Source organism: Leptodactylus fuscus, chromosome 1 (assembly GCF_031893055.1).
Source record: "Leptodactylus fuscus isolate aLepFus1 chromosome 1, aLepFus1.hap2, whole genome shotgun sequence".
Classification (NCBI taxonomy): domain Eukaryota; kingdom Metazoa; phylum Chordata; class Amphibia; order Anura; family Leptodactylidae; genus Leptodactylus; species Leptodactylus fuscus.
The window spans coordinates 69,666,983-69,739,071 of record NC_134265.1 but is presented as its reverse complement, the minus strand read 5'-3'; the positions used below and the strand labels follow the sequence as shown (position 1 = coordinate 69,739,071).

General features: G+C 42.1%; 1 protein-coding gene across 1 annotated transcript; it reads left to right on the top strand.

Moving 5' to 3' along the window:
* The first annotated feature begins 40,150 nt into the window (after positions 1 to 40,150).
* NUDT12 (nudix hydrolase 12) lies at positions 40,151 to 71,760 on the top strand. Its single transcript, XM_075271486.1, has 7 exons — positions 40,151 to 40,224; positions 44,197 to 44,392; positions 46,633 to 47,201; positions 52,564 to 52,731; positions 66,112 to 66,225; positions 66,970 to 67,169; positions 68,745 to 71,760. Exons 2-7 carry the CDS (start codon positions 44,199 to 44,201, stop codon positions 68,853 to 68,855), a joined length of 1,356 nt encoding a protein of 451 aa, XP_075127587.1. The 5' UTR covers positions 40,151 to 40,224; positions 44,197 to 44,198; the 3' UTR covers positions 68,856 to 71,760.
* Positions 71,761 to 72,089: the final 329 nt, after the last annotated feature.

Genomic DNA, 72,089 nt, shown 5'->3' with positions numbered 1-72,089 from the left:
TGTTCCTTGATTGTTCCTTGTTTTCAGAAAATGAAAGGTTACCTATGTAGTACAACAATAAACATAAGTAGAAAAAAATATTTTGCAAAGTAAAAATCCAATCAACTACTCAAGGATCTTCGACAGACAAAGGGATTTAAAATACCAGATATCAATATGAAATTACAACTTCCCAGCTGTCACTTATGTACCAATAAAACAAACCGTCTTTTTATTATGTTGGTTTTTGAGTCTGTAATTCTAAATCTCGATAGAATATTTGTATACATTTAACACACTGAAGACACAGCTAATTTGAGGCTTCAGAACACAAATTTTTCTCTCTTTTTTTTAACTGTAATTTTTATTAAAGGTTATAAAATATACAAAAATATAAATATTGTGCCACAACATGAGGCAAAATAGCGCAACAAATGGTTTACAAATACTGGAGCATAAATAAAAGGGTTCAACAAATAACACAAGGGAGTTGAGGGAGTCAACAGAGGAAGGGGGGAGAGTAAGTATCAGAGACCTCGCAAGATATAGTAAGCACCCTAATGAGACCAGACATCATCAAATGCCTCCACCGTATGGTTAAGTGAGGCAGTCAAGAATTCCAAACTGTCCTTCACGCAGACAATCAACTCAGATCCCGTGGGGGTAACACTTTCCTCCAGTGAAAGGCAACAAGTGTTTTAGTAGATAGGCAAGAGGGTCCAGTAGGACTTCCTTTATAAAGAGGCCATCAGTGAGGGTTTTAACTTCTGTCCAGAAGGGATGGACCAGGGAGCAGTCCCAAAAAATGTGATACAATGTGTGCCCATCGTGGTTAGGCATCGCCAAGCATGTAGAGGAAATATTAGGGTCAAGGGTGTGGATCAGAGCTGGGGTATGATACCAATGCATGAGTATTTTGCATTGGATATCCTGAAATGTTACACACGATGAGGAATTAGTCACACAGGACCATATAATTTGCCACTGACCAGGTGAGATCCGCCTATCCAGGACCTCAGCACACCTAACGATATATCTGTGAGCCAGGGGAGCTTACTCCTCTGGAGAGGACAGAAGCCTATAAATATCATAAATTGGGCCTTTTTTAGAGGCACCAGCTCAGCGTAATCATTCAAAGGCAGTAGGGACTGAAACCCATATGGCTCCAAATTGAGTGGTCACAAAGTAGACTGTTGATAGTGGAACCATTCTGAGGCAGGTAAGTGCGACATAAATGTGAAGTAGTCAAAGGGCTTGAGCTCTAGAGTTGACGGGTCAGCAACACGGAACAGATCTAGTTTACTCCAGGGACAAACCATGGCAGCAGATAGTCCCTGCGGGAGGAGTGGGTTATGGAGTAAAGACATCATAGAGGAGCATTGAGAAGCCAAGGAAAAAAGCTTAGAGCAAGTAATCCAAACAGCCCATGTGACACAGATGGGTCACCACAGCTTTGTCTATTTTTACACCAAGACTCTTTTATTTTTCTGTCACTGTAGGTGTTTGAGTGCTTGTTTTTTGTTTTTTGTTTTTTGTTTTTTTTGGGGGGGGGGTTGTGAGACAAGTTGCATATTTTTCAATTGCTTCTTTTTGGGGTTACTGTAACTTATTGATGAAGTTTAATTAACTCTTTCTGGTCGGATAAAAAACACCAATTATGGCATATTATTTTAGCATTTTGGACCTATACACTTTTACACTATACAGCATAAATAACATGTTACCTTTACTTTTTGGGTTGGTACAATTACGACACTGTCCAAATCACACCCTCTTATGTTGCTATTGCTATACATTAAAGGAGTTGTCTGGGATTATTTTTATATGGCCTATCTTCAGGATAGGCCATAAACATATGATTGATAGGGGGCCAACATCCTTACCCCCTGATCTATCAGCTGTTCAGACCTGCGTTCAGTTCCCATCCTGTAAATAATATGGGTTTGGAAGCAGAAAGCTTCATCTGCTTTATAGTAGCCTGGTGCCTTCATGGTAGGTTTTGCAACATGGTGTCATGTCAATGATACAGCTGAAAACTACTGCTAGTGGAGAATACTCATTTTCTAATCCAGCCATGACCTAATAATATATGATGGTGCAGGAAGGGTTTAACAAATTTGCAAACAGTCAGCTACATACCCAAAGCTAGAAACTGCATTGTACCTGATCAGTCATGGAACTACCATACCTCATTTCTATTAACATGTTGCACTGTGGTTTTCTTTGAGGGAGCAGCGCTGCTCTAATTTCATTTATTAGTCATTCAATCTATATGAGATTTTGGATAAAGTATGTATATTTAGGAAATTATTTAACTAATGAATCACTCCAGAGAATGAATACAGTGTGAGAATGTCTAGAGGTAGTGCATGGCACAATATTCAAGAAAGATCAAAAAAAGTATCCAGCTCTGAATCACACCCCCTTGCCGGCTCCTGCCTGACTCTGTCCACCTGGCAGTAAAGAGCCTAAATAGCATAAGAGGCACCAAAACTAACTGCACTAACTGCACTAGGTTTAATATGGTTCAAGAAAGGTCCATTTGTCCTACACAAAAATAAAGTAAATATGATGGAGAAGAATTGTTAAGACTGAAAGTATCAACTTCAGTCTTTGTAACCCCATCACTGGAAGAGGGAGCACCTTATATATAACAAGGTGCAAACTTCGTCATAATCTTTTAGGGAATTGCTAGATGACAATTCCCCAGAAGCTGCTGGAGAACCCTAGAGGAAGGGGCACAAGAGACAGTGAGCCCTAAGTCGAAGCCCCCCACTTTCCCTTCCTCTTGCCAGGCCCTATCCTACGTAATAGGCAGCAACCACGAAGACGGTCCCTTCCTGTATATGTGACACACAAAACGCAGACAAGATGAACAACAACAAAGGGAGGTCAGCTAGCCAGGGTTCGGTAACAGTTGAGCAATACAGTGCCAAATCAGAGTCCAAAAGAATAGTCAATAGGAAAAGCCAGAGGTCAGGATAAGAATACAAGTAACAAAACAGCAAGGGAAACCAGCAAGCATGAGGCAATAACAGGCACCAGTGTGAATGTGAGCCAAGACTAAATAGGGGAGGAAGAACCCGCCCTGAACCTGACAGGAAGGCAGGCTGTCAATCACAGGGCAAGACAAATTTAACCACTTAATGGACAGAGGCAACAAGGGCAGAAGACGGGTGTGGTGCAAATACAATCACAGAACTAGAGGGTGGCGCAGAGACCCGAACAGTCATAGATGTTACATATACACTCTACAATAGGCCATGTACATGGAGAGAAGATCTGCACCAGTTCTTATCTGGCATAGATTTCAAGCATCCTTTACACCAAACTGCAAAAGAAATTAAACAGAAAAACCTGCAAATTTTTTTCACACAAACATTTGCGAAATAATTGCGACTTTTTATGCTTTGTACGCCTGAAAACTGGCATACCAGGCATAATAAATGTGCCTCAATGTTAAATTGAAAACATCAATTTTTCTACATTTCAAATATTTGTAATTTTTATATCATAGTTGAAGAAAGACAGAATATTACCGTTACATTTACTATAGCGGCAAAGTGACACTGGAAATTATCACAAGTAAAAGTTCTTTACTTATCTGCTTTACTAGCCAGTCAGCAGGGAATCAAATATTAGACAGTGCGTGTGGCATAATACTTACACTAAAGGGTTTAAGACCCTAGCAAACTACATTTCAACTTTATCTCCCTGCCTGCTGGCAATAAATGATTCAGTCACAGTGGAAGGCTACACAGTAAAAGACCTGTTATGAATGTTAAGAGCCAAGATGCCATTTCTAAAGATCCTTAATATGCTTTGGTAAAACATTTGCAGATTTAAACAATGACTTTACACTTCACTTTGTGTGTACTGTGCCGATGCTGAGAGCTGGAGATGATACTGCAATTAAGGCAATGAATCAACATCAAGTATCACATAAAAGAATGTTGACATAAAATCACAAGAAAATGTGTCATTCAGAACTACTGTGGTTGGAATACGATATAGTAATATAACTTTCCAGTAATATATTATTATTGTCAGCTAAATACGACTTATACTATTATTGATATGATGATGATTATTATTATTACTCATAATAACAACTATTATTTAGGTTTTTTTTATTTTTCTTATTTATTTATTTGTTCAAACGATCTTTCTCTTTATTCTATTTACTTGCAGTCCACTTTAAAGTCTTCTGATGGTCATAACTGTTGACAGATATCCTCCCAAACCGGGTCATGGAATGTAGAAATGGATACATTATCATTTTAGTTTAGTTTTGCTTATTAATTGTAAGACAGAAAAAATGTATTAATTAAAGAAAAATAATAATAAAAGCACCTTGACATACGTATTGTGAGAAGGTGACAGGCAGATTGCTGGAGTCCAGATATATCAGCCCCAGGTTTCTGACATATGTGTGGTCCAGGGTGGATCTGGAGTAGGCCTCAGCCCAGATGTAGATCCTTGGCTCACTACTGGGCCAGAAAAAGGCTGAAGCTCCTGCATTCCAGGGTAGTTCCATGAGGTGAAAGGAGGTGTATGGTTCTGTCTTATAACCCTGAGTTCGGTGAAACTTATATTGCACTTATTTTGTTCATGTGGCTGGGAGTAAGCCACACATAGTCAGGTTATCCATTCTGTTTAGTTAGTTGCTCAGACGAGCAGGTTTTTATTTTGTTTTTGCCTGAAGTTAAGGCTGTAGTTTGTTTTGCTCATTTAGGTATTTTCAAATTTTTTTTTGTAAAAGAAGAACAATTTGATGCACATTTTGTGTCCCTGTCTTGACTGTTTGAGTCTGCACCACTGCTTCTACCGAGATAACTTATATTAAAAAAAATACAATAAAATTATACGTTTTTTAAAAACCCTACATTTTAATAAACATTAGGGTCAGTTTGTAAATTAAAAATAAGTACTATCAATCAAATACCTATATCTATATATTACTAAAAGAACATTTAAGCTAAGACCTCACATAGTGGGCAGCAGAAAAAAAGCGTTGTAAGAAAATCCACAGTAGTAATGCATTGCATTTTTTTGCCGTGTTACTTTTCACAGAAAGTCCACAGAGGTTTCCTCTGCGGACTTTCTGTTTTAATTATACCTATATGAAAACCATTGGCATTTTGGTATGTATAATTGACATGCTGAAATCTCCCTAACCATGACTGTCTTGGAAATCGCAGTGTGCGCGCTGTGCATATTTTCCAGCAATATGTGGATAGGATTCACTAGAGTCCCATACACATTTTTTGTTCTACAGCATTTTCACCACAGACAAACATTTACATCATGTGGGGCTCCCAGCCTTACAGGGGTATTCCCAACTGGCTTGTTCAGCAACCTGCATGCTGTGTGCTCTCTTCACTTCCTGGATTTCTTGGTACATAGGTGGATGGAGTTTCACTTGCTCTGCTAGCTCTCTTCATAATAGTACATGCTTCCAGTCAGTAATGAGGGATGGTTGTAAATAAATTAGCACAGTATCACTGGAAGATGCACAATATGAAGCTGAAGTAGCAGAGTTGGATTTAATTGCAATGAACTCTGTTTTAGGTCTGTGTTTACATATCAGCCAAATTCAATTAACCGACTGATAACTGGAAGAGCAGGCGATAAACAGCTCAGAAATACAAGCTGCTCCCCCCTCCCCTATGTGAGAGCAGGGAGATACCTCACTTGTGTGGTGCAGAGAGATAAACAGCTCAGTAATATAAGCTGCTCCCATGCACTCAGCTACCCCCTGCCCCCCTCTCAAGAAAGAGATAAAGTAAAGCCCCTCTGCCAGAGACCAGTGAGTGGTAGAGGATTTGCATTATGTTGCCCTTTTGCCTTATTTTAGACTTCATAGATACAATAGAACTCTTAGGCTGCATTCACACGGGGTTCCCTCCATACCCAATATGCACTAATACAACTCCACAGTGAAAGGCAAAACTCACTTAGACATGAAAGAGTTTTCATTAGTTATCAAGTTATAAACAGAGAGAGTTTACAGGCAGGAATTCTAGCTAAGCCCATCCACACATACCCAAAAAATATCCGCATCGGACATGTTGCGATTCAAAAACTGTTGCATTTGTGTTAATCACAGCATGCCAATTATAACTAAGGAAATGCTGATGTTTTCCATGTAGGTGCAATTGTAGCAGAAAGTCTGCAAAGGAAAACTCTGCAAAATTTGTGTCAAAAAAAGTGCTGCAGAAAAAACGCAAAGTATTTCCTCCACATTTTTTCCCGTAGTGCTACTGTTTGGATGCTGTAGAATTACCTGTACAAGGTACTAAGATTAGGTTTATAACCTATTCACTGCTGACCGGCTCCTTTGAAACTCAAAAGGTTAAAGAAAATATTCTGGTAGACATAGCATAGCCCTAGCTGTCATGATATAAAATAAAGTAGCTAAAGAGTACATGCTCATTAGGTCTAAAGATACATATAGTATTAAGGGGTTGGGGGATGAAGGTGGTCATGTAATAAATTAACACATAAATATCAAAAAGTAAAATGAAATATGTTAAAAATTATACATCCCCCTTATCAGAGGGGGCAAGTACTATGGCATGTTAGCCTTCTGATCATGCAGGTACTAACCCTCAGGGAAAACTCCATGTATGCTACTCTCAATGGGTATACATTATACAAGGGAAACACTAAGGGGGTTCTCCTTAATCACATAAAAGGGATCTCCTTTGATAACATCTTTACTAATACTATCTACACACGTGGTCAAAATCGTTGGTACTCCTTGTTTAATGAAAGAAAACCCCACAATGGTCACAGAAATAACTTGAATCTGACAAAAGCAATAACATATAAAAAATTATATGAAAATTAATAAATTAAAGTCAGACATTGCTTTTCGCTTCAACAGAATTTTTTTTAGAAAACAAAACTCATGAAACGGGCCTGGACAGAAATGATGGTTCCCTTAACTTAATATTTTGTTGCAAAACCTTTTGAGGCAATCACTGCAAACTATTCCTGTAACTGTTAATGAGACTTCTGCACCTCTCAACTCGTATTTTGGCCACTCCTCATGAGCAAACTGCTCCAGTTATCTGGGATTTGAAGGGTGCCTTTTCCAGACGGCATGTTTCAGCTCCTTCCAAAGACGCTCAATAGGATTTAGGTCAGGGCTCATAGAAGGCCACGTCAGAATAGTCCAATGTTTTCCTCTTAGCCATTCTTGTATGTTTTTAGCTGTGTGTTTTGGGTCATTTTCCTGTTGTAATATCCATGACCTGCAACTGAGACCAAGCTTTCTGACACTGGGCAGCACATTTCTCTCTAGGATCCCTTGATAGTCTTAAGATTTCATTGTACCCTGTACAGATTCAAGACACCCTGTATCAGATACAGCAAGGCAGCCCCAGAAAATAACGGAGCCTCCTCCATGTTTCACAGTAGGGACAGTGTTCTTTTCAAGATATGCTTCATTTTTTCTGTCTGTGAACATAGAGCTGATGTGCCTTGCCAAAAAGTTCAATTTTTGTCTTGTTTGTCCATAGGACATTCTCTCAGAAACATTGTGGCTTATCAACATCTAGTTTGGTTATTATTACTTTTGTCAGATTCAAGTTATTTCTGTGACCATTGCGGGGGAGGGGTCATTAAAAAAGCAGTACCAACAATTTTAACCACAAGTGTATGTAATGTGAAGGTAAACACTAATAACAGGTTGAATAACTATACAATACAGGATAATGTATTTGTATATATGTGTAACTGTAGGTGCATTATTATGTAAAAATCAATTAGAAAAATCCCAAGATTTTCCAACAAAGTTGATAACACTTATTTAAAAGAGCAGTGAAAATAAGTATAAGAAATTATAAACCTGTAAACATTTTGGAAATGTTATTCTGTTTTATTCAATCCAGTAAATATTAACACGGTAACATATTTTTTTAAGTTATTAAGTGGCATAACAAATATAATTAAAAAGTACAGAACATCACTTATTGTTTTGTTCATCAAAACAAAGTAATTTAAATAAATAACTAAATTCTAAGTAACTGAGCCATTGTGCTACCACTCCGCTGAATTTCAATGCACCTTTCCTTCTGTGCCCTCCTGATCTCTCCTTTTTCTCTTCATTTGCTATTATTTTTCTTCCCTTCCTACGTGACATTAGGTTTGTTTACCAGGGTATTTGTTTTTTAACTGCTTACTTGGATCTGCTGAACTTTTGTTTCCCTCCTCCCTTACACTCCCTTCCTGCGCCTTATATGTCGTTTCTTACTTTTCTTTTCTTCCTGTCACCCTTTTGAACCTTCCCACTCCCTTTTATGCCCATTTTTGTTGATTTCTTGTTGGATTTGTTGTTTGTATTGTAGTAACATTTTTTAAATAATTCTTAAATTGTTAAATTATAAGTAGAGATGAGTGAATTTTTCAAAAATTCATTTCAATAGCTTTGCTGAATTTCCCAATACGATTCCATCTGAATTAATTTGCGTCAAATCACGTTAAAAAAATAGCTATTTCTTGGCTGCAAAGAGCCTGTATAGTGGTGTAGAACATTGTGCTTTGCAGTGGTTTTTGGTGATGTCCCACTAGGGGACCTGAACCAGAGATGCACTGATCACTGCTGGTTCAGCACTACAGACTGCAGTACATGTATATTGCAGTCTATAGATTGTCAGCCTATGTAGACACATAGGCTGACTTCCTCTTTTCTGGGCAGGATCAACCAGATACTGGGGGCTACTAGCAGTCCGGGGTCACTGGCCAGATCCTGGGCTGCAGAAGATGCATATCAGCATATCCTATCTCGCCGAAGGGTATGCTAAGGGGGACATGTAGCATGGTATCCATGACCATGGCATCCAAGGGGTTAAAACCCCTGATCAGAGCTGTGCTCCAACCGGGGGTTATGGCGCAGAGCGTTAGCCGTTAGTTACAGCTAACACTCGTTTGTGATGCCGTGGACAATCGTGAAGAAGTGAAAGGGCTATGATATCACTGGGCTGGCTGGCTGCTAATTAGCTGCATACATAGCATTGTGGGTGATCCCGCATTCTCAAAGTTCCTTGCCCCATGTCCTAACGTGCAGCAGCGATTTTATGTAAAACTGTTATTCGTTACCACGAAGCGTGAAGAAATCCTGATTCAATATATAGCAAATATTTCCTGAAATTCAGATCGAATTCCAATTTGTCAATTTCAATTTGTTCATCTCTAATTATAAATAACTAAAATGTTGCCACAAAATACAACTAGTCTGTCATAGGCCTGACATTGACCTAAAAACTGCATATTGAACAAAAAAAAAAAAACTATTGGTCTTTCTGTCATTAACCACTTCCGGACCACCCATAGACTATAAATGTCCGGGAAGTGGTTGCCTTGTTCTGACAGGACGTACCGGTACATCCAGTCAGAACACAGCAGCTGCACGGAGATCATGCAGCTACTGAAGCTGGGAGCCGGCTGTAACTTCAGCCGGAGCTCCCAGAGAGATGGCAGGGAAGGTTTATTCCCTTCCCTGCCATCTCGATCGCTGTGTATACAGTCCTCAATGAGCGCTGTATACACGGCTATGGGCGCCGCCATGATGAGGCCGCCCTCTGACCCGGCGGTCACATGATCCGCCATGAGCAGCGTCTTGCAAGAGCTGCTGGGTCCTACAGGACCCAGATCAGCTCTGTATACTGCGTATACAGCGTGCAGGAGGCTGTATTCCTCCTGCAACTGAGCCTAAATGTACCAGCCTCAGTTGCAGGGGAAATCAGCCACCAATACAAAAAAAAGTGATCAGATGTCCCCAAAGGTTTCTTATCAACATATGGGGACACAATCTAAATAAAATAAAATAAAATAAAAATATAATAAAAAAGTTTTTTAAAAAAATGTAAATAAAATAATAAAAAAATAATATGCTAATAAAACGCCATTATTAAAGATTATAGCCCCACCTCCAACGACACCGTATAAAATAAAAATTACCATAACGGAGAGGAAAAAACTATTTTATAAAGTTTTTCAGTGACACTTTGTGTTATTAAATAAAAAATAAAAATACATTGAAAACCAGACACAATTTCCCCCTATTTTGTTTATATTTTCCCGGATATAAAAAAATTAAAACACATTCGAAAATAAAAACAACATAAAAATAAAGCCCTATGTGTCTCCGAAAAAAGACGCAAAAATTAGTTGACTGAGACATACGGGAAAAATGTTACAGCCCTCAAAACCGCACATACAAAATAAACCTAAAATGTGTCTGTATCAAGGAGTGTGATGGATGTGGATAGATGAATAGTGGGATAGGGTCCCAATCTGTGGTATATATCATAAAGGATCCCACTTAGAGACAATAAATATTCTTTTGTTGTTGCATTTATTCACAAAAGATCAATGACACAGGACGCACTCTGCGCTGCCTCCACAGGGCACACTGCACTACCAATGCTTCAGCCAGCACTGTGAGGACAAGCCACTCAGCATTCCTATCCTAAATCTGTGATGACACCAGCATCCTAGCCTGTTAGCAACAGCCAACAACTCTAGACAATTACAGAGGGGCTACACACCCTCCCAGGGATGTTTTCCGGTCCTTAAATCTAACAAAAATCTGAAACGAGTCTGACGAAGGCGGTTAGGCCGAAAACGTTTATTTTCGTTTTCACCAAGCATTGTAGAACTTTTGTGAATAAATGCAACAACAAAAGAATATTTATTGTCTCTAAGTGGGATCCTTTATGATAAAATGTGTCTGGTCCTGAACCACAAATTGGCCCGGTACTGAAGTGGTTAAAGTCTGGTCTTCAAGAGTTAAAGGGGTTGTCCCATAACAAGGATCCTATCTATATTGCTAGTTTATGTGGATTTAAGACTTTTCCTGAATACATTGCTTTATCAAAACTGCTTTGTTTGGCCGCTATCTTAATTTATTCACTTCATTGTTTACACTCAGTTTCTATGGCCACGAGGCTTATCTGCTCCTTTCCCAAGTGACATAGCTGCCTGCATTCAGAGGGGAGGGAGGGGCTGAGTGCTCGGCAGCAGCTCTGAGCTGTTTATGTCTGACAAGTAATGGAGCTCCTCAGATAGGGGAAGGGGAGGTGAGAGCTCTGGGATTTCTGAACTCTATCTTCAGCTCTTCTACTTATCAGCCATTTTAATTGAATTTGGCTAATAAGGGCTGAGATAGGAAGTCCGGTACCTCTGTATGTAATGCAAGCTGACTCAAATCCAGCTCTGCTACATCAGCCTCTACATCAGCTTCATACTGTGGTAATGCATTTACAACCAATCCCTCATTACTAACTGCAAACATAGCAGAGCAAGTGAAACCCCGCCCACCAATGTGCTGAGAAAAAACAGGAAGTGGACAGAGCACAGAGCCTGCAGGTTGGTGAACAAGGGTTATGGGAATACCCCTTTAAAGGGGTATTCCCATGAACATAAATATTTTAAAATTTGAAGATAAAGTTAAACATTTTTACAAATATAAGTAATTAAATATTTTACAGATTTCAAAAGACTCTCTCTAAATATCTTGTGGTCACAGTCTTGCTGTCTTGATCAGTTGCCAGTGGATACGACCATGAATACAGGAACTTTCTAAGGTCAGAAAATCAGCCATGATTTCCTTATTGTAGCTGGGATATCTTCTCATACATGTAGTGTCCCTGTCTGATGAACCAGCTTCAATAGGAAAATCATGGCTGTCAAGTTCTAGACCATAGAAAGTTTCTGCATTTGTGGTTGTACATACTGACAACCAATCAAGATAACAGACTGTCATCGCTAAGTTAATTAGAGAAAATGTTTAAAACTCTGCAGACTCTTTATCTACTTATATTTGCAAAAAAATTACATTTTTAATTATCTACAACTATAGATATCATTATGTTCATGGGAATACCCCTTTAAGTATACACCATTTTGCCAAAGCACCTCCATTTATACAACATCACAAAATAATCCGCAATGAAATTCTCAATAAAAAAAAAAAAAAAACTTCTTGACCGCTAGATGGCGAAGCATTGCTTCAATGTACATGCAAGTATAAAGGATCTTAGGGAGGTTGATGGACAATAAATTAGTTTTTCAGTCTTAAAATAATGTTTGCTATTTAAAAGCAAATGTAGCAATTCTACATAGCTTCATTCTATTCGCACCCATTGCTTGAATTCACAAATGTAACATTGTAAATTAGGTTTTGATATTTAAATAATGCATAACAAAATTTTATATCCTGATGGCATTAATAATAAAACACATTTGTGGTGAAATTTTCAATTGAAATAATGTTTTATTTACAGTATTCTTCATAAAGATAAATTTTACTCTACACTGGCAAACATGCAAATTTCTTTCGTACTCCATATTCTATTTAAAATATATTTTCCACATCAATTTCACAGACTTTATCTTGATTTCAATAATAATGACTTTCATTAAGTAAAATGTATTTTTATTTTTAAAGTAAAATATGTTTCCTCATAGATAGCTCTATAGATAGATAGTTAGAAAGTATCAGGATTCTTTAAAGGGGTAGTCCAGGATAAACTAAAAATTTAAGAACACTAAAAAAAAATAAACTAAAAATTAAAAACTCTAAGCAAATCCCCTTCCCCTGCCTAACTTCAAATGTACTCCCTAGAAACAAAAAATGTGTATTCACTCATAACCCTGGGGTGGTCATGTGACACATTTTCTGATTTCTCTCCCCACCCCATCATACTTACCTATCTTCATGCCCTTTTCTTCTGCTGGGCACGAAGCATCACTTCCTTCAGGGTAGCTGGTGCCTGCACAAACATTCTGGGTCTATTGCGCAAATGCTGGCAGACATGAATAGGATAAGCAGCGGGCCTTCCACGCATGAACAATAGAATGTCTCTATTGCGCAAGCAGAAGTCAAGCAAGGGGGAGATAGCGGCACAGAAAAAAGTGATCTCTAGTAGAGATGAGCGAGTAGTATTCGATCGAGTAGGTATTCGATCGAATACTATGGTATTCGAAATACTCATACTCGATCGAGTACCACTCGCTATTCGAATGGAAAAGTTCGATGCAGAACCAGCATTGATTGGCCGAATGCTATACAGTCGGCCAATCAACGCTGGTTCTTCTCCTACCTTTAGAAGTCTTCTCTGTGCAGCGTCCCCACGTGGGGTGGCATAGACACACAAGTCCAGTTTCTTTAGTCCAAAACAAAGGTAGAGTTTATTTTCACTCAAAAATATAGTGCAGTAACAAAAGGAAACAATACAAAAATAAATACCTGCCCGGCTAGGCTCTAACTAAACATAGAATAGGTTACCTCACCTAGAATAACAGAAATCCAAAAGCCAGTAGAATCATTCAGGACACAGCTCCAAAAATATGACCTCTCTGTTGACTCTCCAGCCAAGCTCTGCCCAAAGTCTGCTGCTGGAGCTGGCTTCTTAAGCCTCCCTTGATGAGCAGACTCTCTGAGTCGCTGCTGGAACATCCCCAAAGTGTGGACTGGAGGGGGCTGGAATAACAGGTTCCACTTCAACCTACCTGCCATTCCTAAAAATCTAGCCCAATACTGAGCATTTACCAAAATGCTCAGCAGACGAAAGTTGTCTGCTGAGAACAAACCTTTCTGGATTTTTCTCATCTCACCCACCTGAGTAGTCTGGGTGAGATGTATACCCCCTCCATTACCTGACCAGCCATCGGCTTACACCATGTAAAGAAAAGTAGATGATGCGAGGAGCTCCCAGAGAAACCCAGAAATAACTCACAACACTGATAAAGGTATTTGCAGTTTTATATACCCCTAGAAAGCCAACAGTGCACTGAATTCAGCACACTGTTGGCTTTCTTATTATGTGCCCCAAGGTTGGAGATATCTGTGCCATTATAATGGCACCAATCTCTGCCCACTGTCAGAATGGCATTACTGACAGTATAGCTGACCTGTGAGGAACGCCCCCCCCCCGACAGTACTCGTCCATAGCCCTGTACTACCAGAGGAGGCGTTCCTTACCACCCAGTGATGATGCTAAGCTGTGAGGAATGCTCCCTCCCCGACTTTAGCTGTCTATAGCAGGGGTCCTCAAATTGCGGCCCGCGGGCCACATGCGGCCCGCCAAGCACTTCTGTCTGGCCCCGCCGACAACGCCAGCAGGCATGCATTTATAATGAAGCTCCTGGAAAGCTCGGGCCAGGCCATGGAGCGCACTTCACTTTACCTATTGGAGGGCACCGCTCCCTATGTCTGTGCGACCTGCTCTGCCTCCGGCCCACTGTTTAAAAAGTTTGAGGACCCCTGGTCTATAGACTAGTACTGGGGGTCATTCTTACAGCTCAACTATACTGTCTGGGATGCCCTTCGGACAGAGGGCAGAGATCGGTAACTGCCCAATATCTCCGGCCCCGGGGCACAAAACGGGAAAGCCGACAGTGTACTGAATTCAGCGCACTGTCGGCTTTCTAGTGTTATATGTGGTATATGGAACCGCATGTGCGTGAGAACATGAAAGGTCCTCTGTAAAAAAAAAAAAATTGCCAGAAAACCCCATTAGGTCGGGAAAAATTGGAGTGTTTTACAGTACTTGCGAATCCCATCCCTGCTTTGCAAAAAAAAATCGCAGTGCAGACACGCGGCAATTTCCAAAGCACCTCATTTTCATGACCGGTTATGGATTCCAGCAGTCAAATTCCCGCCAATCAGAAGGTTATTTCTTGTTTCTTGTTCAGAAAAACACATTAAAGGCTATGGAAACTATTAGGGGATTTTTAAACTTAAATGAAAATATTTTTGGCTAAAAAAAGACTTTTTATTTAATTTTATAAGAAATTGAAGTCCTTAACCAAATTCAAGCCAAGTTAATGGTGGACACATCTGTACTACAACCCTTCCTTATCCTTCTCATTAACATGAGAAAAGCCCAATGATAAAAACTCAACTAACTTGTTTATTCAGGTGTGCAATTATTTGGGATGATGTCAGAATTACTAAATTGTCACTACTAATTTCTGCCTTTGCCATCTGCCATTACTTGGCTTTCCTTATTAAAGTTAGATTCTGCTCTTTAGTACTTCAATCTAAATCCTCCGGTACCACTTGAGTATGTCTTTTTCATTGTGTGCATAGGATTGAGGTTCAAAGGAATGAGACAATTTGTTGAACATTTTGGGGCATATTTTTAATTACATTTATTTTACAACAGATATCTGGGATACAAAAGACCCAAACCTGGACTTTGTGACATTTAAATGCCAGTTGTAACAATAATTGTGGCAACTGGTGATTTGACACCTCCCATTCCTCCTTCATGAAAGTGAATGTGGCTTGGGACTTGTGCTACATTTAAGATTACTTAAGTCTGTTTACTGGCGCAAATGACCATTGAAATCTACAACAGCTTGTAGACTCCAGCACAGACACATGGCCCAACTGAGGAGCTGCTGCATTTATAAGAAGGCATATGTCTACATATTTACTTTTCCAGGACAGTAACCTGACAATGGTGCCAGTGTTTAGCACACTGTTCTCCAACTCTCTTCTTATTCTCTAAAAATTTCCAAGACTGATAATAGTAATTTTATTCTAAATTTGTGACCACAAAGTTCAGAAAAAGTTACTCCCTCTGTAGTATGGCCAGTCATAAGATAAGTCAAAAGGAAATAAACTTTTTTTTAAACTTTTCCTTCAAAGCAATTTTTAAGAAGCTGGCATACAGAGTGCAGAAGATGCACCTATTTTATTTGTTTTTTTTATTTTTTCCCTCTTGTCCGGTGGTGTTAATAATGTGGACCCCCAAAACAGCAAAAGGTCCAACAGGCAGTAAAGCCAGAAATCATCCCAACCTGGTCTTCAATACTATAAGTAGTGTATACATACAGGTAGCCAGCTTCCATTTGACACTAAGTTCACACTTGAATTCGGGCTTCTGTTCTTCTCCTCAAGTGGACCCGAAAAACAGAAACCTTATCACTTAAAAAGTAGTTACCCATGGAAGCACACGGACCCCATAGCCTATAATGGGGTCCACCAAGTTTCCACCGGGTTTATTCCTGAAAAATGCGGAGAGAAAAATGCTGCTTACAGGACTTTTCTCGTCACATTTTTCAAGCAGATTCAGGGTTGGTTCACATCTGCATTGGTATTCCGTCCGGCGGAGTCTGCATGGGGCCCCTCCCCCAAACGGAATACCAAACGCAATTGCAAGCACTGTGTGGGGTCCATGTCCTTGCCACAGATCTCTGCACAGAACATGCAGAGAGGAAAATACTTCACAATCTACTTTCCTCTCCACATTGTTCAGTGCAGAGACTGCACGGCAAGCACGCGGACCACATCATAGTCTATGGGGTACGTGTGTTTTTACTGCACAGCGCTTGCGGAATCCCCAAATGGATTACCAAATGCAGATGTGAACAAGGGGTCAGAGACGGAATCCCCAAACAGGTGTGAACTTAGCCTTTTTTCTTCAGTTAAGGGGGTGTTCACACTTGTGCCCATGTCCGCCCACCATTTGAATGGTGGGTGGTGTCCGCAGCTTCTCCGTGGGGAAGTAGGCTTTTTTTGAACGGACACAAAGAAGTCCTGCATGTCCGACTTTGTGTCTGTAGAAAAAAAAATAATGGTTTCCCTGCAGAGATGCTGCATACAGATAAATGGGTTTTAAAACTAAACTGACCAGCGGGAGGCCGTCCCCTATGTAGTTTTCCCGGGAAATAAGACAGAGCCCTGGCGGGCAGACAGGGACGCAAGTGTGAATGCCCCCATAGCAGTACACTCTCATAACATATATAATATGCAGCCAGCAATAAAACACATTATTTCCCAAGATATAGAACATCTCTAGGATGAATTTTGACAATAGATATTCCATACCTCATATTTATTTGGTTGCCCTTCGTTGAACTCTCTCCAACAGTCGGATATCTTTTATTTACAAAAAACTTTACCAAACATAACCACGTTATGTATGATCGCATCTAAAGACTATAAAAATGTGCATAATATTTTAAGTTAAGCACAGCAGTGGGCTTCTATAACTAGATTTCAGAGGAGGCTTTCAGAACCCAGTTGGAAACTGGTTAATTGGGTTTCATTTTTTTATATTTGACAAACAGATAATTTCCATGCCACATTGTTTATTGTATTACAAATGACTCATATTCATTTCATCCGCGGAGTTCTACAGCTCCATTATCTCTCAAGATGTTCAGAAGCCATTTCTAATTAATAAGTAACATTCTTCTGTTCCATATTTGTAATACTTATCTTGGTGAGTTTTTCCTAATAATTAGTTTCACATTGCTTTTCTTTTCCGGGAAGAATAAACATTTTTGAATATATCTGTTCCCAAAGCTTGTTCTTAATGAAAAGAATACTGCGAAATACATTCTACTGTGATATATTAAATGACATATGTGGGCAGTGCTCATAGCATGATGTAAACTGTTTTATTCAATACATGTATATATATATATATATATATATATATATATATATATATATATATATATATATCATGCAAAAATCAAGAATACTGTATGCTTGCAAAAGGAGTAATACTATTTCTGGGCACAATTTGCACTTTTTTTTTTTTTTTTTTTAAATGTAGATTGTGAGCCCCACATAGAGTTCACAATGTACATTCTTTTTTCCCTATCAGGATGTCTTTGGAATATGAGATGGAAATCCATGCAAACACGGGGAGAACATACAAACTCCTTGCAGATGGTTTTCTGCCCTTGGCGGGATTTGAACACCAGGACCCAGTGCTGCAGGGCTGCAGTGCTAACCGCTGAGCCACCGTGTGGCCCCCTTAATTTGCACTTTTTAGCATCTCCCCCTGTACATTCTCTGTCTCTGATTATCAGTTGTCTTACAGCTGGTAGGTGGAAACTAGCTAATATAATCTCTCCCACGGACAAGACACACAAGGAAGAGGAGAATCTGCTCCATTACTTGATCTTTCTATCAAAAGCATCAGTAGGGGGTGACATAACCCATTACAGAAAAAGTATTGACCTGAACTGATGTCAATAAAGCACATGAGGTTGGATAGAAACTTATGTTTGTAATCTGTTCTATGCCCCTGTCTCTCCACTCTTCCAATCTTCTGTTCCCTTCTTCACAGACTTCTTTTCTAAGTAGTATTACTGGAAAGAATTGAAAGACCGGTATAAGATGAAGATTATACAGGGGAAAAATACTCTTTTATGTGCTTAAAATCCAGGAGGGGATTGGATGCTTTGTAAGCCAAATGCACACAGATAAGACTTCTATAAGACTGTGAGCAGATTGTGAGCTTACATATTTTGGATACAACTAGCCCTTTTCAAGTTGTGGGGGACATGGGATGCCAGTACTTGTAGTGTGGACATACACTCACCGGCCACTTTATTAGGTACACCTGTCCAACTGCTCGTTAACACTTAATTTCTAATCAGCCAATCACATGGCGGCAACTCAGTGCATTTAGGCATGTAGACATGGTCAAGACAATCTCCTGCAGTTCAAACCGAGCATCAGTATGGGGAAGAAAGGTGATTTTCTGTTACAATTACACGTATGGGTAAACCACCGGTGTTTCCGTAGATATAATGGACCTGCTGCGATTTCCAAAAACGCATCGGTTGTGGAAATCACTGTGTGTACGCACGGCAGTTTTTACCGCAAAATGGGCACGGGATTCGCTAGAATCCCATCCACTTTGCTTGTACTGTAAAAAAGTATTTTTCCTGTGGCGTTTCCACCGCCGGCCAATTGTGGTGTTTCCTTCTCGTGGGGCCCTGGCCTATAAGTGGCATTTGAAAAGATGCATATTATATTAAAAAAGGCATATTGTGAATTCTAACCACTTTTATATATTATAATTATAATATGCTACTTATGAAATACCTCTTATGATATAAAATGCCACTTATAAAATAGCACTTATGGCATTTTATAAGTGGCATTTTATATCATAAGTAGTATTTTATTCTCAACAGAGTACTGTGAGCCACCATCAGGGTCACAGGAAATGCAGTTCTCACTGCAATTTTTTATTTATTTTTTGCTTTGTTCATTTGTACTTCAAAACTTACCTCCTGATGATCCCAGCATCACTTACATGGGGGAAATGCGTAGAAGTTTTAATGTCTTTCTGAGGGCTAGGAGGCTGCTCATATTCCCTGGTTCTTTATAAACTTAGATCCAGGGATTGGAATGCCATTTAGGTTTGGTTTAGGGGAAAGAATCAATCCCCAGGCATTCCCTGGAGCAGGGGTAGGCAACCTTTTTTGTTCGGCATGCTGATTTTAATTTAAAAAAATCAAAGATGAGGTCCTCGGATTGCCAGTCAATAATTATAATGACTGACAACTCCTGCACACATTATTATATCCCATAGTGGCCTCTGCACATGGTATTACGTCCCATAGTGGCCCCTACAAATGGTATTACATCCCATAGCGGCCCCTGCACACGGTATTATGTCTCATAGCGCCCCTGCACATGTTATATCTCATAACGACCCCTGTACATGGTATTACATCTCATAGTGGCCCCTGCACACAGCATTATGTCTCATACAGCCCCTGCACATGGTATTAGGTCTCATAGCAGCCCCTGCGCAGAGTATTATGTCCCATAGTGGCACCTGTGCACAGTTTTATGTCCCATAGTGGCCCCTCCAAACAGTGTAATATTCCAACTTTTATAATATTCCAATTTTCGCCACTAACTAGCTATTATTATACTGTGGGGTATATTCAGACACCAGAGTATAATAAGCAGATGGCCAAAACAGGTGAGAAACATAAAAAAACAATGCTACCCTTGGGTCACATCTGCGTTTGGTAATCCGTTCAGGGAGTCTGCATGGGGACCCCCCGTACAGACTATCAAACACATTTGCAAGCAGTGTGGAGTGAAAGTACACGGATCACATAGACTATAATGTGGTCCGTGTGCTTGCCGTGAGATCTCCGAATGAGTCATGTGGACAGGAAAATAAATTGTGAAGTACTTTTCTGTCCACATGTTCCCTGCGGAGATCTCGTGGTAAGCACATGGACCCCATTATAGTCTATGGGGTCTGTGTGCTTCCGCTGCACACCACTTGCAAATGCTTTCAGTAGTCCATTTGGGGGGTCCCCATGTGAACTTCCCCGAACGGATTACCGACCCAGATGTGAACGAGGCCTTACTCACTGTCCCTGCGCTCCGTGGTAGTTCTGTGTTCTTTTTGGTGCTACTCCCTGACGTCGGCGACCACTATTTGGGTCATATGCGCAATGATGTCGGACGTGACCCCTGAAGCCCTATCAGTGGTCCCTTACTTCTGGCAGAAGCGCCTGCAGAGCACAGAGCTACTCTGGAGCGCAGGGAGAGTGAGTAAGGCTAAGGCCCAACGGGACGATCCACAGCTATAAATCGCTGTGGGAAAAAGCCTTCAGCGTTTCCGTAGATATAATTGACATGCTGCGATTTCAAAAACCACACCAATGTGGCCTTGAGATTCGCATGAATGCCATCCACTTTGCAGTTACCACCGCAGGAAAATTGCTGCATTTCCAGCCGTCATGCCCTGGTCTTACATTGTTTTTTATTTTTCATCACTTCCCCTGGGGCTCTGCTTATTATACTCCAGGGTCAGTAAACCCCACAGTATAATAATAACTGTTTCATTTTAGCTGTGTTTGGTCCGATCGAAACAGCTCAGCAAGAATTTGGGCTGCCGTGCCAGGGAAATAAACCTGCAAGCAACTATTGTATATCTCTCCTGTACTATAGTCACTTACATGGTCTACAGAACCCTTTGAAGAGCCAGTTTCTAGTATACCACCATATAGTCACTATATAGTATACCCGGGTAGAGGGACTACTTGGACGTGAATGCCTCCTATGTTAAACCCTTAGCTACACCTCTGATCTGAGGTAGCAGACTTTAACATGCAAGTGGGGTTACTGACTTGGTTGATCTACGATCAGAAAGGGAACTCCTTAGCTTAACATTGTGGGAAAATAGTGAAAGAAAATAATGGAATTTAACTAGGAAGATACTATATATATATATACTAGCTGGTACCCGCGACTTCGTCTGCGGTGATTGTAGAAGTGGGTATATACCGGCGTGGGTAAGGTTTTCGTACTGTGTATAAGGGATGGGATATGAAATGTAACTTTGTATCTTGTTTTTGATTCAGAGAGTACGTGAGACTTTTGTGTTGCAGTTACTTTGTATTTGAGCTGCTATACGGTGTTGTGAGAAACTTTACATAGTGACTTTGGGACAGAAGTATTTGAAGTTAACCCTTTCCCGCCGATGGCATTTTTGGATTTTCGTTTTTCGTTTTTGACTCCCCTCCTTCTAAACCCCATAACTTTTTTATTTCTCCGCTCCCAGAGCCATATGAGGTCTTAGTTTTTGCGGGACAAATTTTTCTTCATGATGCCACCATTATTTATTCTATATATTGTACTGGGAAGCAGGGAAAAAATTCAGAATGGGGTGGATTTGAAGAAAAAATGCATTTCTGCGACTTTCTTACGGGCTTTGGTTTTACGGCGTTTACTGTGCAACCAAAATGACATGTCCTCTGTATTCTGTGTTTCGTTATGATGCTGGGGATACCAAATTTATATGGTTTTATTTACATTTTGACCCCTTAAAAAAAATCCAAAACTGTGTTAAAAAATTTTTTTTTGAAAAGTCGCCATATTCCGACAGCCGTAACTTTTTTATACGTGCGTGTACGGGGATGTATAGGGCGTCTTTTTTGAGGGACCGGGTGTACTTTGTAGTTCTACCATTTTCGGGAAATGTTATTGCTTTGATCACTTTTTATTCAAATTTTTATCAGAATCAAAACAGTGAAAAAACGGCAGTTTGGCACTTTTGACCATTTTTCCCGCTACGGCGTTTACCGAACAGGAAAAATATTTGTATAGCTTTGTAGAGCGGGCGATTTCGGATGTGGGGATACCTAACATGTATGTGTTTCACAGTTTTTAACTATTTTTATATGTGTTCTAGGGAAAGGGGGGGTGATTTGAATTTTTAATCCTTTTTGTTTGTATTTTTTTTTTTTACTTTTTTAAAACTTTTTTTTTGCATTTATTAGACCGCCTAGGGGTATTGACATGGGTGGGCGGTGTCGCGGATTGTCAGAGCGGTGGGGTCGGCAAATATGGCTGCTCCGGGGCGTTAAAGAGCGCCTCCTGGAGTATCGTTAAGGTGAGGGGCAGAGTGGTAAAGTATATGTATATGTGATTGTGTGGGGTTAGGGGCGAGGCTGTAGAGGGCAATATGAATTTTGTGACTTGCTATGGTCCAAAGTGTGTGAGATTGCAGAGATGGTGGTGTGAGTTTGGGTTTTGTGGGGGTCCTGGCACAAACGTATGTGCGCTATTGTGACGAAAAGTAGCCTATTGCGCAATCGGGTGTATTAACTATGTTTGTGGAAAATTTCAGCCAAATCGGTCGAGCGGGTTTTGCGTGATTGAGGAACAAACATCCGAACATCCAAACTCACAAACCCACAAACTTTCACATTTATAATATTAATAGGATATATATATATATATATATATATATATATATGTGTGTGTGTGTGTCTATATATATATATATATATATATATATATATATGCCTATCATCAGTAGCAGTGCTGCATTGCATTTATAACTGCGGTGTATGGAAGCCTCCTAGATTAGTTCTAGTTTTGATGTGGCATTTTATTATGTAATACAATAATATCTGACACCTAAAGATGAATTGCAATCATAAAAAATATGACTAATGGGAAATAAAAACAACAAAAATAGGCATATAAGTAGGAAGCCGACAGCCAAATGGATAGGATAAAAATAAGTGTACAGGATAGCTAAGTAATGATGTCTGGATGGCGTAGTACAGCGATTAATGTAAATAAGGCAGAAGTTTTATTATATACATCAATGTTCAGTAACATATACAAATAGATTCTTTGCAGGAAGATCAAGATGATCAATAAAGGTTAGACATTAAGGAGAAAACTATTTTAAATGTCACACAAAGACGTCTGGTTAAAGGTATACTTAGAAGTAAAGAACAAGCCCAAAATGTTAATGGCCTGCTAGATTTATCATTGATGGTAAACATACTCCATTTTTTTGTGCAGGAGCACACTCTACAGGTAAGCTTACCTTACAACTAAATTATATCCAGAAAGGAGAGATATTATACACCTATAAGAGCAAACTGTGGGATTGTCCAGAGTTCATGGGGGGGGATTAATTGATCATCACTCGTGGACAAGGATATGACCATAGGCAGTTGCCACGTGTCCATAACCCTACACAGCCTTTACTAGCTGTGTCATTAAGGTCAACCAGGAAAGTGCCCATGGGGTTTTCTAGGTGGATTGTGGAACATGTTCCTTGTATGGTTTCAATATGATATCTGCATTGTAGTAGTTTATGCCATTTTCTACAACCTGGGGTCTGTTGGTAGGTAAATGCACAATTTTACAGGGTATGAAAGATCTGAACATGAAAATTATGGTTAAAGGTGTCATCTAGGATTTGAAACCATGGCTGTTTTCTTTTCTGTGTTTTTCTGACATCACATGAAAGATGGGCAAACCAGCTCAACTGGGTGTGTTACAGATTTTTGGGGTTCACCACCCATTATTCATTAATATGCTCAATGGTCTGATCAGACGCTATAGTATAATAAGCAGAGACCCAAGCGAGGTATGGAGGTGAGGTAAAACAATAAACATGCAAACTTACCTTACTTCACTTCTCCTGGGCTCCTTTATGTCATCATCTGTCTTCTGTCATTTCCTGGCCTACTGGGTTACCAGGGGAAGTGCAGAAAAATGATAAACATTGATATTCACCTTCCACCTTCCCTCACCTCTCATGCCCTTCGTGACATCATCCAATGCTCCTTCGCAAGGGTCTTCAGTCCTCTTCTGCCCTCCTGTGTGATGTGGTCACATGAGGCACACCAATGTCTTGCTGTCTCAATGCAACATGTTGTAAGAACATCCCATGAGAAAGCTGAGACCCAATCACAAGCCTCAGAGGTCCCCTGGGGCAGCTGATATCACTGGAGAAGTGGTAGACATCATTCTGAAAGAAAGCAGCCATGTTCTATAATCCTGAATAACCCCTTTAATGAGAAATAATAATGAGGGATAGACAGATTTCTTTTCTACTATTATTGAAATTATTACTGCTTCACTTAATTTTGGAATTTTTCCTCTAGCTCCCACCATTCCTGAGCAATCAAAGTTGTTAGTTTTGGTGCTTCATATGCTATTTAGTCTCTGTACTGTCAGGATGGTGGGGTCAGGCAGGAGCAGAAAAGGTGTGTAGTTCTGAGCTCTGACACTGGCTGCCTCTCATTGGAGCTCTGAATCACGCACCCTGTCTGACACCGCCCTTATGACATTACAGAGCTTAAAGAGGACCTTTCACCATATCCGGGCACAGGCAGTTCTGTATACTGCCGGAAAGCTGACAGTGCGCTGAGTTCAGCACACTGTCGGCTTTCCCGATCTGTGCCCGGTGTGAAGAGCTTACGGTCCGGTACCATAGCTCTTCTATGGTCAGAAGGGCGTTTCTGACCATTAGCCAGAGACGTCCTTCTGCCTCGCGGCGCCTATCGCGCTGTGCTGTGGAGCGGGGAGGAACGCCCCCTCCCTCTGCTCACAGCACTCGTCCATAGACGAGCATTATCAGGGAGGGGGCGTTCCTCCCTGCTCCACAGCACAGCGCACTGTCAGCTTTCTGGCAGTATATAACACTGCCTTTGCCCAGATATGGTGAAAGGTCCTCTTTAAATAGCACATCAAACACCAAAACTACCTGCACTTGTTGCTGGAATGGCTGAGGCTAAAGAGAAAATACCAACTGCACTGGAATCAGTAGAGCTGTGCCTATCAATAGATACTAAGAACTATAGTTGGTAAAGGTGATTTAACTTAAACCTAGAAAGTTTAATTGAAGCTTGTAGCATAGGGCAACACTGCAATAAACACCCCTGTTGAGTTGTTATATATCGCTTACTGTAATATCTGAAAATTAGCAATATTTCATATGTGATCACATCTACTTACAAATTGTTTCTGCCGTACACCTGAGGCAATGCAAACTTTAAAAAACAAAGACGAAATTCTATATGCAAGTCCATGCTAAACTTATCTCCAACTTTCCTTATCAAAGGCAAAAATATGCAAAACTCCGAGGAGGCATATTACTTCACAGAGGAGATTTTAGAAAGTGCCCCTACCTACTTTTAAAATAATAGGCATGTTTGTTTTAAAATCCTAAGTCTCATTCTGTCACAGCAAGGAAAATTGGGATTGCACTGGGTTGCACAGTTCTACCACTGTAACCTGCTGCGTGGAGATATGAAAGCAGGATTAAGGAAAGCATTGTTTTTATTAATTTAACAAGTTCCATTGTAAGATAAAATGCACACAGGAAAATTGCTGGACTCCAGACTGTAAACTGTGCAGATTACATAGGAATAACAGCGCTTCTCAAATAACATTGTAACCTTATGTTTTTCATATGAATGAGGAGAGATGACCTTTCAGATGAAATGAACAAAATAAGAGAGTCACAAAGTTAACATGGATTTTTATATAAGTATTGATGTCAGATCAATTTGCTAACTGAGTTATATAAAGCACAAAGGTAAATTATAATTCCTGGTATTTCAATCATGATTGAAGGGGAAAACTATATGGAAACAAAGAATAAACCTAGTAATACAGATGCAGCAAAAACTAAAAAAAAAAAAACTGCTGTTGCTGGGGACTTTGGAAAGGTGAAGGGTGGGCTACTCACACAAAGACATTACAAATACAGTCCCCTACCCATAGTCCATCTCCTACTCCAGCAGTAGTGTCAGGTATTCACAGAGGCGTGTTGTCTAAATTTGCTATTGATAGCTCTCAGGAGGGTTTTTGTGCAAACTCTTGTGATATAAAGTAAGCAGCACAAGGTACACGCTCCAAGTTTACGAAACTGGAAAATTACTTTGACCTCTAAACCCTCACACCTCTTAGATAGTCCATTGGTTGGCTGTAGCAGGGGTAACATTGACCCTGGACCATGCTTCTGGCGTACACCCAAGAAAAAAGTACTGCTACTACCCAGGCTACAGTACTAACCACTGAGCCACTGTAATGCCTATCCAATTCTGTAGAATGAAACATAAAGGCGACCCTAGATAGGAATTTGTTGTCCTTACCCACCTCTGATGCTTATAGAGGACAGCACTACAGGTTGAGGCTATCAGTAGCTGAATGTATGGTCCTTGGTCATGAATCCTTGCCCTTCGTCATGCTATGTAAACGATGGTCAGTACTCAGGCAGTCTACAGCAACAGGAAATTACATGGTTTCCTTCTCTCTGCAATAGAAGCCTTTTGTTAATCCATAATTCTAACCATGTACAGTAGAAAAATGCAACAGTCCAAAGACAGGATAGCACATGTGCGAGTAGATGCAAAAGTAGTGCAGTTTTTTATTTGAAGGTGGGTCTCGCACTACAAAATTGCTTGTAAAACCCTTGCATACTGTAATAGGGACCGTCAGAACCATAGTGAACATGCCTGTTTCGTGGCAAAGGGCAGCCTTGCTGCTGAGAAAATCAACTTGTAATATATATGCAAATGAGCTGTTCAGTGCACCTAGGGTGTGAATATTCCTGCTTTCTACCTGTAGTCACCACCTACCACCACCACTAACATAAAACTTTACAGGTTCTGATGTGCCATAGGCAAACGCAGGTGCACCAGCATATGTGGCCATACCCTGAAAAGCTCATCTCCATACAAATTAAAATCTGATCTCAGCATCAAGCCTGCACTTTGACACCAAAAAGGTATAGTCACTATACCAACTACTACTATTCACTGCTCGTACATCATCCTATATGTGGTTTAGAAGTGATTTTGTTGGTAGTAGACTTTCTAAAGATAGTTTAGAGTCACTTAAATGAAATGGTGTTTTCTCCTTGTGAATCAGTGCCTCCATTGGCAAGATAGGTTTGTTTGTTTTTTTCAATATGAAAATAGTCTCTTTGGAGCAATGAGGGTATTGTTGCTTATTATTTTGCTCCGAATAGGTCATTTGCATATTGACAAAAAGGCTGGTATTTGAGCATGGAAACACTGATTCACAATGGAAAAACACTGTTTGATTCAGGTGACCCTAATCAGTCGTCAGTGGGGCTGGGTTGATATACTGAGTTCTGCTGACAGACTCCCTTGAATCTTTAATGACATCATACAATAAAGGCAAAGTTTCGGAACACTTTATCAAGCCAACGAAACAGGGGGAGCCTGTTTTGTATAAGACTTTACTATAAAGCAACCCTCTTATTAAGGCCACTTATACACAGCATTATTCTGGTCAGAATTTTGCAGCAATATTTATAAGCCAAAGCTAAGAAAGGCTCCAGACACAAAAGAGTTGTAAGTCTTTCCAATATATGTCTACTCTATTCATGTTCTACTTTGGCTTTCAAATACTGACCAAGATACTCCATGTGAAAGTGGCCCAGGGCTTAAATATGTGGAAATTACTTGGTTTAGTTATCTGTACTTTATATTCATTCTGCCCTTCACATAATAGAAAGCAGCTTATTACACTACTATTCAGACCCCTTTCAATTTTTACTCTTTGTTTCATTGCAGCCATTTGCTAAAATAAAAAGTTCATTTTATTTCTCATTAATGTACACTCAGCACCCCATTTTGACAGAAAAAAAACAGAAATGTAGATATTTTTGCAAATTTATTAAAAAAGAAAAACTGAAATATCACGTGGTCATAAGTATTCAGACCCTTTGCTCAGTATTTAGTATTTGCACCCTTTTGAGCTAGTACAGCCATGAGTCTTCTTGGGAATGATGCAGCAAGTTTTCCACAACTGAATTTGGGGATCCTCTGCCATTCTTCCTTGCAGATACTCTCCAATTCCATCAGGTTGGATAGTGAATGTTGGTGGACAGCCATTTTCAGGTCTCTCCAGAGATTCTCAATTGGGTTTAGGTCAGGGCTCTGGTTAAATGACCACAAAGGGAAAAGGAAAAAATAGGGGAACCACAGCCCACTTGCGTGACCTTTCTTCATAGACGGATTATTCATCATTACCACAGAGCAAGGATCATGGATGCCCGGTTAGGGCTCTGGTGAGGCTAGTCAAAAATGGTCACAAAGTTTTTCTGAAGATACTCCATTATTTAAGCTGTGTGCTTAGGGTCATTGTCTTGTTGGAAGGTGAACCTTCGGCCCAATCTGAGGTCCAGAGCACTCTGGAAGAGGTTTTCCTCCAAGATATCTCTATACTTGGCTATATTGATCTATCCTTCAATTGCAACCAGTCGTCCTGTTCCTATAGTTGAAAAACACCCCCCATAGCATGATGCTGCCACCATGTTTCACTGTTGGGATTGTATTAGGCACGTGATGACCAGTGTTTGGTTTTCTCCACACATACCACTTAGAATGAATGCCAAAAAGTTCAATCTTCATCTCATCAGACCAGAGAATCTTATTTCTCATAGTCTGGGAGTCATTCATTTGTTTTTTTTGGCAAACTCTATGCAGGCTTTCATATGTCTTGCATTGAGGAGAGGCTTCCTTCGGGCCACTCTGCCATAAAGCCCCAACTGGTGGAGGGCTGTAGTGATAGTTGTCTTTGTGGAACTTTCTCCCATCTCACTACTACATCTCTGGAGCTCAGCCACAGTGATCTTTGGGTTCTTCTTTACCTCTCACCCCATGGCTCTTCTCCCATGATTGCTCAGTTTGGCTGGTCGACCAGGTCTAGTAAGAGTTCTGGTCATCCCAGACTTCTTCCATTTAAGGATTATGGAGGCCACTGTGCTCTTAGGAACCTTGAGTGCTGCACAAATTCTTTTGTAACCTTGGCCAGATCTGTGCCTTGCCATAATTCTGTCTCTGAGCTCCATGGGCAGTTCCTTTGACCTCATGATTCTCATTTGCTCTGTCATGCACTGTGAGCTGTGAGGTCGTATATAGACAGGTGTGTGCCTTTCCTAAGTCCAATCAGTTTAAACACAGCTGGACTCCAATGAAGGAGTAGAACCATCTCAAGGAGGATCAGAAGGAAATGGACAGCATGTGAGTTAAATATGAGTGTCACAGCAAATGATCTGAATACTTATGATCATGTGAGATTTCAGTTTTTCTTTAACAAATTTCCAAAAATATCTACATTTCTGTTTTTTTCTGTCAAGATGGGGTGGTGAGTGTATATTAATGAGAAATAGAATGATTGTTTTGATTTTAGCAAATGGCTGCACTGAAACAAAGAGTGAAAAATGTAAAAGAGTCTGAATACTTTTCGTACCCACTGTAAGTAAGCAAAAATAAACAAAATAACCTGGCTGAAAAGGCAGAGCGGCAGGGGCAGGGAGAATGAAGTAGCCAAAACCAATGATGAAACAAGAAGTATGTCGATCTGGAAGCCAATTACTTATCTAACAGGGTGATACAGTTTGTTCTCTGTTGCCCTGCTGGTTGCTTACGTCATATAGATCATCACACTCTCATCTGAAATTTGTGTTATCATGATCCATTCTATCCTCTGTGCATATCTTTGGTAGGCTAACTGGGCCATGCCTTAGGGTCTATAGCCAGGGACCATCAATGGGCATTCAAATGCAGTACTTGTGAAGTCCCCTTCAAACAAAGCTCCATTTTATAGCAATTGGTAAGGGGCACATGACTGTACATACTGTTTCTCTTTGATATTACAGAATCCAATACTAGAATTACTTCTTCAAACCAGACTGCACAGAATATGAGCAAATGAGCATTTCTGTAGGACAAGGCCGATTTTGGCTTTTCTGCTGGCTGAGATGAAAATTGAAATGGCAAATGGAAAATTACGCTTGATTTGCACACCAGGCAGCACTGAAGTCACTTGTATGAGATATGTCAATAAGCCCCCAATACACAGTAATTGAAAGAAGCCATGGACATACACCAGGCCTCAGTGCACGGCTTACTCTGGAGGGGCCCTGGGCAGGTGTAACATAAAAAAAAGATACTTGCCTGTCCCAAAACTCTGAAACTCTGATGCCAATGGCTGCGCCTACAAATTTTTGGGGTTCGCCATTCACTAGCTATTGTTATACTTCGTTGTCTCTTCAGTCTCCAGAGTATAATGAGTGGAGGCCTAGGGGAGGTTATTAAACATAACAAACAATGTCACTCACCTCCCCTGGGCTCCAGCATAGATCTTCAGGTCTCTTCTGGTCTCAAAGAAGTCACAAATGACGTCATAGATCACTGAGACCTTTGATTGGGTGAGTAACACTGTTTGTTATGTTTCATCCCCTCTATTGGGCCTCCTCTGATTGTATTCTGGGGTCTGAGGAGACCCCACAGTATAATAATAATAGTAGTTCAGTTTTGGACGTGTTTGCTCTGAAAGAAACCACAGGGCAAACCTCACCCAACAAATACTGTGCCACCCCCACAGGGACTGTGCAATCTGCTGCCGAGTTGAAATATTCATCTCGCCTCATGGCAGATGTGGCCCTGCGATCGGTGTGCAGGTGTATCAGTAATAAGACATAATAAGACCCTGGAATTATAAATAACACCTTAAACAGGGTTCTTCTTTCATTGAGATCCCAGAGCACCAGGTTATGCCGTTAGAACAAGGATTATTCCGTTGAGTTTTACACTTTATGGTGTGATAATAGTCCAAAACAAATTAATGCACAGAAAAGTATATACATTTAGGGGTTACTTGCTAGGTGTTATTATATCAAGGGAGTTGTCCCAATACAGACATTTATTCTTTATATCCACAAGGTATGGCATAAGTGTCACATCGCTGGGGTTTGATAACTGGGTTCCACAGCATACAGGAGAATGGGATATTGAAAGCCCACCACCATTATCCCTGCGCCATTCACTTCTATGGGGCTGCCGGAATTTGGGTCCTAGCATTCTCCTTATAGCTGGAGGACATGGTGGTCAGATGTCCAGCAATATGACACTTATACTGGATACAGGATATACTAATAATGGGACAACCCCTTTAAATACCAATGGGGTAAGATGAGGAGCTTCTTCTCCAGCAGGGGGCAGATGTATATCACAGGATGACTATAATATACGGCTCACTTTATGAACAATTATTATTATTATCATCACAATACACTTATGCAGCACTGGAGTCCTGGAGTTCGAATCCCACCAGGAACAACATCTGCAAGGAGTTTGTATGTTCTCCCTGTGTTTGCATGGATTTCCTCCCATTCTACAAAGACATACTGATAGGAAAAAAACTGTACATTGTGATCCCTATATGAGGCTCACAATCTACATTGAAAAAAAAATAAAACACTTCTAGCAGTCCCCTATGAAATTTACAATAGTTTCTCTTTATAAAATGCTGCTCAGTGATACATTTATAAAACCTTTTTATCTTTGTCATTTGAAAGAACCTTTTCCTACTTAATTCATTATTAACAGAGGTTCAGCAATGATAGACTATTGAACCGGTTCCGCTTACCATAAATCAAACAGGGCCCAGTGATCAGGTATTACTCTTATTTAATAGGCAGTGTAGTAAGTGTTGCGGTATGTTTGTAAAGCTTTTCCTTCACATGATGAATGGTTGATTTTTTCTGCAGCTTGAGAATTTTCCTTGTAGCATGAAGCTAGCATTTAATTTGCCAATGCTGCCATCTGCTGGCTGATATCTATAACTGCATTTACCTGCTTAGACACATTATTAAGAAACTGGTATCTGTTCTACATCAGGATCGAACTGGCCTACCAGAACAGCAGAGGATATATGTCTAAGGACTGAACGCCATGGGCAGCAAATATGCAGCATTGTTTAATGGTTACCCTGTGTAGCTGTCTATACAATGGATATATTAGCTGTGTCTTCTTAAAAAGGCACAGGATCTCTTCCATATCACTTCAGTTAGTGTGTGGTGTAGAAAGCGGAGTCACATCTGAAGAAAGAAGTGTTAGACTTACGATGGGTTCACACCAGTGCCTGAACTCCGTTTTCAGGTTTCCGTCTTCTGCATGTAGAAGACGCAAACCTGTCATGCCGAGTCCGGCTGTGAGCGCCGGTGAGCGTTTATGCGCTCCGCGGTGAAACTGCATGTCCGACTCTGTGTCCAGTTTAAAAAAACGGTTTTGCCGCGGAGTGCGTAAAACACTCACTGGCGCTCACGGCTGGAGACTTTTCAAGCCCATTCAAATGAATGGGCTTGAAACATGCCGGCAGGTTTCCGTCTCCTGCCCCTGTTTTGTGCGGGAAACTTAAACCTGCCGGACGGAGTACAGGCGCAGATGTGAACGAGCTCTTACAGATGCCCCTAATTTATCAGACATTACGTGACGTAAACTTGGCCAAGTTACGCCAACAAAATTGACGTTATAATCTCCATATATGTTAAACAAGGCTGAAAAAAATGTGTATAACACATAATAAATGTGGTGCACATCATTTACAGTACTTTTTTGATGAAAATTAAGCCAGAATTATGGTGCAAAGAAATGTATTCTCTATCCATAGGATAGGAGATAATTTGAAGATGGGTGGGGGTTCAACCATTTGCGCAGACCCCCATTGATAAGGAGAACTGGTCTGTGCCTGTAGGCTTTGGAGCCACTTCTTCAGCAACGGAGTTTCTTTGTTCTGTGTGCGGTGTGTGTATCATATATATATATATATATATATATATATATATATATATATAGCATTTAGATAGGTAGATAGACAGATAGATTTTCATAGTGAGTATAAATAAGTGTATATATATATATATATATATATATATATATATATATATATATATTATCATATCTAAAATAAACTGTTTAAGGATAATATTTTCCAGGTGCAGAGACAATGTATGTGTATAGTGTATAATACATAATGTGTATAATGGAAACTACTTTTTGGATAAGAGCATATATTCTGCTAAGCGTGCAATATGTAAAGATATGTGACATAATTTATGAATCAGGACATATGGGAAGACAGCAGGACCTGTCATTGCCATTGCCTCAGGGGCACATGAGAATAAAGGGCTGACACAAAACTGTCATTGTTACAACTGGGACCCAAGAAATGCCCTTCAACACGGCACTGTGATACTGTGATAGAAAGTACATTTCTCTTTCTATTTATCTCTGTCAGCGTTATACTATATTATATTGTATCACAACCAGAGATAAACAAACTCCCATTGGAGTGTTTAAAAAGTTATATAGACTTGTCCAAAAGTTGTGTTCTCAAGGAATCAATCACTTCCAGTAAAGTCTTATATAACTGAGCACTGAAGCAACACTGGTTTGACGAATCAGATCTTTTTGACAAATATAGAGAGAGAGAGAGAGTCTTGTGCTACTGCATGGGCTTAGCTTCTTGGTAGCGTTATAATGTAAAGTTTAATACAGTGTTGGCCAAAAGTATTGGCACCCCTGCAATTCTGTTAGATAATACTCAGTTTCTTCCAGAAAATGATTGCAAGCACAAACTCGTTGGTATTAATATCTTCATTTATTTTGCTTGCAATGAAAAAACACAAAAGAGAATGAAAAAAAAGTCAAATCATTGATCATTTTACACAAAACTCCAAAAATGGGCCGGACAAAAGTATTGGCACCCTCAGCCTAATACTTGGTAGTACAACCTTTAGACATAATAACTGTGAACAACCGCTTCCGGTAACCATTAATGAGTTTCTTACAATGCTCTGCTGGTATTTTAGACCATTCTTCTTTGGCAAACTGCTCCAGGTCCCTGAGATGTGAAGGGGGCCTTCTCCAAACTGCCATCAAGAGATCTCTCCTCCCCCACAGGTGTTCTATGGGATTCAGGTCTGGACTCAGTGCTGGCCACTTTAGAAGTCTCCAGTGCTTTCTCTCAAACCATTTTCTAGTGCTTTTTGAAGTGTGTTTTGGGTCATTGTCCTGCTGGAAGACCCATGACCTCTGAGGGAGACCCAGCTTTCTCACACTGGGCCCTACATTATGCTGCAAAATTTGTTGGTAGTCTTCAGACTTCATAATGCCATGCACACGGTCAAGCAGTCCAGTGTCAGAGGCAGCAAAGCAACCCCAAAACATCAGGGAACCTCTGCCATGTTTGACTGTAGGGACCGTGTTCTTTTCTTTGAAGGCCTCTTTTTTTTCCCTGTAAACTCTATGTTGATGCCTTTTCCCAAAAAGCTCTACTTTTGTCTCATCTGACCAGAGAACATTCTTCCAAAACGTTTTTGGCTTTCTCAGGTAAGTTTTGGCAAACTCCAGCCTGGCTTTTTTATGTCTCTGGGTAAGAAGTGGGGTCTTCCTGGGTCTCCTACCATACAGTCCCTTTTCGCTCAGACGCCGACGGATAGTACGGGTTGACACTGTTGTACCCTCGGACTGCAGGGCAGCTTGAACTTGTTTGGATGTTAGTCGAGGTTCTTTATCCACCATCCGCACAATCTTGTGTTGAAATCTCTCGTCAATTTTTCTTTTCCGTCCACATCTAGGGAGGTTAGCCACAGTGCCATGAGCTTTAAACTTTTTGATGACACTGCGTACGGTAGACACAGGAACATTCAGGTCTTTGGAGATGGACTTGTAGCCTTGAGATTGCTCATGCTTCCTCACAATTTTGCTTCTCAAGTCCTCAGACAGTTCTTTGGTCTTCTTTCTTTTCTCCATGCTCAATGTGGTACATACAAGGACACAGGACAGAGGTTGAGTCAACTTTAATCCATTTCAACTGGCTGCAAGTGTGATTTAGTTATTGCCACCACCTGTTAGGTCCCTCAGGTAAGTAACAGGTGCTGTTAATTACACAAAATGAGTATTATCTGACAGAATTGCAGGGGTGCCAATACTTTTGGACTACACTGTATGTCTTTGTGCTATGAAATCTTAGAGGACAACTAGGACCAGGGCCAGTGTCACCAGGTACCTGGTTATCTGGAATTGATGGCCTAAGGTGATCTCGTAGACATGCTCTGTATTTGTTAAACTAGGGTTAAAGTGATTGTCCATAAACTATATGTAAATTTGTAGACAAATGGGTTTTTTTTTGCAAATACAATTAACTAAAAATTTTGTAGAATCCTGAAGATTTTCTCTACCCACTGTGATGATGACATTCATTTGCCTTAATCTGCCAATGGATATAACCATCTATGGTCTGGCGCTGGTCAGAAACCCAGTGTAAGGAGTAGGGCCAGAGTCTCCACAACGCTCTGCCACAGGAAGTGGTGACAGCAGATTCATTGAACAAGTTCAAAGAGGGCCTGGATGCCTTTCTTGAAGAGAACAATATTACAGGCTATGGATTCTAGATTTTAAGGACATGTTGATCCAGGGTTTTTATACTGACTACCAGATTGGAGTTGGGAAGGAATTTTTTCCCCTGAATTGGGGCAATTGACATGAGCCTGGATCAACACTGTAGGGGATTGTAGTTATAGGTTGGATTTGATTGACTGATGTCTTCATCCAACCTCATCTACTATGTAAGTGTAATATAACCTAAAGGATAATCCTAACTGGACCACCTCTCTATCCAAATGCCCTGTTTTTTTTATATTTTGGAGGGGAAAAAACACATTCCCCAGATGTGCACATGTTCATAGAATAAAGTTGAAGAACATTTCTTAGAAATGTCTTTTTTTATAAAGAATCGTCAACAGCAATCACAGCAAGAAACACATCATACAGGGGTTTAGCTGAGATTTTGGGTCATTAACAGTGGATATAAATACTACATGAAGTGGCGTAACTAAGGTATTGCGGGCCCCTGTGCAAACTTTTCTCCGGGGCCTCCTACCCCCTCCCTAGAGTGAATTTTTGATAGTGATGGCTTCAGGTGCTGCAGTGATATCTCAGATACTTGAAAGGGGTACAGCTGTAGTACCCATAACTGCAGTTATGAAGAATATGATGAGTGAGCAGAGCAGTGGCCTGCTTTTAAACCATACTAGGACAGCATAATATACTCCACAGTGGCCCATAGTGGCCCCCACACAATATTATGTGCTCCAGAGTGGCCACCATAGTAGTATTATATGCTACGTAGTGGCCCCCAAACAGCATTATATACTCCGCAGTGGCCTGCACACAGTATTATATGCTCCGCAGTGTCCCCACATAGTACTATATGCTCCCAAGAGCCCCCCATCCCAAAGCAGGTGCTATTATTATACTCTGGGGTCTCCTCAGATCCCAGGTCTAGCAACCAGGCTTTCCCCAACCACTATCATGATGGTCCGGTGCCACAGCCATTTCCTGCTGGTCATGGGCCCCCGTACCTTTCCGGGCCCAGTCATGGTCACACCCCCTGCGACCATGATCATTACGCTACTGACTTCGTGTCCACACATTTCCTGCTGCACTATTTTCTTCAATGTGTGAACTTATCTTCAAGATCAGTAGCATGTCAGTAATACAGTGGCTTGCAAAATAATACACACCCCTTATATTTTTTCACACTTTGTCACCTTACAACCACCAACTTATTGAGATCTTTAGTGATAGATCAACACAAAGTAGCAGATAATTGTGAAGTGGAAGGAAAATAATATATGGTTTTCAAAATTGTAATCAAATAAAAATCTGAAAAGTGTGACGTGCAAATGTATTCAGCCCCTTGTACTCTGATACCCCTAAATAAATCACAATGCACACAATTGCCCTCAGAAGTCACTTAATTACTTTATAGAGTCTAGGTGTGTGTAATTTAGTATCAGCATAAATACACCAGTTCTGTGAAGGCCTCAGTGGTTTGATGGAGAACATCAGTGAGCAAACAGCATCAGGAAGACCAAGGAACTCACAAGACAGGTCAGAGATAAAGTTGTGGAGAAGTTTAAGCAATGTAGAGTTATAAAAACATATCCCAATCTTTGACTATGCCAAGGAGCACTGTTCGATCCATCATCCAAAAATGGAAAAAGTATTCTACTACTGCAAATCTACCAAGACATTTTCTTCCATCTTCCATCCTTCCAAGTAACATAGCGAGCAAGAAGAGCACTGGTCAGAGAAGCAGGCAAGAGGCCCATGGTCACTCTAGAGGAGTTGCAGAAATCCACAGCTCAGGTGGGAGAATCTATCCACAGAAAAACTATAAGTCGTGCATTTTGCAAATCTGGTGTTAGGAACATGATGCAACAACAACAGCCAGTTAGTCCTGGGCAACCAGAATCCCCACACACTGAAGCCTAACACAACTCTCCTAACCAGAGAGGAACCAGGCCCCAGAAGTCTTTGCCAGAGCTCCTGATGGTGGAATTGCACTTGGTTAATTCTGGGACCCAGTGCACCCCAAGTAGCAGAGGTCCCAGAAAATCTGATAACACTAACCTCAGCAGGTGAAGAAACGGGAGGAGATGGTCAGCAAGGAGAGTGATATTCAGAAGAATGCCAGGAAATAGCGAATCACCGCAGGGAGGTCGTACAGGCCAAGTCGGTACAAAGGAGGTCTTGCATGTTCCAGAGAAAGCCAAAATGAAGTCAACAAGCCAGGTCGGTACACAGGAGGTCACGAGGTAGTCAAGTAAAGATCAAGTTGGAGTAGTCTGGAAGCAAGCTGAGGTCATCCACAGGAGGTCAAAGAAGGTATCCAAATCAGAAGTCAAACGGAGGTAGTCTGGAAGGGAAGCCGAGGTCAAACATAGAAGGCCAAAAAACGGGAGCACAGAAGGAGGAGCAGGATGAATGGAGTCAGGAGGATCAGGAGCACAGGGTGAGCTGTCACCAGATGAACTGAATAACCAGCAGTGCCTCGGAGCCAAACCGAGGCCTAAATAGCCTCCGGCCCACGCAGTGGAGGCTCAGGCCCAGAGCTCTAACATCTTGCCTTTATGTAATAGTGGCAAGAAGAAAATCATTATTGTAAGAAATACATAGGAAGTGCAGTTTGAGGTTTGCCACAAGCCATATAGGGGACACAGCAAACACATGGAAGAAAGTGCTGTGATCAGATGAACTTCAACTTCAAGCAAGACAATAACCCTAAACATACAGCCAGCACTACAGTGCAATGGTTTAGATCAACGAATATTCATGTGTTAGAATGGCCCAGTCAAAGACATAAATCCCATTGGGCATTTGTGACAAAACTTGAAAATTGCTGTTTAGACGCTCTCCATCCAATCTGGTTCAGTTTGAGCAATTTTGCAAACAAGAATGGGCAAAACTCTCAGACTCTGATGCGTAAAGCTGGTAGAAACATACCCCAAAAGACTTGTAGCTGAAATTGCAGCGAAAGGCGTCTATAGGGGGCTGAATACTTTTGCACATCACAATTTTCAGATTTGTATTTGATTAAAATTGTGAAAGCCATGTTTCATTTTCCTTCCACTTCACAATTATTGGCTACTTTGTGTTGATCTATAACTTAGAATCTCAATAAAATACACTGAAGTTTGTGGTTATAAGGTGAGAAAATGTGAAAAAGTTCAAGGCGTATGAATACTTTTGCAAGCCACTGTACAATCCAGCAGAGGGGGCAACAATCAAGATATTCTGCCCCCAATTTAATTCTGTGCAACTGTATCAGAGTAGTTGGGTAAAATCTAGTAACAGACCATGTGAGGGGCACTGACCACTCCAAGACGCAAATATGATGTGTATCTGTGTATGTGCATATGCAGTGTCAGAGTTACCATTGGTGCAGGCACCACAGGCAGAGACATCAATATGGAAGAGCCCTTCACAATGTGATTCGCGAATGGTCATTGCAGTCATTGCAGAAGTGGGAGTGGCCTTTTAAAGGGTGTGGCCTTTATAAAAGGGACAGTTAAATACTTCCAGACCCCATATAATATTATAATACTCCAGACTAATACTAGTTAATTAAAATAAACAATTTCACTATTTTATTTACACCATTTAGTGATCACTTAATTTTTTAATGGGGGATCTCTGGCAACTTCTCCATTAATATTCACTTAAGTGACGTCACACTGCAGTAAATACTAATGAGCCAGATGAAGGAAACCATTTATCAACGTAGGTCAATGGACCCCATTACCTTAACAACAGCTTTCTATTGTCCATTATGGATGGACCGTGAGGCTAAGTCCCCACATAACAAAATGCATAAAATCATCATCGTTTTTTCCACAGCATTTTTACTGAGTTTGTTTCTGCAGACATTCTGCCTATTTTATACCTATTGGGAAAACGGCAATGTTTCTGAGGGTATATTTTAATTTTCTAAAGCCCCATTTACTTTGCAGGTACTGTAAAACACTGCGTTTTTTGCGATGATAAAATGAAGGGATATGGGACGCACAGGACCCCCTGGAGGGCAGAAGGTGAAGCGGAGGCAGACATGGAAAGGAGCAGGGACTGATAAGAAAATAGAGCCCCTTACATAAGTTTTCAGGCCCCCTAGCGCTGCTATAACAGTAGTTACGCCACTGACTAGGTGCCTATCTCTTCGTCTGGCTGGACTCTTGGTGACAACCTGTGGCTGCATTGCTGACTCATCTCTCCTGACACCCATTGGTGACTGTTCTCTGGGTGATGACATGGGATTCCCAGTATAAGGGCTAGTTCACACAGGGATAAGCTCCGCGCATTTTGATCCTGATTCTGATGCGGGAAGCCGCATCAGAATTGAACCAAAATGCACCTGCCACGACCGTTGTGGCTTCCGACAGTCGCGACTTCCCCCTCCGGAGTAGGCTCAAATGAACGGACCTAGTCCGGAGGGTGTTGCAGCTAGGCAGACGTCGGGGCTGAATCAGCCACGGAGTCTGCCAGAAGAAAGGACAGCTTGTTTCTTTTTTCCGTGAGCCGGAACATACTGTTCACTGAAAAAAGAAATCTAGTGGTCTGCATAGACCTCTATTGTGAGGGGGCAAATTCTGAGCTGGATTCGGTGTTAAAATCCGCCCCCTCTTGCCCCGCGTAAATGAGCCCTATTATTACCACCTTGCTTGGCAGATTTTGATTGACCAGAATGCAGCCAACCAGGGAGTCAATTAAATTATGGTCTACCGCAGACTTGCAAATAATCGTCTGAATTCGGACCATGATTTACTGCAGCATTGCTGCATTTTTTTATCATTGAAGATAAAGAGAGTAAATTTCTGCATTTTTCTCTGACAGTAAGACTAGAAGTGTTTTCTGTACATGGTGTAAGTAGCAGGTGCAGCTATTAGAGGATATACGGTAGCAGGAAGTGAAGGTTTTCCCAGTGATCCTCCATCTGTCCTTTAAGTATATTCTGCTCGCTGGCCGGACACTCAGGTACTAACCACATGCATACAGCCTGGCACAACACTACACATAGCAGGACTACTTACTCAGGGCATTCTGGGATTTGTAGTTGTCACTACATAATATTGTACACAGATACATTGTTGCACTGTATACATTGTACTATGTAACGTGAAACACAATACAGCACATATAATACATGTTACGATATTATGTAACATAGTGCAACACATATACCACAGAGTGCACAGTGTAGTGAAGTACAGCACATATACTCCATAGACTATGCAGTGTAATACATGCAGAGCAGGAGTTGTAGGCTGTGTTACACGTTGCACAAAAGCTGCATTTTTTTTGAGCCAAAGCCGGGAGTGGATGCAGCAGAAGAGAGGAGGATAAGAGCTTCCTTTAGTTCCTGTTTTTATTAAACCTTCTGTTGGCTTGTGTGCAACGCGTGACCTCATCTATACGCTCTTTTTGGCTGCCTGCCCCACATACTACATTGTATAATAAGTCATTCCATATTTTAGCTTTGGATGAGACTTATGTAAAGGATTAGTATTAGTGCTGCCAGAGCGTACGTTCTCATACAGGTCATTGTGTAACCAGGTGTAAATGATCACTGCCTCGTACAGTTCTTAGTTTCCTGGATGTCACTTTAGCTTGGATCCTATTACACAGCCACCGGTTTGGTCTCCTCATGTTTCTGAAACTTGTAGTTGGGAATCTTCTTTTTTAAATTTACAAAACTTGGGCACCTTGTGACATTATGTCTGACTGGTCAACTGCACCAAAAGGTGTTATATGGTAGCTAGTAGGCACTTTAAAGTGTAACTATAAGGCTGAGTTCACAAGGGGTATTTTGGTCAGGATTTTGAGGCCAAATCCGCCTCAAAATCCTGACCAATAAAACGTCTCCCATTGAAATCAATGGGAGCTGGTCAGTTCTTTATTCCAGGAGCCGTTTGTTCTGGCTCCCGGAAAAAAAGAAATGACATGCTCATTCTTCAGGCAGATTCGCCTTGCGAATCTGCCTGAAGACAATCCCTCCTCCTGACTAGGCCCATTCATTTGGATCGGAGTGCCGCAACTGGATGCTGGTGCACTGCACCGGCATCCGGTCGTGGCTACTAGAGATGAGCGAACATTGTTCGGATCAGCCGATCCGAACAGCACTCACCCATAGAAATGAATGGAAGCACCTGTGACGCCGGACGCCGGCAAAGTCAGCGTCACAGGTGCTTCCATTCATTTCTATGGGTGCGTGCTGTTCGGATCGGCTGATCCGAACAGTGTTTGCTCATCTCTAGTGGCTACCCATATGTTGGACCGGAACCTGAGGTGGCCTCTGCGTCAAATTCCAGTCCAAAATTCCCCGTCTGAACCCAGCCTAAGACTAGTTTCAGATGGCAATGCTTAGGGGTGAAAACCCGGTCTGTGTGATCCCTGGATCAACCCTGGCTCAGCTGGACTGAACTCACTGCATAAGATGGCGCTGTGAGTGCCAGACTGATCGCACGTCTGCTGCTCCACACTTACACTATCATTTGTGTACAGGACAGTGAATCCATGTTCAGAATGGAAACTACAGCATCATACAGCATTACTACTTATCATGCGCCATCTATAATGCTGGTGCTGTCTTATGTTGCAGAGAGGCGTTTAGGCCCCTGAGGTATATGACATGGTAGCAATTGGTACATCTGCATCCTCTATAGCTGTGACTCTGGATCACTATGATGCACCAATTTTGGTTCCGTCGACCATCACACAGATCATATTTCTCACACTGAACATGACTATCTGAAACCAGGTTAAGGGGTCATTTACATAACCATCATTCATCCGTGCTACATGGTCCATGTGCCAGACGTATTTCCCAGACTGATCACAGCTATATATGTGGAATTCACAGGATCATTTTGTTATGATATACTAAGCCCCTAAACAAGCATCACTGTACTAAACAGACACAAAACTGTGAGTTTGGAACAGCACTGCTCCAGACATTTGGATGCTCCCTACATCAAAGCTCACTGTGATTCAGTAAGTTCCATTCACTCAGCTGTGGTCATGCCAGGAAATCAGGTTTGCACCCAAACCGTGTTTCATGTGAGAATGACCCCTTATCACTCTAGTAAGGCATGGAGTGACAAAGAAGGACAGTTTTGGTAAAAGTACAATGACATAACCATTTTTATGATGGGATGGCTGTAGTCATATGATTACCTTTTACCAAGTAGAAAGAATTTTTTTGATTTCATGCCACCTTTTTCTGATAATTCCCAAAAGTCAGAAAAAACATTGCAGTTCTTGGTAGATGTGTTCACCCTGAATGCCTCTTTTCAATGTAATTGCACCAAAAACGTGGCACAGCATACATGAATAAATATGCCCCAATGTGCTGAAGAATAACTTTTAGTTTTAGGTATAAAGTACGTGTCCATTTTACAAACCCATTAACTTGCATGAAAAATACAGATACTTCTGCAGTTGGTTAAAGGGAGTCTATCACTGCCCTCAGCTACTTTAAACTGCTCCTATAGTGCTGTAGATGCTGTTAGCAGAAATAAAACCATACCTTTCTTAAGTTTCAGAGCCCCAGGGTTGGGGAGAAAAAGTCTTTTTATTCTTTATACAAATGGGATCTTGGAGCACAGGGGGAGTTGTTTTTTTTTTTCTATTACTGAGCACTGCTACATCATCACCAGTCAAGACCATCCTGCATTCAGTTCTCCCCCCCCCCCCCCCCCTCCGGGCAGTGGGATTTTATCCTTCCAGTGTCAGATCCTCACGCTGCCCAGGGAAACACAGCAGAAAAAAACATATTTACATTCCAAACAAATGAATGAGTATACACGTATAGTTGAAGGCAGAATAACAGAGATCTGAAGAAGGGGTGGTATATGTGAAGTACTGGAGAACCCCGGAACGCGTTATCTTTAATAAACCACTGTATAATAATACCAACATATCAGTATCTCATTCCACCGCAAGGAGTGCGAAGCCGGTTTTCCAATCTGAGGGTATATCCCACAGTCAGAATCCAGATATTATTTCGACCTCAAGTCTAGTCTATGTGCTTTTTATAAAGTCTATAAGGACACTCAGATGAACTGTACATCCAACTCCTATTAGCGCGGCTCGACTTGTAATTGTTCTCATCTCCTATTTTTTTTCTGCTGAATTACGTTGCGTTTTTTTTTTCACCATTTTTTAGCTGTGGTTTACGATATGTGCGGTAACCTAGGGTGTTTTCACACTAAGTTTTTTTAAAGTAGTTTTTTAAGCCAAAATCAGGACTTGATCAATGAAGGAAGGAAATGACATCTATCCTTTATGTGGTCTTGCTCTTCATAATCCATGTAAATGTGAACAAGGAAATATAGCATTAGACATTTATGTATTTAGATAGAGAGTAAGGGCAGTGAACTGAACCTTTGCCCTGGGTGAGGGAAAGCTTAGCTACAGCTCAGCCCATAGGCTCCTATACTGTGCTGTATTACACATAATATAGAATTTAGGAGAAAAGCAGGCATGGTGCCTGAAAAATTTGTCTTAGTCCTAGGCTGGGCACCACCAGTAAGAAGCATTGAGTTACCTTTGTATGTTTATATGTAATATTTTATGCACTTAGGCTCATTACTTACAATTCCGAAAATAAAGAGCCGCTCCCATAGATTCACATATTGGATTTAAGAGTACAAAAGCAGAAACTTACGGGGACTAAATGTGTAACAGTGGTAAGCTTTATTACACAGAAAGTCATTCTCATTGATCTCTATATGCGCTGAATTTATCGATAAGTGTCCCTGCAGAATGAAAACTACTAGAACGTTGGTCGGACCTTGGGCAAGTCTCCGCATCTATGATCAACTTGGCTGTGTCATCCCATTTGACTGTTGTAATCGCATTCTCTTGCATTGTGTAGCTCTGATCTGTACTACAAACACCAGGGATAGATTGTGCTCAGCCCTAATGCCTGTGCGTTATGCCTTTCAGAAATGCAAAATCCCAGGAAAGAAATGGTTGCTCAGCTGCACAATTTCTGTGCTCTGGGCGATACTACTAAGCTGTTTGCTCTTCTAAGTCATTCATCCTCGATCATTAATGAAACCGCTGAAAATGGATGGAGTGCTCTTATGTACGCAGCCAGGAATGGCCACTTTGATGTAGTGAAGATGCTTTTGGAGAAAGGGTAATTACACGTATCTTTCTTTTATATTTGCTTCATGCCGGCTTCTTAATACAATTATCGAAAAATTCTGTCTTTTCTCCTTTTCAACTTGCAGCTCCACAGCCCTAATTTACACTGAATAGTTTACATTAGAAGAGCTTAGCATCAGTGCTCTTGGATACCAAGTGTGACATATTTCAATTATATCAGAGTATGAATTCCGCAGCCAAAATGACTAAGCCTTACTTATCTGTGTCCTTTACACAAATGTAGGTAATGCAGGGTCTCCAAACGTAGCAAAAAGTGTTATCTGCAATGAGAAAGACACTAGAGCGAATGTTAAGGAATAAGTATTCAAGGATTCAAGTGGGAATGTTCCTAAAAGTGGTGCTATAGGAAGTGACATTGTGGTACCATATGCACTTTGGGGCACTATGAGGGCATTGTGCTCTGTGGAGGCTCTCTGGGGGAGCACTAAGAGGGCATTATGTTATTTGAGGACTATAAAAGGGGTTATCCAGTTTCCGTTGCATAGGCCATCAGTATTAGATCTGGGAGGGTCTGAGACCCGGGATTTCCGCAGATCACTGGTACCCAGACAGTGTGACTCTCCATGTTGTTTACATACCACAAGCCCCTCCACTGACTCATCTTCCAAACTGCGTGTAAGTACTGCATCAGATTCAATGGGGTATATAAACAATACCAAAAGCCACAATATCTGGGTGCCAGTGATCTGTGGGAGTCCTGGTTGTTGGACCTCCACAGATCTAATATTGATGGCTTATCCTAAGGATAGACCATCAATGTTAGAAACTGGATAATCCCTTTAAGAGGATATTATTACATGTGGGGCAGTCCCATCTGCAGGCAGGCACAAAAGAACTACTTTCCAAATATTTGCAGTCACCAGGTACTTGTCTGCCCCCTTGCCACTTGTCACAGTAGGCATCACATCCCACTCATACGCAAGTGCTACAGTTTTGTGCGGTATGCCATCAGCTAGTAGGAAACTACATATGAGCAGCCGAGCCTATGTATACTATTTGGTTGTCTGGCCCTAGTTAGCTGATTATTTCTCCTAGGAGTCCTGCAGGATTTAGAGTATGACTACATGACAACCATTGCCTCTATGCCTTACATTAGTGGAGGAGTCATATGGCGGCATGACAATCGATTTTTGGTTGTGTGACAAGGGTCAAAGCCAAACACACTGTATAGTCCCTGAACCAAATCATATAAACCAACAACATATATCACAGAGCTCAGCTTCTTCCCCTCTATCATATGCTGCTATATAAATTACTTGTCAGGTCTGCTAAAGGCTACAGTCCCACGTTGTGGTAAAGCTGCTTTTTTGTTGCAGTTTTTTGAGCCAAAGCCTGGACTGAATTTAGCAGAAGGGAAACGTATTAGCGCTTCCTATATATTAACCCTTCCTGTTGAAGCTACCCTTGGCTTTGGCTAAAAAAAAAAAAAAAAAAAACACAGCAAAACCTGAGGCCTTAGCCTTAAAGGAATTTTCCAGGAACATAGAATAGGTCATCAATTGTATATCTGCAGGGATCTGACTCCTGGGACTCCCACTGCTCTAATATTTGAAGCAGCAACGAAACTCCCTGAGCACCACTTCCCTTTCACAAGCTACACGGCGCTTATCACATGCCCTGTTCACATCTCAGTCCCATTCATTAGGATATGTCATCAGTATGATGAACTGATAATCAGAAGCCACATACTAAATACAGAGCTAGTACCAGCACTGCTGCAGTTCCAGGCGCCACATACGGCGCTTCATACACTGTAGCAGTTGCCATGGAACTGCAGCCACACTTCCATTCACTTAAATAGGAACAGCGCTGCTTCTGGTGGTGGCTCTATCAGTTGACTGGTTTGGGTTTCGGGTTTGACCTGATCCCTGACAACCCCTTTAAGGCTGCGGCCCGACACTGCGGAAACGCAGCTTCATTTGTTGCAGATTTTGCTGTGATTTTTTTTTGAGCCAAAATCAGAAGTGGATTGAGCAAAAGGGAGATGTATAAGAACTTCCTATATATTTCCCATTCCTTTGTACCCACACCTAAATTTGGCTCAAAAAACCGCAGCAAAATCTTCAACATAAAAAATTGCGTTTCGATAATGTGGGGTCTCAGCCTAATTCTGGAAAACCTTCTTCATACAATATGTGCTGTACTGAAGCTTTTCTCTCTTATATATCATCGTAGTAGTAAATCTGAATAAAATGATATATTAATTTTTAGGTGTGACAAGACATTGGTGAACAAATCCCGACAGACAGCTTTAGATATTGCCAAGTTTTGGGGTCACAAACACATTGGTAACTTGCTCTCCAATTCTAAAGGAGTAGCGAAGCCTCATTTCTTGTCAGACGCTGCCGAGGAACATCAGAATTATTTCAGCAGCACATTTCTGGACAGGAGGAGTGATAAACGGACAGACACTAACTGGTTAAGATCCAAGCACACAGATGCCAGTTCGGTTTACATCATTTTCTCCAACCTGTGTCCGCTCGTTTCACTAATTGGTACAAAAGATAGTGCACAAGAGCCAGAAATCAAGCTCTGCAGACTTCAGCAGGAGGATGTGAAGGAATTCTTGTCAAGGCCCGATGAGGTCTCATTAATATTTCTTGGAGTGGAAACCCAATTAAATAATCCGTGTTCAGCAGAACAGCAAGACGGACTGGTGGCCTGGTTTGCCCTCAATGTGGAAAATTTATCTACAGATCAGTTTGAAAGAAAATTTGAAGGCTGCTATTTCCTCCAACCCCCGATGCCGGCCCTGTTGCAGCTGGTCAGCACAGAAGCAGGTATAAACTGGTTATTTTCCATTGTCTGTATATCCCTATATGAAATATTATTCTTTAATCCCGTAAAATCAGCTCCAAATTCAGTCATGTGAACATACCCTTAGGCCGTGACCCCATGGGACAGAAATGTGATAAATCGCAGCGTTTTACAATATGGGCAAAGTGAATGGGATTATAGAAAATTCCATGCCCACTTTGCAGTAAAAACCGCCGTGCAGACATGCCACAGTTTCCAAAACTGGCGTGGTTTTGGAAATCGCAGCATGTTAATTATATACCTACGGAAACACCGTATAATTATGACAGAAAGTCCGTGAACCTTCTGTTTAAAGTGCTGCGGGAAGAACTATGATGCGTTGCCACTGCGGTTTTTCTCGCAGCGCTTATTTGCTGCGTGACGTCCTGTGGGGCCTCAGCCTTACAAACATCATCTCTATCTCTGTTAGGGCTCACAATTTCAATTCCCTGTCTGTATGATTTTGGAGTGCGGGAGGAAACCAGAGTACTTGGAGAAAATCCACAGAGATACAGGGAGAACAAACACACTCCATATGGATGTTGATCTTGTGGCGCAAATATTAGATTATCAAATATTCTGGATTTTGAGATGACAGATTAAAGAAATTTCACTGTATTGTTATCGAATATAAGAATATGTTCACACGGCAGATTCTGCATCAAAATCAGCTGCAAATTCTGCCTGAAACCAGTCTCCATTGATTTCATTTTTTGAGGCAAATGATTTTTTTTTCTTTTAGGCCGGGTTCACATGGGGTTTTTTTGGACCAGATTGTGAGGTGGAGACTGCCTCAGAATCTGGTCCAAAAAACGTCTAGCCAAAAAACTGGATGCCGATACAGTGCATACAGCGCACCGGTACCTTGTCACGGCATTCCGCCCAAATGAATGGGCCTAGTCGGGAGGGAGTGCCGCACCGCAGACGTCCATGCAGATTCTGCCTCAAGAAAGGGCATGTTGCTTCTTTTTTCCGCGAGGGGCAACAAACCGCTTGCACAAAAATTAACCCATTGAATTCAATGGGTGGTGTTTTTTTGAGCCGGATTCTGACGCAGATTCCGTGTCAAAATCCAGCCCAAAAAAACCCTGTGTGAACCCGGTCTAAGTGGGAAGAAATAAGCTTTATGCTCAATCTCCATATACAGTCCTATGAAAAAGTTTGGGCACCCCTATTAATCTTAATCATTTTTAGTTCTAAATAGTTTGGTGTTTGCAGCAGCCATTTCAGTTTGATATATCTAATAACTGATGGACACAGTAATATTTCAGGATTGAAATGATGTTTATTGTACTAACAGAAAATGTGCAATATGCATTAAACCAAAATTTGACCGGTGCAAAAGTATGGGCACCTCAACAGAAAAGTGACATTAATATTTAGTAGAGCCTCCTTTTGCAAAGATAACAGCCTCTAGTCGCTTCCTGTAGCTTCTAATCAGTTCCTGGATCCTGGATGAAGGTATTTTGGACTATTCCTCTTTACAAAACAATTCAAGTTCACTTAAGTTTGATGGTCACCGAGCATGGACAGCCCGCTCTCAAATGATCTGAAAACTAAGATTGTTCAACATAGTTGTTCAGGGGAAGGATACAAAAAGTTGTCTCAGAGATTTAACCTGTCAATTTCCACTGTGAGGAACATAGTAAGGAAATGGAAGACCACAGGGACAGTTCTTGTTAAGCCCAGAAGTGGCAGGCCAAGAAAAATATCAGAAAGGCAGAGAAGAAGAATGGTGAGAACAGTCAAGGACAATCCACAGACACCTCCAAAGAGCTGCAGCATCATCTTGCTGCAGATGGTGTCACTGTGCATCGGTCAACAATACAGCGCACTTTGCACAAGGAGAAGCTGTATGGGAGAGTGATGAGAAAGAAGCCGTTTCTGCAAGCACGCCACAAACAGAGTCGCCTGAGGTATGCACAAGCACATTTGGACAAGCCAGCTTCATTTTGGAAGAAGGTCTGTGGACTGATGAAACAAAGATTGAGTTGTTTGGTCATACAAAAAGGCGTTATGCATGGTGTCCAAAAAATCAGCACTCCAAGAAAAACACTTGCTACCCACTGTAAGATTTGGTGGAGGTTCCATCATGCTTTGGGGCTGTGTGGTCAATGCCGGCACCGGGAATCTTGTTAAAGTTGAGGGTCGCATGGATTCCACTCAGTATCAGCAGATTCTTGCGAATAATGTTCAAGAATCAGTGACGAAGTTGATGTTACGCCGGGGATGGATATTTCAGCAAGACAATGATCCAAAACACCGCTCCAAATCGACTCAGGCATTCATGCAGAGGAACAATTACAATGTTCTGGAAGGGCCATCCCAGTCCCCAGACCTGAATATCATTGAACATCTGTGGGATGATTTGAAGCGGGCTGTCCATGCTCAGCGACCATCATACTTAACTGAACTTGAACTGTTTTGTAAAGAGGAATGGTCCAAAATCCCTTCATCCAGTATCCAGGAACTGATTAAATCTACAGGAAGCGACTAGAGGCTGTTATCTTTGCAAAAGGAGGAGCTACTAAATATTAATGTCACTTTTCTGTTGAGGTGCCCATATTTTTGCATAGGTCAAATTTTGGTTTAATGCATATTGCACATTTTCTGTTAGTACAATAAAGCTCATTTCAATCCTGACATATTACTGTGTCCATCAGTTATTAGATATATCAAACTGAACTGGCTGTTGCAAACACCAAAATATTTAGAACTAAAAATGATTAAGATTAATAGGGGTGCCTAAACTTTTTCATAGGACTGTAGATTCCACCAGATAACTGCCATTGAAGTGAATTAAAGACAGAAAATTCTGCCTGACAGGAGTGGGATGAAATGCAAAATTTGGTCAACCGGAAAAATTTTGCTTCAAATTCCTGAAACAGAATTTTTCAGCTACGAAAAATTCCATTATGCAAACAAAGGTCTCCGATGACTACAAAGATTTCTATCATGAAGTTGCACACCTTGTTGTTCCTTTAAACCAAACAAAACTGGTGTCTATAGTAGACATAAAAACAACTAAATATGGATAGAAAATACCATAGATATTAATGGATTCCTATACAAATACAGGTAAACCTACTGACTATAAAATTGCACTGCCGACAACATTTCACATGTCATAAAACTTGAGTAGCTGCTGTGAATCTTTGTTTTGTAAATGTTCTTGGTTTTATGTGTATCCCTTATTGTACAATTCTAGTAGTTTATCTCTGTTCTGCGTTCACACAGCATATGTCTCCGATATGCTTCGCCTAGATAACCACCTTTTGAATTCCCACAATGCAGTGATGTCGATAACAGTGACCCAATAGGATTCCTCATGTATCATGTTTTTTATGTTCAAAATTTTACATTTATTTTTAATATATTCATTGTTCATTATTCATTTTTAATATGTTAAAATTTTATATACTTTAATATATTTTAATGCCAAAGTACAGCGTTCATCTACCTCTGGCAGTGCTATTGAAATTAATGGGATGGATGTGCACATTGTCTGGCTACTAACCATTCTCATGATCGGTAGGAATCTCAGTGTTGGGATCCCCATGGGTCTGCAACGTCTCCACTATCCTGTGGATAGTGGATTTATTGATGTTTTGAGTAAATACTAGAGATGAGCGAGTAGTATTCGATCGAGTAGGTTTTCGATTGAATACTACGATATTCGAAATATTCGTACTCGATCACATACCACTAGCTATTCGCAGTAAATATTCTATTCAGAGCCAGCGTTGATTGGCCGAATGCTATACAGTGTATAGCATTCGGCAAATCAATGCTGGTTCTGCAGCAGGCTCGTCCTTGCTAGTCAGGAGAGCTGGCAGCTTGCTGTTACGAGCGAGCTTACTTTTTCTCATAGGAATGAATAGACCAGCGTTGATTGGCCCGTTTACAGCATTCGGCCAATCAACGCTGGTTCTGCCGGAGGTTCGTCTGTGAGGAGGTGGAGTCTAAAATCAGACCACAATGGAGACTGCTGTGGTCCGATTTTAGACTCCGCCTCCTCACAGACGAGCCTCCGTCAGAACCAGCGTTGATTGGCCAAATGCTGTACACTGGCCAATCAACGCTGGTCTATTCATTCCTATGAGAAAAAGTTAGCTCCCTCGTAACAGCAAGCTGCCAGCTCTCCTTACTAGCAAGGACGAGCCTGCGGCAAATCAATGCTGGATCTGCAGCAGGCTCGTCCTTGCTAATCAGGAGAGCTGGCAGCTTGCTGTTACAAGAGAGCTAACTTTTTATCAGCGCAACTGCAAGCGCTGTGCAGTTAAAGCGCACGGTCCCCATAGACTATAATGGGATCTGTGCGCTTTAACTGCACAGCGCTCCTCCTAAACTCTCTCCTCCTGCTATTCGTGGACTTGGTGACTCTCCTTTAGTCGAATAGTGGTTTCCCCTGAAATGAGCATTTTTTCCCATAGACTATAATGGGATTCAATATTCGATCAAGTAGTCAAATACTGAGGCTCTACTCGAAATGAATCTCAAATATTTCACTGTTCGTTCATCTCTAGTAAATACCTTTTTAAAAAAATTCACTTCAACTTTCATTGTAGACAAACATTAAGATGATAAAAAAAAACAATTCTGAGCATAGTTTTGGACATAATGGGGCAGATTATATTAATACAGCGCCATGGTTTTGGCCATTCCTAAAAACAGTCACTCCCCCAAAATGTAAATATGCAGATTGTCCCCAGCACATCAGCCTATGTACAACCACATAGTGGGCAATGATAAGGAACAAACACTTCTAGGAACGTCCATTGCTGACCAGTGTAAAAGAGCTTTTCAAACAGTCTTAAACTGCAACCAGATTTATCACAGTGACTGATGTCGGATGATAAATTTGGCACAGCTTTAGACTGCCTAGTCTGATTTTACAGCATGCATTTGTTGGCTTGGTTTAAACCAAGAAATGCAACAAATCTTGACACAAATTTTTAACTACTATATTGCATCTTAAGCCAGAACCTTGGTTGGACAAGGCATTATCCCCTACAGCCGAGGCACGGCGCTCAGTTATCTTTGCCTCTCTCATCGAAATGAACGGAGCAGTGCTCGCCCTGCCAACCACAGCTTCATTCAGAACCTATTCTTCTTAGCAATGGGGGTCTGATCAGTTGGACCTCCACTGATCTCCTTAGCGAACTTTTGCGGTGCATGTGGAGCAAGGCATGTACACTAGTGTTTGGATCCTAAAGGAGCCAAAGTTCTGGCACATTTTTGTTCATTACTCTGCCCTGTGTTGGGTAACATTCATCCTAGTTTGTATTATTTTGGATAAGCTTGTGTTCGTAATGTTTCCATATGATATCTGCTTTCTATTTTTAGGGATTTTGGCACAAGCACGATCTGTCCTTGCCTGGCATGCGCGCTATAAGTTTTGCCCAACCTGTGGTGGTAAGACAATAATTGAGGAAGGTGGATATAAGCGGACATGTGTAATAGAAGAGTGCCCCAGTTTAAAAGGAATCCACAATACATCATACCCAAGAGTGGGTGAGTACATACACACTAGGTGAATGTAAGGAAATGTTGTATAGTGTGTGTGTAGACTCTCTTGCATGGAGAAAATGGCGCCTTTGATCTTATACACACATTGAACGCACAGGCTCTTATTGTGATGTGACGGACTCCGTTGTAAGATCTGTTACATGCAGCTGTCTTGGTGAAATCCTCACTGCACAGCTTGCTATGTTACACCAAGAACCTTGCTAAGTTTTATTTTCGCAGTCAAAATGTCTCCTTAGTATTTGTCAGACTCAAGCACGTTTTGTGTCAGGCTGTGGATGTCGAACATTGTATTAAAGCTATAGGGTGTCCATCTAGGACAGCACAGATCTTTCATGGAAAAATTATTTAAGATCAATGTCAAGCTCAATTCAGCAAGATGTTGACTAGAGATGAGCGAACAGTGTTCTATCGAACTCATGTTCGATCGGATATTAGGCTGTTCGGCATGTTCGAATCGAATCGAACACCGCGTGGTAAAGTGCGCCATTACTCGATTCCCCTCCCACCTTCCCTGGCGCCTTTTTTGCTCCAATAACAGCGCAGGGTAGGTGGGACAGGAACTACGACACCGGTGACGTTGAAAAAAGTAGGCAAAACCCATTGGCTGCCGAAAACATGTGACCTCTAATTTAAAAGAACAGCGCCGCCCAGGTTCGCGTCATTCTGAGCTTGCAATTCACCGAGGACGGAGGTTTCCGTCCAGCTAGCTAGGGCTTAGATTCTGGGTAGGCAGGGACAGGCTAGGATAGGAAGGAGAAGACAACCACAACAGCTCTTGTAAGAGCTAAATTCCAGGGAGAAGCTTGTCAGTGTAACGTGGCACTGACGGGCTCAATCGCCGCAACCCAGCTTTCCCAGGATCCTGAATGAAATACACTGTCAGTGTATTCCCGTATACCCGATATATACCCCCGATACCCGTTCCAACGGTGTGCCCCCCCACCTTCACCCCAGAAATACCCTGCAAGTCCCCTAGCAATAGAATTGGGGCTATATACACCCACTATTTTTGCTACTTCCATATAGTGCCAGTTTCTGACTGGTAATTCAAAGAATATATTGGGGTTATAAATACCCTCATTTCTTGCTACTGCCATATAGTGCCAGTTTCTGACTGGTAATTCAAAGAATATATTGGGGTTACGTGCACCCACAATTTTTACTACTGGTATACAGTGCCATTGTCTGACTGGGAATTCAAAGAATATATTGGGAATACAAATACCCTCATTTCTTGCTACTGCCATATAGTGCCAGTTTCTGACTGGTAATTCAAAGAATATATTGGGGTTACGTGCACCCACAATTTTTACTACTGGTATACAGTGCCATTGTCTGACTGGGAATTCAAAGAATATATTGGGAATACAAATACCCTCATTTCTTGCTACTGCCATATAGTGCCAGTTTCTGACTGGTAATTCAAAGAATATATTGGGGTTACGTGCACCCACAATTTTTACTACTGGTATACAGTGCCATTGTCTGACTGGGAATTCAAAGAATATATTGGGAATACAAATACCCTCATTTCTTGCTACTGCCATATAGTGCCAGTTTCTGACTGGTAATTCAAAGAATATATTGGGGTTACGTGCACCCACAATTTTTACTACTGGTATACAGTGCCATTGTCTGACTGGGAATTCAAAGAATATATTGGGGTTATAAATACCCTCATTTCTTGCTACTGCCATATAGTGCCAGTTTCTGACTGGTAATTCAAAGAATATATTGGGGTTACGTGCACCCACAATTTTTACTACTGGTATACAGTGCCATTGTCTGACTGGGAATTCAAAGAATATATTGGGGTTATAAATACCCTCATTTCTTGCTACTGCCATATAGTGCCAGTTTCTGACTGGTAATTCAAAGAATATATTGGGGTTACGTGCACCCACAATTTTTACTACTGGTATACAGTGCCATTGTCTGACTGGGAATTCAAAGAATATATTGGGAATACAAATACCCTCATTTCTTGCTACTGCCATATAGTGCCAGTTTCTGACTGGTAATTCAAAGAATATATTGGGGTTACGTGCACCCACAATTTTTACTACTGGTATACAGTGCCATTGTCTGACTGGGAATTCAAAGAATATATTGGGGTTATAAATACCCTCATTTCTTGCTACTGCCATATAGTGCCAGTTTCTGACTGGTAATTCAAAGAATATATTGGGGTTACGTGCACCCACAATTTTTACTACTGGTATACAGTGCCATTGTCTGACTGGGAATTCAAAGAATATATTGGGGTTATAAATACCCTCATTTCTTGCTACTGCCATATAGTGCCAGTTTCTGACTGGTAATTCAAAGAATATATTGGGGTTACGTGCACCCACAATTTTTACTACTGGTATACAGTGCCATTGTCTGACTGGGAATTCAAAGAATATATTGGGAATACAAATACCCTCATTTCTTGCTACTGCCATATAGTGCCAGTTTCTGACTGGTAATTCAAAGAATATATTGGGGTTACGTGCACCCACAATTTTTACTACTGGTATACAGTGCCATTGTCTGACTGGGAATTCAAAGAATATATTGGGGTTATAAATACCCTCATTTCTTGCTACTGCCATATAGTGCCAGTTTCTGACTGGTAATTCAAAGAATATATTGGGGTTACGTGCACCCACAATTTTTACTACTGGTATACAGTGCCATTGTCTGACTGGGAATTCAAAGAATATATTGGGAATACAAATACCCTCATTTCTTGCTACTGCCATATAGTGCCAGTTTCTGACTGGTAATTCAAAGAATATATTGGGGTTACGTGCACCCACAATTTTTACTACTGGTATACAGTGCCATTGTCTGACTGGGAATTCAAAGAATATATTGGGAATACAAATACCCTCATTTCTTGCTACTGCCATATAGTGCCAGTTTCTGACTGGTAATTCAAAGAATATATTGGGGTTACGTGCACCCACAATTTTTACTACTGGTATACAGTGCCATTGTCTGACTGGGAATTCAAAGAATATATTGGGGTTATAAATACCCTCATTTCTTGCTACTGCCATATAGTGCCAGTTTCTGACTGGTAATTCAAAGAATATATTGGGGTTACGTGCACCCACAATTTTTACTACTGGTATACAGTGCCAATTTCTAACTAGGAATTCAAAATGCGCAAGGCTCCCGGAAAGGGACGTGGACGAGGCCGTGGGCGAGGTCGGGGGAATGGTTCTGGGGAGCAAGGTAGCAGTGAAGCCACAGGGCGTCCCGTGCCTACTCCTGTGGGGCAGCAAGCATTGCGCCACTCCACAGTGCCAGGGTTGCTTGCCACATTAACTAAACTGCAGGGTACAAACCTTAGTAGGCCCGAGAACCAGGAACAGGTCTTGCAATGGCTGTCAGAGAACGCTTACAGCACATTGTCCAGCAGCCAGTCAGACTCTGCCTCCTCTCCTCCTATTACCCAACAGTCTTGTCTTCCTTCCTCCCAAAATTCCGAAGCTTTACAGAACAATAACCCAAACTGTCCCTGCTCCCCAGAGCTGTTCTCCGCTCCTTTCATTGTCCCTCAACCTGCCTCTCCACGTCACGATTCCACGAACCTAACAGAGGAGCATCTGTGTCCAGATGCTCAAACACTAGAGTCTCCTCCATCTCCGTTCGATTTGGTGGTGGATGACCAGCAACCCACCCTCATCGACGATGATGTGACGCAGTTGCCGTCAGGGCATCCAGTTGACCGGCGCATTGTGCGGGAGGAGGAGATGAGACAGGAGTTGGAAGAGGAAGTGGTGGATGATGAGGACACTGACCCGACCTGGACAGGGGGGATGTCAAGCGGGGAAAGTAGTGTGGATGTTGAGGCAGGTGCAGCACCAAAAAGGGTAGCTAGAGGCAGAGGCAGAGGTCAGCAGCTTAGGCGAAGCCAGGCCACACCCGGAATCTCCCAAGATGTTCCAGTTCGTACCCAGCCCCGAAAAACTCCCACCTCGAGGGCACGTTTCTCGAAGGTGTGGAGTTTTTTCAAGGAATGCGCCGAGGACAGATATAGTGTTGTCTGCACAATTTGCCTCTCGAAATTGATTAGGGGCTCTGAGAAGAGCAACCTGTCCACCACTTCAATGCGCCGTCATTTGGAATCCAAGCACTGGAATCAGTGGCAGGCAGCAACGGCAGGACAAAGGCCGCCTGCCGTTCACGCCACTGCCACTGCCTCTGCCTCTGCCACTGCCACTGCTGACTGTGCTGGCGATGCACTCCAGAGGACGAGCCAGGACACCACTTCATCTGCCTCCGCCACTTTGTTGACTTCTCCCTCATCCTCCCCTGGTCCTGTCTTATCTCCTTCTCCTGCACCATCAAAGGCACCATCAGGCGCTTCTTTACAACAACCCACCATCTCTCAGACATTGGAGCGGCGGCAGAAATACACTGCTAACCACCCACACGCGCAAGCCTTGAACGCCAACATCGCTAAACTGCTGGCCCAGGAGATGTTGGCGTTCCGGCTTGTTGAAACTTCCGCCTTCCTGGACCTGATGGCAACTGCGGCACCTCGCTATGCCGTCCCTAGCCGTCACTACTTCTCCCGGTGTGCCGTCCCCGCCTTGCACCAGCACGTGTCACTCAACATCAGGCGGGCCCTTAGTTCCGCGCTTTGCACAAAGGTCCACTTGACCACCGACGCGTGGACAAGTGCATGCGGACAGGGACGCTACATTTCACTGACGGCACACTGGGTGAATGTAGTTGAGGCTGGGACTGCTTCCCAAACTGGCCCGGTGTACCTCGTCTCCCCGCCTAACATTCCTGGCAGGGACACGAGAAGAACACCCCCCTCCTCCTCCTCCTCTACCGCCTCCTCCTCCGCCACCGCCTCCTCCTCCGCTGTTAGATTGACCCCAGCTACGAGTTGGAAACGTTACAGCACTGGCGTTGGTAGACGTCAGCAGGCTGTGCTGAAGCTGATCAGCTTGGGGGACAGACAGCACACTGCCTCCGAGGTGAGGGATGCCCTCCTCGATGAGACGGCAATATGGTTTGAGCCGCTGCACCTGGGCCCAGGCATGGTCGTTTGTGATAACGGCCGGAACCTGGTAGCAGCTCTGGAGCTTGCCGGACTCCAACATGTTCCATGCCTGGCCCACGTCTTCAACCTAGTGGTGCAACGTTTCCTAAAGAGCTACCCCAATGTTCCAGAGCTACTGGTGAAAGTGCGGCGCATGTGCGCCCACTTTCGCAAGTCGACAGTAGCCGCTGCTAGCTTAAAATCTCTCCAGCAACGCCTGCATGTGCCACAACACCGGCTTTTGTGCGACGTCCCCACACGCTGGAACTCAACGTTTCAGATGTTGAATAGAGTGGTTGAGCAGCAGAGACCTTTGATGGAATACCAGCTACAAAACCCTAGGGTGCCACAAAGTCAGCTGCCTCAGTTTCACATCCATGAGTGGCCATGGATGAGAGACCTTTGTGACATCCTACGGGTCTTTGAGGAGTCCACAAGGAGGGTGAGCTCTGAGGATGCGATGGTGAGCCTTACAATCCCGCTCTTGTGTGTTCTGAGAGAATCCCTGATTGACATCAGGGATAACTCAGATCACACAGAGGAGTTAGGGATAGCATCCGATCCGTCACAGCTGGAGAGTAGGTCCACACATCTGTCCGCTTCACTGCGTTTAATGGAGGAGGAGGAGGAGGAGGAGGAGGAAGAAGAGTTGTCCGATGATGTGATGGTGATACAGGAGGCTTCCGGGCAACTTCGAATCGTCCCATTGTTGCAGCGCGGATGGGTAGACATGGAGGATGAGGAGGAAATGGAGATTGAACTTTCCGGTGGGGCCAGAGGAGTCATGCCAACTAACACTGTGGCAGACATGGCTGAGTTCATGTTGGGGTGCTTTACAACCGACAAGCGTATTGTCAAAATCATGGAGGACAACCAGTACTGGATCTTTGCTATCCTTGACCCCCGGTATAAAAACAACATCTCGTCTTTTATTCCGGTAGAGGGGAGGGCCAATCGCATCAATGCTTGCCACAGGCAATTGGTGCAGAATATGATGGAGATGTTTCCAGCATGTGACGTTGGCGGCAGGGAGGGCAGTTCCTCCAGTAGGCAACCAAGTTCTCACCGGTCCACACAAACGAGGGGCACACTGTCTAAGGTCTGGGACACCTTGATGGCACCCCCTCGCCAAAGTGCCGCCACGGAGGGTCCTAGTGTCACCAGGCGTGAGAAGTATAGGCGCATGTTGCGGGAATACCTTTCCGACCACAGCCCTGTCCTCTCCGACCCCTCTGCGCCCTACACGTATTGGGTGTCGAAGTTGGACCTGTGGCTTGAACTTGCCCTATATGCCTTGGAGGTGCTGTCCTGTCCTGCCGCCAGCGTCCTATCTGAGAGGGTGTTCAGTGCAGCCGGTGGCATCATCACTGACAAGCGCACCCGTCTGTCAGCTGAGAGTGCCGACCGGCTCACTTTGATAAAAATGAACCACCACTGGGAAGAGCCGTCATTTTTGTGCCCACCTGTGTAAAGCACCCCAACATGAAACTCCATGTCTGTACTCAACCTCTCCAATTCCTCCGCATCCTCATACTCATCCACCATAAGCGTTGCACAATTCTGCTAATACTAGGCTCCCTCCACCCTGATTTCCCCCAACTCTGCTGGTTAGAGGCTCCCTCCACCCTGATTTCCACCAACTCTGCTAGTTAGAGGCTCCCTCCACCATGAATTGGTCCAAACTGGGCTGTTTAGCGGCTCCCTCCACCATGAATTGGTCCAAACTGGGGTTTTTAGAGGCTCCCTCCACCATGAATTGGTCCAAACTGGGGTTTTTAGAGGCTCCCTCCACCATGAATTGGTCCAAACTGGGGTTTTTAGGGGCTCCCTCCACCATGAATTTCCCAAAACTTGGCTGTTTAGAGGCTCCCTCCACCATTAATTGGTCCAAACTGGGCTGGTTAGAGGCTCCCTCCACCATGAATTTGCCCAAACTGGGCTGTTTAGAGGCTCCCTCCACCATGAATTGGTCCAAACTGGGCTGGTTAGAGGCTCCCTCCACCATTAATTGGTCCAAACTGGGCTGTTTAGAGGCTCCCTCCACCATGAATTTCCCAAAACTTGGCTGTTTAGAGGCTCCCTCCACCATTAATTGGTCCAAACTGGGCTGGTTAGAGGCTCCCTCCACCATGAATTTGCCCAAACTGGGCTGTTTAGAGGCTCCCTCCACCATGAATTGGTCCAAACTGGGTTTTTTAGAGGCTCCCTCCACCATGAATTGGTCCAAACTGGGCTGGTTAGAGGCTCCCTCCACCATGAATTTCCCAAAACTTGGCTATTTAGAGGCTCCCTCCACCATTAATTGGTCCAAACTGGGCTGGTTAGAGGCTCCCTCCACCATGAATTTGCCCAAACTGGGCTGTTTAGAGGCTCCCTCCACCATGAATTGGTCCAAACTGGGTTTTTTAGAGGCTCCCTCCACCATGAATTTGCCCAAACTGGGCTGGTTAGAGGCTCCCTCCACCATGAATTGGTCCAAACTGGGTTTTTTAGAGGCTCCCTCCACCATGAATTTCCCAAAACTTGGCTGTTTAGAGGCTCCCTCCACCATTAATTGGTCCAAACTGGGCTGGTTAGAGGCTCCCTCCACCATGAATTTGCCCAAACTGGGCTGTTTAGAGGCTCCCTCCACCATGAATTGGTCCAAACTGGGGTTTTTAGGAGCTCCCTCCACCATGAATTTCCCAAAACTTGGCTGTTTAGAGGCTCCCTCCACCATTAATTGGTCCAAACTGGGCTGGTTAGAGGCTCCCTCCACCATGAATTTGTCCAAACTGGGCTGTTTAGAGGCTCCCTCCACCATGAATTTGCCCAAACTGGGCTGGTTAGAGGCTCCCTCCACCATGAATTGGTCCAAACTGGGTTTTTTAGAGGCTCCCTCCACCATGAATTGGTCCAAACTTGGCTGTTTAGAGGCTCTCTCCACCATTAATTGGTCCAAACTGGGCTGGTTAGAGGCTCCCTCCACCATGAATTGGTCCAAACTGGGTTTTTTAGAGGCTCCCTCCACCATGAATTTGCCCAAACTGGGCTGGTTAGAGGCTCCCTCCACCATGAATTGGTCCAAACTGGGCTGGTTAGAGGCTCCCTCCACCATGAATTTCCCAAAACTTGGCTGTTTAGAGGCTCCCTCCACCATTAATTGGTCCAAACTGGGCTGGTTAGAGGCTCCCTCCACCATGAATTTGCCCAAACTGGGCTGTTTAGAGGCTCCCTCCACCATGAATTGGTCCAAACTGGGTTTTTTAGAGGCTCCCTCCACCATGAATTGGTCCAAACTGGGGTTTTTAGAGGCTCCCTCCACCATGAATTGGTCCAAACTGGGTTTTTTAGAGGCTCCCTCCACCATGAATTGGTCCAAACTGGGGTTTTTAGGGGCTCCCTCCACCATGAATTTCCCAAAACTTGGCTGTTTAGAGGCTCCCTCCACCATTAATTGGTCCAAACTGGGCTGGTTAGAGGTTCCCTCCACCATGAATTTGCCCAAACTGGGCTGTTTAGAGGCTCCCTCCACCATGAATTGGTCCAAACTGGGCTGGTTAGAGGCTCCCTCCACCATTAATTGGTCCAAACTGGGCTGTTTAGAGGCTCCCTCCACCATGAATTTCCCAAAACTTGGCTGTTTAGAGGCTCCCTCCACCATTAATTGGTCCAAACTGGGCTGTTTAGAGGCTCCCTCCACCATGAATTGGTCCAAACTGGGTTTTTTAGAGGCTCCCTCCACCATGAATTGGTCCAAACTGGGCTGGTTAGAGGCTCCCTCCACCATGAATTTCCCAAAACTTGGCTATTTAGAGGCTCCCTCCACCATTAATTGGTCCAAACTGGGCTGGTTAGAGGCTCCCTCCACCATGAATTTGCCCAAACTGGGCTGTTTAGAGGCTCCCTCCACCATGAATTGGTCCAAACTGGGTTTTTTAGAGGCTCCCTCCACCATGAATTTGCCCAAACTGGGCTGGTTAGAGGCTCCCTCCACCATGAATTGGTCCAAACTGGGTTTTTTAGAGGCTCCCTCCACCATGAATTTCCCAAAACTTGGCTGTTTAGAGGCTCCCTCCACCATTAATTGGTCCAAACTGGGCTGTTTAGAGGCTCCCTCCACCATGAATTGGTCCAAACTGGGGTTTTTAGGGGCTCCCTCCACCATGAATTTCCCAAAACTTGGCTGTTTAGAGGCTCCCTCCACCATTAATTGGTCCAAACTGGGCTGGTTAGAGGCTCCCTCCACCATGAATTTGCCCAAACTGGGCTGTTTAGAGGCTCCCTCCACAATGAATTTGCCCAAACTGGGCTGGTTAGAGGCTCCCTCCACCATGAATTGGTCCAAACTGGGTTTTTTAGAGGCTCCCTCCACCATGAATTGGTCCAAACTTGGCTGTTTAGAGGCTCTCTCCACCATTAATTGGTCCAAACTGGGCTGGTTAGAGGCTCCCTCCACCATGAATTGGTCCAAACTGGGTTTTTTAGAGGCTCCCTCCACCATGAATTTGCCCAAACTGGGCTGGTTAGAGGCTCCCTCCACCATGAATTTCCCAAAACTTGGCTGTTTAGAGGCTCCCTCCACCATTAATTGGTCCAAACTGGGCTGGTTAGAGGCTCCCTCCACCATGAATTTGCCCAAACTGGGCTGTTTAGAGGCTCCCTCCACCATGAATTGGTCCAAACTGGGTTTTTTAGAGGCTCCCTCCACCATGAATTGGTCCAAACTGGGGTTTTTAGAGGCTCCCTCCACCATGAATTGGTCCAAACTGGGTTTTTTAGAGGCTCCCTCCACCATGAATTGGTCCAAACTGGGGTTTTTAGGGGCTCCCTCCACCATGAATTTCCCAAAACTTGGCTGTTTAGAGGCTCCCTCCACCATTAATTGGTCCAAACTGGGCTGGTTAGAGGCTCCCTCCACCATGAATTGGTCCAAACTGGGCTGGTTAGAGGCTCCCTCCACCATTAATTGGTCCAAACTGGGCTGTTTAGAGGCTCCCTCCACCATGAATTTGCCCAAACTGGGCTGGTTAGAGGCTCCCTCCACCATGAATTGGTCCAAACTTGGCTGGTTAGAGGCTCCCTCCACCATGAATTGGTCCAAACTGGGTTTTTTAGAGGCTCCCTCCACCATGAATTTGCCCAAACTGGGCTGGTTAGAGGCTCCCTCCACCATGAATTGGTCCAAACTGGGGTTTTTAGAGGCTCCCTCCACCATGAATTTGCCCAAACTGGGGTGTTTAGAGGCTCCCTCCACCATGAATTTGCCCAAACTCTGCTGGTTAGAGGCTCAATCCACCCTGATTTTCAAAACAAATGTTGGTGCCAACCTCAACTTACTACAAGGGCCAAATTCACTGCTGGTGACAAGCTCTCCTCACTGCAAGTGCCAAATACACATGTTTCAAGGTGTTTTCCTACTGTCAGAGAGGTGGTATTGAGTGTGTAAAGTGTGTAGTTGTTAGGCTGTGATGTTGGGGTAATAGAGGGTTTTTGGTGTGTTAGATGCCCCCAGACATGCTTCCCCTGCTGTCCCAGTGTCATTCCAGAGGTGTTGGCATCATTTCCTGGGGTGTCATAGTGGACTTGGTGACCCTCCAGACACGGATTTGGGTTTCCCCCTTAACGAGTATCTGTTCCCCATAGACTATAATGGGGTTCGAAACCCGTTCGAACACACGAACATTGAGCGGCTGTTCGAATCGAATTTCGAACCTCGAACATTTTAGTGTTCGCTCATCTCTAATGTTGACAACTATCTGTAGGATCGAATGCAAGTCTCATCTCTAAGGCTTTCCCTTGACTTTGGCCTCCTTATTTATTTAGCTTCAAATATTAATGGAGTATTCCCATTTACAAAGTTACCATTTATCCACAGAATATGCCACCAATGTCTACCATTGTCTGGGGGACACACTTTAAGATCGGAGTGCTTCAAAAACCTTCCAGGCTGGACTAAACGCATAGGTAGTCTGGATTAAAGAAATAGCCAAGCTCACCATGCTACAGTGTTATTGTATGTCCCCTAGAAGTGAATAGACGTCATGTATAGCACAGGTAGCCTGGCTGTTTCTGTAATCCAGACTACCTCGGCATTCAGTGTCTGGATAATACTGGGGAGCTCTGTTGTCGAGATTCGCACCAGTTTCAGAAGTGGGACAGCATATATCAGACACTTCTGCAATATCCTATGCATTTGCTATGAATGCTTGAGATAGGAATATAACTTTAATAATATGTCAAACACTGACTAAAGAATTCAGACTATTGAAAATGACCAGTTTAATCCATTGACATCACCTAAACTGTAAATTATGGTAAAATAACAAAAAGAAATAAAAATAAATACATAATAATAAAAATAAAGTCATCATTTTGTTATATAAACCTTATCTAAGCTGTCGAAATGCGCCTGAATGTAAAAATAGTAGAATAATATTCCTGTTGTCATGGCTGTATTCAAGGACATTGTACACGTGTATCTGGGTTGTAATTGTGTTTCTTTTGTGTATGTTCCTCAATAGAAAGCTTCTTATAAAAACATCACACGTATAGTCAAGGTGCCAGATTATTATACTATTGTTAAAGGGGCAAACAGATCCTAAAGGACAACAGGAGATCCATGTATAATTATTGAAGTCCTTTACTATAGCCCTCCAACAAGACGGCCTGCATGAACACCCCAGATCTCTTACTGGAGACAGAAGTTGATATCCATGCCAGTTGTCAGGCTGGGGTACTTGGGTCAACCAAAGGAACGAGAGTCTATCCTTCATATGTACATAACGGTCCTGTCATTCATATGTACGTAGTAGTGAATGCATTAACCCTTGCAATACAAGTCTCATCTGTTACAAAACTCACAGTATTTTTGATGATGACATGTGAAGGTCTTGTCAGTACCAGAGAAAACATGAAACTCATTTAATTTCAGCAGAAGAGCTGCATATTACTATGTCATGCACAGTGTGCCCCCCATACACTGCCACTTACAGGAGTAGTAACAGTGTTCCAGTCAACTAGGCACAGTGTATTACCCCAATGACAGATCCATTTACTCCAAGCATCATCTACAGCTACCCAAATCCATCTTAGCCCTTTTGAATTCCAGCCATAGACCCCCAAATGTCAACCAGAGTGGGCTGTGGGCCATAATGGCACCCTATGCCACAAGTGACAAGTGAGCTCACCTTTGATCACTTAGAGGTCAGCACAGGAGGAAGGCCTCCTCATAGAAACAGTCTGTTTATGGAGGAGTCTTACATCAACTATGTCACTTATTTTGCATGTATCATTTTCAGTGACCGACTATGGGTATGTTCAGACAGCAAAAATGCATGAGGAAGATAAGTGCGCCACCGCCTGAAATTCCTCTTCCATTTCGAAGCCTTCAAGCATCCCGCGGCTAAAAGATGAAGCAGAGCCTTGGCTTTCTGCCTCTGCTTTCACCCACTGATTTGGCACTGAGTCTAATGGATGGAGTCTAATCTGGAGTGACTCGCGTCATGGACTCTGCAGCTGAATCTGCTATATCATCTGCAGCAAGATCGAACAGGATGCTTATCCTTTCAGTGTACTGTTTTGATCTCTACCTCCTGTTTAAAGATGACCTTTCATGTCCTCAGGTACATGCAGTTTTATATGCCGCTAGAAAGCAGATAGTGCACTGAATTTAGTGCACTGTCAGCTTTCCTGTTTTGTGCCCCAGGGCTGGAGATATTGGTGCCGTTAATTTCAGCACCAATCTCTGCTCACTGTCAGAAGAGCGTTCCTGTTAGTACAGCGTACTCGATGGTCCGCGAGGAACGCCCCCCCCCCCATCCCGACAGTACTCATCCATAGCCCTGTACTGTCAGAGGGGCGTTCCTTACTGCCCAGTCATGACAATGAGCTCTGAGGAATGCCCCCTTCCTAGTACAAGTCTATGGACAGGCGGGGCCTTCCTCATGGACCAGCAATGACACTAGACTGTCAAAAACACTCTTCTGACAGTGGGCAGAGAACAGTGCCGAAATTAACGGCACCAATATCTCCAGCCCAGGGACATATAATGGTTGGCTTTCTAGCGGTATATAAAACCACTTGTGCATGATACATAAAAGTTCTTCTTTAGGTGGCAGAATCAGAGCGGAATTTGATGCTGATTTTGAGGCGGAATCCACTTCGAAATCAGCATGAAACTTTGCTGTGTGAGTCTTATAAGACCATATTGGAGTTCTATACCTGTTGTCAGGATCACCAAAGTGGAACAACAGCAGAAATAAACAGCACAACTATGGCTAAAGCATTAAGTAACCAGCAAGTAAAATCTTCTTGCTTTGTTTTATTTTATCCAGATCCAGTGGTGATAATGCTCATCGTTCACCCTGATGGAAACCACTGTCTTCTAGGGAGACAAAAGAGATTTCCTCCTGGCATGTTCTCTTGTTTAGCAGGATTTATAGAACCAGGTAACTATACTGTATCCTATATATTATGTATATAGATAGATTGCTTGTTATGTATATATAGTAACACATTTTTGGCAGGTTCTGTTTCCTCCCACACACCATAGCATACTGTTATGCAGATTAGCTTCCTTGTCTAGGGAGACAGAGAAATTAGACCACGAGCCCCACTGGAGGCAGGAACAGATGTGACTGTATTCTCTGTACAGAACTGCCGAAAACATTACATCTGTTCTTTTTTTCCTTTTTATTATATTTTTCAGTCATATTAAGAAACTATAAAAAGAACCGAAATCCAGACGGACCACTAACAATTAGGACATCCATTGGATGCCCAAATAGCACTAGGCTATGGGGCAATGGAGATGTTGACATGACATTCGGTGGTGGATTGGCAAACCAATGTTATGCCATGAGGAAGGGGCAAGTAGCCCTGAAACACGTAGTTCTAATCATGGGCTACGATGTTTCTACCCAGTTACTTTATTATTCATATGTAAATAAAAGTTATATTTCATACTTACCTTCTATTACGTGGATCCTTCCTGGTTGACACTGGAATTTTGCTACCTGGTCTAACTGAATAAAATACCTGAATTTATTGATTATTAACTGATCAGAAGTTACCGATTACAATAGAGAGACAACATAGACCTTAGATTTTAGGATTTTATTTCCCTTCCGTTGCTTATGGCTGTGACTTTTATGCAACCATAGAACTTACCTGGTCATTCTCTTCCTCCAAAGGGGAAACATTAGAAGACGCCGTCCGTAGAGAGGTGAAGGAGGAGAGTGGCATTAAAGTTGGCCACGTTCAGTACATATCATGCCAGCCATGGCCAATGCCTTCCTCCCTTATGATAGGTTGCTTAGGTGTTGCAATATCTACAGAAATTACAGCTGACAAGACTGAAATAGAAGATGCTCGCTGGTTCACCAGAGAACAGGTAAAGTTCAATTTCATTTCCTTCTTGTATTGATTCTTTTTTGATTACTCTGGTTTTGTAAGACATATCGCAGCATTTCTGAGCCACACGGGGCAATGTTTAGATACTATAACTTCACTGTAATGATAAATTGTATGAATGTAAAGGAAGGAAGATCTCATCAGGATCTTTCTATTCCTCTGCAAGTTCTCGAAACTTGATGGAGTGTGTAAAACAACTCTTTTCATTTGTGAGATGAAATATTGGAGCCGGATGCAAAGCCGCAGATGTTATAGCGCTTTAATGAAAGATTTGCTTTAGGCAACATTTTATTCATATGGGGATGCATTCAAGGCGTGCTAATGTGTAGCGCTGTATTCACTGGTCTGTTTCCCAATATAGGTATATGCTTGATAATTACATAAATAGTTAAATAAGCAGCGCTGGCCTATGGATGTCAAGATATTCCAGATTTCTATGTTTCCAACCTCCAGAGTATAATCTTATGACATGCACGACAGTTATTCTATTCCTTGGTACGAAGCCATGTGGAAACACAATTTAGGGATTTCACAATAGAATAACTGCAAATATAATAAATCCAAATTGTTATAGGTTCTCTGTTATGATCTTAAAAGCTACCTACCTTTTATAATGCTTTTGACATGAAATAGTAGCATCTCAGAAGTGTTTTGATCAGTGGTTGTCTGACCCCCACCGATCACCTAAAAGAAAGGAGAAGAAGCACTCAGCTGAGTACTGTGCTCCTGTGGCAATGCCTGTCTCTGCTGAGCTCCTTGGAGAGTAATGTACTGTACTGGCTCATATACTTTCTATACATACACTGCACACCCACACTTAGAGGATAGCCTAGAATACTGGACCCCCCAAAAAACGGACGCTTTTTTAAAATTTTTCCATACTCCTCCGGCCTTCACTGGGTTATAATCCAGGACTTCTGACTCCTATTACCCATAACACTCAGTATATTAATGACTGAATATGCATAATTTAACAGATGTTTCTAAATGCACAGAAGTATGGAGTGCTGTTCGTTTCTTCTACCAAGTTTTGACATTTTGGGGTAGTCCAGAAATCCTTCAGGAGAGTTGCACCAATCCTTCTCTGAGTTAAGATCTCTACCTGTCCTTCCAAAATCTTGCATATTTTCTTAACATCCTGACTCCATCGCTGAAAAAAATGGGACAGATTCAGGGCAGAATTTGGTGCTGATTTTGAGGCAGAATCTGACTCAATCCGCTTCAAATCCTGTTGTGTGAATGAGCTTTTAATATATTTGTGTTTCCCTGTCGGATGATAAATCTATTCCTTGTTCAGAAGTACAGTACTACTAAAAGTTTCAAGAGTAGTTCTATCTTATTGACTGCCAGTACTGGACCATAGGTGTAACATCATTTAGTGGTATTCTGAGACATAGATTCTCTGTCAGTCAGTACACCGCTCTGCTTACTCTTTAAGGATCATAGTGCAATTTTGCTTGGTTTGTTGTTTTTTTGCATGAAAATGAAATACAATGTTGTATAAGATATTGGACATCTATGTAAACTGATATAACCTTTTTTTTCCCATATATAGGTTGTAGAAGCCTTAATCAAAGGAAACCAACAACACCTAGTAGTGCCGCCGAGGCATGCCATCGCTCACCAGTTAATAAAGCACTGGATTGGAATGAATGCCAACCTATAATGTCATGGAAAGAAGGGCTACTTGTGATGATAAACTACAATGTAATTATCAGTATGTCATTTTATAAAGCTGAAACGGTTTCTAATTCTATTCAAATCATGTAGGCAAAAGTAAGATACCTGATCAATGCGATCATGTGATTTGTTTTCCCAAAATCCTAAGTGCAAGGTAATACTGCAGTCTGAATGTGAACATGTCATTGAGTTGCAGTAGGACATCTTTCCAGAAACATAGCTGAAAGATCCTGGGCCCCAATGCAAAATTTGAGCCAGGTCCCCACATAAAACCTGTCATTTATAGTAGTGGTCTCCACGTAATGAGAAGAGGCACTTTATAGGACCCCTAAGGCTTCTCTGTAAATGTCCTGCATCTAACATGTATGCAACTTTTCTTTGTTACTCTTTTAGCTCCAGCAAAATATGAGAATTCTTCAGAATCTTCAGAACTAAGATTACTGGTTAAACCATCTCTCATATCTGTATTATATAATATGAATACTTTTCATGTTCTGGATAATGTGATGCTACTTTGTACATTTATATGTAGAAAATATGGCAGGGATTGGACAAGTGTGTGCACTATTCCAAAATTACAAATATCACAGAGTAATATCTGAACAGACACTGAACAAGCAGTGAATGGGTGCGAGATAAATAATGCTGTATATTTACACTGTTACGTAATATGTTCATGAATTGTGTATATATGTGGACATATACAGTAATGTATCTAGAAAATCTGAACAATCTGTCTATATATAATAATGTATTATGTATGCTACATGGCATAGTCCTGATATTTAAATACATATTTTATCATCTATCTTTTTATTACATTATATAGCCACAGTAACACTACACAAAGTCTGCAGGTCTGAGGACTTGTGTTCCAAAGGGGGAATTGTAGTTTCATTCAGAGCTTGAGGAGCGAGTCTTCTCTTCCAGTCAAATAGAGTAATCTAAAGTTGTCAAACTACATTTATTAGAAACTGTAGCCATGTGCTTATGGTAAGTAGGTAGTGTTTGGTTAAGAATGTTGTACACTAATCTCTTATTTATAGCGAGGTTCTCTCTAAGCCTCAAACACCTGGTTGCAAAGGACACCATGCGCTTTTCTATGTTTTTTTTTTTTTTTTGTAGATTGTGAGCCCCACATAGGGCTCACAATGTACATTTTTCCCTATCAGTATGTCTTTGGAATATGGGATGGAAATCCATGCAAACACGGGGAGAACATACAAACTCCTTGCAGATGGTTTTTTGCCCTTGGTGGGATTTGAACACCAGGACTCCAGCGCTGCAAGGCTGCAGTGCTAACCACTGAGCCACCGTATGGCCCCTGCTTTTCTATGTTATGCCCGCCTTTTGTCACAATATGATGCTCCCAAACAGAATATGGCCCCAAAACATAATACCTCTTTAGTTGCCCCATACAGTATAATTCCCTGCTGTGTCCACACACAGTACAGTACCCACTTATGCACCCCACTTATGCCCTTTATAGCCCTCACTCAATGTAATGCCTTTCAGTGCCCCTTTATGCAGTATAATGGCCCATTCACTGCCCTCACATGCAGTATAATGTCCAATGAGTTAGCAGTGTGTGCAATTCACTACTCACCACTCAGCTTCCAGGGTCTTCTTTGCTCCACGGTATGATGTGATGTCAGCCTGCAACGTGGAGATGGAGCAAGAAGCAGAGCAATTGAGGACCTTGTTGGGAACGGCGATTAGGAGGTGTCTCATAGGCTGGTAAGGCATATGGCCCTAGCTCAGAGGTCTTTTATTAGTTTGGGTTGAAAAGGCCATACCACACCATGCTCTATACACACTTCTATAACAATCATCTCATGCATTGCTATAGAGTATCTTACGTGAGCTTTGTATAGCAATATATTATAAAGCTCCGTGAAAGTATATAATCCCAACATTTTTATTAAATATTTACACATTTTGTTACATTTATGGATTATTTAAAGGAGTACTCCAGGCAAAGTCTATACACGGTGTGCCTAGTGCAGAGCCAGAGGGGGAATGTATGAATTCAAAGACCATCAAATAGGTGTGAATATACTTTGGTCATGCATTCACCCCCTTAGGCACTGTGTAAGGCAAAAACCTGTATATATTTTGCCTGGAGTCTTCCTTTACTCTTCAGAGTCAGGGACATTGTGAGTATATATTGTATGCGGCATATGACCTAAATATAAATATATAAATGGGACAGACAATAAACTTTTTTATTGTTAAACTCTCTTTGCCTTGAAAAAGCAGAAAGAAAAAGTGATTGTAAATGTTTCAGTATGCTTAGAGATGGGTATAATGAATGGTTAAGGAGGCTGTCTCATCAAAGACATTGGCGACCTATCACTAGGAAATACCAGTAACAGCGGAGGTCTGACAGCGGCGACCACTGAGCCACCTTGGTTTGTTGGCAGAATTTCTGGTCTGTGTAGTCATTGGCCATTCAGCTGCTAAAGAAAAAGCAAGATGAAGCCAACAGGACATGAATTACCTTAGTGCATTCCTAGGTCCTTTGTTCTACCTATTGAGACCTTGTCTGATCAGATATTTGTTCTATATTCTAGTAATATCCTACCAATGACTATAGCGAGACAACCATCTTAATGCCCTGAATCTAACTACCGTACTCTAAAATACCATATTGATTTAATTGTAGAAGTTTTCACAAAGCAACATTATGTTTTAACATTGTGTATTGTAAATTTTACATGATAGGGTCTCGTTGCAAAGGATTTTATGCTACGGACTGCATTGCTGCTGTTCACTGTGACTGTACAGCTCAATAGATTACTATTAATTAAAAATCTATAGATTATAAAAATTCAATATTATAATAAATTTTATTATCCTTGTTTTTGTCAATTTTTGAAGTCAAAATTTAAATGCAAAAAAGTGCTCCAATGATGGCTAAAGGAGAGGTTGACTGAGAGTGGTCTGGAATCCTGGGAGATGAAAGGGTTTGTCTGGTTTATAAATCCTCTTTTCCTATACTGTGCCCTGTTATTCTGCCCCATTGTCTAATTTCGGTTCCTACAACTAAAAATCTCCAGAGTCAAAGCTACACTTCATGTTTTCATTTACATAAAAGAAGTATGTCAATATGATGATAAGAGTTTTGAGCAACAGTATACCAAATGTATTATATAGCTTAGGGGTATGGTTCGGAGGGAAGGTACCAAGAAGCTACCCTAACATGGCTACACTGGTTAAA

Excerpts from the sequence above, each read along its gene's own strand:
- NUDT12 (XM_075271486.1), top strand. The coding sequence starts at position 44,199 with ATGCAAAATCCCAGGAAAGAAATGGTTGCTCAGCTGCACAATTTCTGT. Across the intron at positions 47,202-52,563 it reads GCTGGTCAGCACAGAAGCAG|GGATTTTGGCACAAGCACGA; the intron begins GTATAAACTGGT and ends TTCTATTTTTAG. Across the intron at positions 52,732-66,111 it reads TACATCATACCCAAGAGTGG|ATCCAGTGGTGATAATGCTC; the intron begins GTGAGTACATAC and ends TATTTTATCCAG.